At 40.7% G+C, this 72,089-nt stretch overlaps 1 protein-coding gene across 3 annotated transcripts; it reads right to left on the reverse strand.

The window, feature by feature from the left end:
• Window positions 1–620: 620 nt before the first annotated feature.
• On the reverse strand, window positions 621–44,158 carry LOC132378972 (protein TBATA-like). Of its 3 annotated transcripts, XM_059946370.1 has the most exons (13): window positions 44,036–44,158; window positions 43,453–43,548; window positions 39,062–39,207; window positions 37,272–37,361; window positions 37,105–37,161; window positions 30,557–30,798; window positions 26,614–26,793; window positions 21,551–21,639; window positions 15,091–15,237; window positions 13,850–13,931; window positions 9,479–9,644; window positions 7,144–7,187; window positions 621–1,437 (listed from the first exon to the last, which is right to left on the reverse strand). In XM_059946370.1, the coding sequence occupies exons 5-13, from the start codon at window positions 37,149–37,151 to the stop codon at window positions 1,325–1,327; spliced, it is 1,110 nt and encodes a 369-aa protein (XP_059802353.1). In that variant the 5' UTR covers window positions 37,152–37,161; window positions 37,272–37,361; window positions 39,062–39,207; window positions 43,453–43,548; window positions 44,036–44,158; the 3' UTR covers window positions 621–1,324. The 3 variants fall into 3 exon arrangements, with proteins under 3 accessions (XP_059802353.1, XP_059802352.1, XP_059802354.1); XM_059946369.1 differs by lacking the exon at window positions 37,272–37,361; XM_059946371.1 differs by lacking the exons at window positions 37,272–37,361; window positions 39,062–39,207.
• Between the last annotated feature and the right edge of the window lie 27,931 nt (window positions 44,159–72,089).

Genomic DNA, 72,089 nt, shown 5'->3' on the forward strand with positions numbered 1-72,089 from the left:
TCAGGGGGATTGGGAGCATAGAAACCATGTACAAGTGGTGGAACAAACACAACACCTCACAACTTACCCACCTGTCTGCACCATCAACTGTCTGTTGCCCAATCTGCGGAAGACTTTGGAGTTCCAACCACTTCTGAATTTATTAAATTGTAGTAGATCAAATAATCCTTTATTCCAAAATGAATGCAGAAGAAAGAGGTATTTTCTTTGTCCTAGCAAGGCACTTTTTCTCAACCTAAGAAGAATAATTCTTATTCCATCAAAGTGGTTTCATAATTATTGTCCACAATGGATATTTGAGGAAAACTGCCAGTAATGCTAACCTTTGAGTTAATCTGCTTTTCCCCTCAGTGAGCACATTGAGAAATCTATTTTTACCCAATGTGCCCATTTCATTTATTAGTGCCAAGTTCAACTTTTGCAGTGGTAGACTGTGTGAAATCATTTTTCATCATTTTTGAAGTTATGAATTCAAAGCATCTTGTTTGAAGTGCACACAATGCAATCATACAATGTTTTACAAGTATTCATTAACATCCAGAAATGTATCAATATATTGATTGCAGAATTACAAGTATAAGCATGATCAAAATGAATTAATTTACAACTAATAATTAATAGAAAGTAGAAAAATTACATTTTAATACAGTAGACAAAGGGTAATTTTCATGAAAGAAAAAAACATGCATTTATATTTGCTTTCTTTCCTCAAATCGGTCTAGCCTAAAGTCCTTCACTTGAACATTGCATTTTCAGTACAGGGAAAAGTGATATCCAATTTGTGAACAATAATATACATTTTTTTCATGTCTGACAAATAGAAATTCTAGTCAAATTGTCATTGAACAACAATCAATCTTTATGTTACTTGTAAAGAATTAATTTGAATGAAGAATAAATTGTGGGACTTTGTTCAATGAATGTCAATATTTCAACTTACCCATTTAAACATTGGTTGCCCTAAATTAACAGACACTGATGGAGATCAATTTCCTGAACACTTGTAAAAATAAAATACAAACTACAACCATTAACCTTGAATAGAATATCTGGCAATCAAATGTATACTTTGCATAATTGCAGTTTAACTCACAATGTTGATCAGTGAAACATTGGAAATAATTGTTTATTTGTGCTTTACGTTTAATAGCCTGAAAGTCTTTTATGCAATGAAATCTGCTAAATTTAACTGAAAACTTGGATCTGCCTCTTTAAAACATATCAGTAATATAATTGAAATATTGTCTTTTCATGTTACATTTTCAACGTGTTTCTACACAGACTTCAGTCATTAAGACAAATGCTTTACTTATCCTGGATACTTTCATTTAGATTCAGGATCCTTGCATTCTTCTGAGATTTCCTCTCTTCCGCTAGTTTTTGACACAGGAGACTTGCTTCTATGAATCAGAAGAACTTCTGCACTTCCTATGTGATCTAAGTAATGGATAAACATTCCTTATAATTATATAACTGAGAGATATAATTATATAATTTATGCATGTCAAACATTTTCATAGTTTGCAACATTTTACTCCACACATGTCAAGCAAGATCACCACTGATATAATTGGGTGGCACTTCTGCTTTTTTGTCTAATGTTCATTTCCCAAGTTCAGCAGTAGAATCACTCAGTGGCACCATCATAAATAATTTGCAAAATGCACAAATTTTGTCAATAATTAGTAATTGATAAATTTATGTTTGTTATAATAAAAGCATGCTGTTGAATTAATTCAATGGGTTAAACAGCATCTGCAGGGAAAAATGAACAGTGGATGTTTCAGTTTAAGACTGTTCATCCGGTCTGAGAGAATAGAGGGGAGATAGCATAAAGGGGTGAGGGCCCCTTTATGATGACTATCTCCCCTCCAACAGCTTGTTTCTTGCTCCAGATTCCAATATCTGCAGTCTCTTTTGCCTCCTTATATTTGTTATACATTTCGTGACTATTTTATCAGATACAGGAAGTATTTAATAGAGAGTCCACTGAGTGTTTGTGGCTTTTGTAATATTGGATGTGTATGGAGAATTGTCCTTCCCGGCTAATCCCTCAGAAGGACAGCTTGTTTCCATTCCAGATTTGTGAGTTCTGAGATGGCTAAGTAGGCCAACATAGGAGCTCCAGATTCTTCCACAGATGGGGCAGGAGGTGGCCATTGGGCAGGTAGGCCGCTTGTGAAATTGTGCTCCTTCTGTTGCTTACTGATGTCTTCCGTGTTTTCCCGATTCAAGGCCCCAATATCATCCCAAATGCTTTTTCTCTACTCTGAGTAATCATTGTCAAGAGATTCCTGGGAATTGTTGGGTATGTTGCTCTTTTTTAAAGAAGGTTTAAGCATAACTTTGAATATTTTTCTCCAGCCGCTTGGTAACCTCTTCCGATGCTGGGAATAGTCTGACAATTTTGGGATTCTGGTGAGAGGATACTGAATACATGGGCTGTCAAATGACCCAGTTGATCACTGTTTGGGGTGTTGGTTTGGGAGAAGTCAAGACTCAAGATTCAATGTCATTTCCAGTACACAAGTGAAAAGAAGAAAAAAAAATTGTTATCCAAAAAAACACAATAAGATAAAGAATATATTAAAAACACAATAAATATAAATACATGATAGCTTAAATATATAGATTGATTATATGCCCATAAAGTGACATTAGGCATAAGGAGTATCGGTATATAAGGTGACTGACAGGAAATGATAGAGCAGTGGTGATGGGGGTGTGAAAAGGTGAATTAGTGCATAGAAGTGTTGATCAGCCCTACTGCTTTGGGAAAGTAACTATTTTTGAGTCTGGTGGCCCTTTTGTGGATACTACATAGCCTCCTCCCTGTTGGGAAAAGTCCATGGGTAGGTAGGTGGGCAGGATCCTTCATGAAGTTACTAGCCCTTTTCCAGCACCTGTCTGTATATATGTCCATGATGGTGGGTGGGCTGGTGCTGGTGATACATTGGGCAGGTTAGACCACCCACTGTCGATGAGATGATGAAAATACATTCTGTAAGAAATGCTACTTCATGAAAGATTACACTGCACGTCAGATACCAGGACTGATCCCTCCCGATGGAGAAAACATATGGATCTGGACAAGCAAAAAGCCAATAAATTCAGAAAATGACAGGAAAAAAATTAATAGGACAGACAACATTTGTGGAAAGGAAACATTTAATATTCAGGCCCAGGACTTTTCATCAGAAGTAAATTCTTTCTCCACAGATGTTGGCTGATCTGCTGTATGTTTCCAGTTTGTCTATTTTTATACATTGAGGAGCTCTGGTGACTAAACCAGACCAGACAGGAAAATCTGTGAATTGGATTATATTTAATTGGATTGTTGATTCGTCAGGGCACCCACTTATTTGGGACAACTTGTACAGAACAGAAACAAATAGAGAGAATAGCTGGCATTCCCTTTGTTTCTTTGGAATGCTATGTCTCTTAGTTGGTACCGAGACTATTGATGAACGGTTCCTAACTAGTGTCAATCATGTGCAGTAATTAGACACAACATTTTCCTTCAAGCAAACTTTTTTTTTAAATAGCCTGAATTTCATGAGCTTCTGTTCAAAAAGCAGTGGTTTTCTCACTGATAGTTGGCAAGAAAGAAACTGCAAGATAATTCAGAACCGTTTTGTTCACTGTGGTTTCAAGCATTTAGGCTTGGAGATGCCAGAAATGACTGGGAGTGAAAATGGAACAATTTCACTACTTAAACAAGTTAGGAATTATGAAGAATTTGAAAGTATCAGTAATCCTCTTGAATGTTACAATGCAAATGACGACTTGGAGGATGCAGTTGTCGAAAGCATAGTCTGAAGGCCGTCCATTTTCAGCACTAGGTGTCTGCACTGATTTTTGTTTATTTACAATCAATCAAAAGAATGTACAATGTACACTGGAAGATTTCCTCTGTCACTAAGTATTAGGAGCACTGCCTTATAGTACTGCAGTAGTATAGGTACTGTTCGAATTTGTTCTGTATTTCATTTAAATGCATAATCTGTTACTTAGTTAAATGGTAGTTTGTCTTTTTATACTCCTTTTAAAATATTTCCTTGTAAATATTCCTTTTTAAATACTTTGGCTAATTCGGACCACGACTTAATTGGACCAAAATGTATTGGTCCTAATGTGTTCAAGTTAACTGGAAACCTCTGTATTTGTATCTCCTGAGACACAAGAGAAGAGAACTGCACTATATAATAATGTTTTTAAAAGGAGATACTAGAGAACATATTAAGCATATTCCAACCTACCTGAAAAGAAATAATTGGATAGTACTGGTTCTTTACCTAACCAGGTGTAGAGAATATCCTCTTACTCTCTCTCAATAGAGCTATGGTTCTTAACTTGTGACTAGTTTTGCAGAGTTTAATTACTTATTCATCAGAGATCAGATTATTTGTAATTCAGGAGTGATTTGGATTCAGTCCAGTCTGAAGGAATGGCTCAAGGCAGAGTTAATTCTAAGGAAGTGCCTACGGACATGGAAATTACAGGGTTCACCAAATCCATCTTTAAATTGAAATGATTAGCAGAAGGAAGTAATTGTGGAGAACTGTGAGACAAAAGGAAAGACAGGAAAGCACCATCAAGCTATAAATTTTATCAAAGGCAGTGTGAGATACTGTTAAATATCCTGCAATGGCGGGGGAGGTGGGGCGGGGAAGAGCAAGATTTAAAAACTAAATGTTTGGAGGGAGAGTTCTGTGAGTGGAAATTCAGAAAACTGAAGAGATTGGACAATTATTAGCACAGTGTGACAAAATGAGTGGTAATAAATGGAATCTCAGACAGGGACATCATGGACAAACATAAGAGTACAATACTTTCCCAGGTTCCACCCCTGTGAATGGTTTGCAACACAAACACTCTATAAGTCAGAAATTCAGCTGCAAACTGAATTCCCATGCAACAGAAGATGCCAGCAGCCCCATAATAGCCAGTAAGTCCAACCTGCAGGAACCCCAATACTTGTTTGTATGTAGGGCTGTAGACAAGTCAGGCATTCTTAAGCCTGTAAGGACCTGTATACAGGACCTGTAGAAAAAAGCACTATCTAATGTGCAAAATATTTGCAACAAGATAGATGAATTAATGGCACAAATAGAATTCAATAATTATGAAGTAATAAACATTGTGGCTGTGGAAGGATGGGAATTAGATATTCCAGACTAGTGACTTTTTGAAAGTATAGGCAAAATGGAAAATGAAGTAATATTACAGAATGTTATAACACAAGTGAGAGGAAGAGCCTTAGCTTAGAAACTCAAGAAGAGGAATAAGTTGGATAGAACAAGGCACAAACCACATTGATGGATGTTGTACATACAATGAACTCCAAAGAGTGGTCATATTGCAGGCACAGAAAAAAAAACAGGAAATCTGAGGAGCATGTAATAAAGGTCATGCAATAATTGTAAACTTCATATAGTCTGAGTAAATGAAGATGAAGAGTATAGACAGTGAATTCATGGAGAGCACATGAGATGGTTTTCCAGATCAGGAAAATGAGAAAGAAATATATTATTTCAGATTTATTATTGTGTTATGAATAGGGGGTAGTGGAGACTCTGGTAGTTAAAGAGCATTAAAAGAACAGGGATTACAATATATGCATTGGAAATAATTTAGTTCTATTGGAAATTGGTCCGATTTAGTCTAATCTGAATACATTGAAATATAAAGACAGGGGATGTAAGTTAACTATGATGGTTTACAAAACTACACAGAAGGATATAATAATAAACAAGCATCAAGCAATACTTGACGAATTAGTACCTTGTTTCAAGATTAACTGATACTTTAAGGTAAAATATTCCAGACTGTGGTGGAATGAAGACTGTTTAATGGTCAGAAATAACATGGGAATGAATAGGCAATTTTTGGAATGGGAGAGTGCGTGTAAGGGGATGTGTTAATGTTCTGTGCTATTAAAGCTGGAAGTAGGCAGCTTGAATGCTTGTTTGGTGCGGGCTTTCAGAATCATTGCTTCCATTCTGTTCTTTCACAGTCACTCTGTTTGTTCACCAACCCTTTCCCTCGCCCTGCAGCAAATTTGATATTAACTTTCCTAGTTCTGATTAACACTTTGGCATCAGCTTCTTTTTGAGATAATAACCAAATAATCAAAGCGCAAAGGATGACTTAGAATTAGCAATGAAGTGTAAAATTTGATAATAATTTTGTCCAGCATTTGTTGCAGGAGAAATCAATCCTCTTGAATTCAGGTCACATTTATTTTCTTTCCATCATGGTTTAATCCCTGGGGAGTGGATCAAGAGAGTTTTAAGGAAATATGATGGAATTCTCAGATTACACTGACAACAGAGTGGGCTGACAGTATTATTTTGCCTGGACTAGACATCGCAGCAGTTTTTTAAATTTCAAAATTCCAGCATTTGCAGTGTTTTGTTTTTTGTTCATTTATTATTTATTGTAATGCTTGCACTTTACGCAGTCCTGTGTAGGTCAGTAATCTAGTGTAGCTTTCTCTGTGTTGTTTTTTTACGTAGTTCAGTCTAGTTCTTGTACTGTGTCATGTAACACCATGGTCCTGAAAAACTCTGTCTCATTTTTACTATGTACTGTACCACCAGCTATGGTCAAAATGACAATAGAAGTGACTTGACTTGACTTGATATCTTACAGCATGGCAAACGCCAAATAAACTGAAATAAAACTATCACTCTTTATTTTCCTCTTCTCACACTCTTATGTTACCTTGTCTTTTTTCTCCCTTATCCAGTTCAGCCTGGAAAATAAATCTGCCTATTTTACTATGGTTGATTACATCCTTTCTGTTGTTCAGAACCTCTCTGACGGTGATTTGAATATTGTACGTGGGTAAGTACAAAGGAGAGCTACATGCTCCTTCAGCTTGCCAATAAATGCTCTCAAAACTAAGTCTTTATAATGGAATCAAATAGTAATCAGTTTTACCATACACAAAAAGTATAAGTTCAAAAAAATGCCAAGTATTAAAACTTCCATTTAAATGCAGAGCACATGATAACCTGCAGTACAGTACCACACAATATAAGGACACCGACAGTACTGTGCACACAAAAGGAGATTCAGTTTCTTTAAATTTGCAAAATTGTCAAACCCTTGTGTTAAGTTAAAGAAGCTGATACTCACCAGGTTGGTCTTCAATATTTTCAGGCTTCTTTTTCAGATAATACCTGAATAAGCAAAACACGAAGGATGCTATAGAAGCCACAATAATGTGCGTATTTTGATGACATTTTTGCCAGCACTTGTTACAAAAGGATAAGTAATTTATAACAATCAATGTTTAATAGAAACCAGCAAACTAATACTTAAACTGCAAAATATTAAACCTTTTATTGTCCATCCCTAATTGTCTTTAAACCGAGTGGCTTGCTTCATTATGATCTAAGACCATTAGACCACAAGACATGGGAGCAGAATTCAGCCATTCAGTCCATAGAGTCTGCTCCGCCATTTTATCATGGCTGATCTTGGATCCCATTCAACTGCACACACCTGCCCTCTCACCATATCCCTTGATGCCCCGACCAATCAGAAATCTATCAACTTCCGCTTTGAATATACCCACAGACTTGGTCTCCACCGCAATATATGGCAGAGCATTCCACAGATCCACTACTCTTTTGCTAAAAATAATTCCTCCTTACTTCCATTCTAAAAGATTGCCCTTCAGTTTTGAGGCTGTGCTCCCTAACTCTAGATACCCCCAGCCAGAGGAAACATCCTCTCCACATCCACCTTATCTAGTCCTTTCAACATTCAGTAGGTTTCATTGAGATCCCCCCGCATTCTTCTAAATTCCAGTGAGTATGGGCCTAAAGGTGCAAAATGCTCCTCATATGTTAACCCTTTCATTCCTGCAATCATCCCCGTGAATCTCCTCCCAAGCATCTCCAATGACAATACATCCTTTCTGAGATAAGGGGCCCAAAACTGTTGACAATACTCCATGTGGCCTGACAAGTGTCTTAGAAAGCTTCAGCATTATCTCCTTGCTTTTATATTCTATTCCCCTTGAAATGAATACCAACATTGCTTTTGCCTTCTTTACCACAAACGCAACCTTTGAATTAATCATCTGCGAGACTTTCACAAGGAGTCCTAAGTCCCTTTGCACCACTGATATTTGAATTTTCTCCCCATTTAGATAAAAGTATGCACTATTGTTCCTTTTACCAAAATGCATTATCATATATTTCCCAACTCTATATTCCATCTGCCACTTTTTTACTCATTCTTCTAATTTGTCTAAGTCTTACTGCAATTGCATTGCTTCCTCAGCAAAACTTACCCCTCCACCTATCTTTGTATCAGCCGCAAACTTTGCCACAAAACCATCAATTCCATTATCTAAATCATTGACAAACAATGTGAAAAGTTGTGGTCCCTATACTGACCCTTGAGGAACACCACTAGTTACTGGCAACCAACCAGAAAAGATCTCCTTTATTTCCACTCACTGCCACCCGCCTGTCAGCCATTCCTCTATCCATGCCAGTATCTTTCCTGTAACGCCACAGGATTTTATTTTGTTAAGCAGCCTTGTGTGAAGCACTTTATCAAATGCCTTCTGAAGATCCAAGTAAATGACATACATTGCCTCTCCATTGTCCACCCAGCTTGCTACTTCCTCGAAGAATTCTAATAGATTTTTCAGGCAAGATTTTCCTTCACAGAAACCATGCTGATATTGACAAATTTTATTATTATTCTCCAAACCTTGTCCTTAATAATGGACTCCAGCACTTTCCCAACCATTGAGTTTAGGCTAACTGTCTAGCAATTCTATATGAGTTGATTTCAACTATCCTTCTCACTTAGAAATAAGTATCATTTTTATGGGACTGAGAAACTCATTAAGTAGGCAGTTTTATATTCCACACAATCAATACTAGCTGTTCTTTTCCTTCAGTTGCATTTGTCTCATTCATAATCAATGCTAATCACTTTGATAACTCTGAAATGGTTCCAGATTCTCTGAGTAAGGAATTTCACTTATAATTTCAATCCATTAGTAACTCACAGGTGTTTAACTGCTTAAAACATGAGGGTAAATGGAAAATATTTTCTAAAAATTATTTAAAAGCATCAGAGAAAATAAACAGAAATGACTAGAAATTCATTGCCAGTTGATAGCGCTAATCATGCTGTATGGTATCAAAATCCATTGTACGATGCCTCTGAAATTCATTCTCTTGACTATATAGTGATTTTATCACTACAGACAGTAATGAATTTCTAGGTAAAGTGGCTGATAATAGACAAGATTGTTTTCTGCAATGAAATGTCCTCATTACTAAAGAGAACAATTTTAACATGCTTCAGTTAGAGTAATTCAGGCCACCATTTTAAATCCAAAGTGTCACAAAAAATATAGTTCTCTAATATGTGTGATTGAACAGTTTTTAAATCAGTTTATACATAGAGTTCTTAGAGTAATGCAATCATCTATCATTCATACCTCTTATGTCTTTTTGTAGTAGAGGTTGACCTTCTGGAGAGCGAGGCTGAAGGACTGTGGTCTATTTCCGGTTTCAGTTGCAGTTCTGTACTTTCAGCACCTTGCTGGTATTCAGGGTAGCTACTTCCTAGAACTGACTGAACCATTCCCAGTACAAAATCTTTCTCTGTAAAAAAATACTGCTCAAAGAATCTTTGGCTTTATGCAGAAGCACACATCATGAAAATAATTGCTCTCTCATACACAGTATTACGGCTCCAAAATCATGCTGCGGTAAAGCTAACTCAGATCAGTGGGAAGAGAAATGAAGACAGGAACATAATGTGAGACACGCAGAATGCTGGGAGGAACTCAGCAGGCCAGGCAGCATCTGCGGAAAAGGTTACAGTTGATATTTCGGGCTGAGACCCTTCATCAGGACTGGATAAAAAGATGAGGAGTCAGAGCAAGAAAGTGGTGGGGGTGGGGTGGGTGGAAGAACTGCAAGGAGATATGTGAAACTGGGAGGGGGAAGGGGTGAAGAAAAGAGCTTTGAAGTTGATTGCTGAAAGAGATAAAGGGCTGGAGAAGGGAGGACAGAAGGCCATGGAGAAAGGAAAAGGGGGAGGAGCATCAGGGGGAGGTAGGGAGGTGAAGGGCAGGTAAGGAGATAAGGTGAGAAAGGGAAATGAGAATGGGGAATGGTGGGGGGGGGGAGCATTACCAGAGGTTTGAGAAATCAAAGTTCATGCTATCAGGTTCCAGTATCTGCAGATTTTCTCTTGTTTGTCAGAATGTGAGATCCAGTTCTACAGTTTATGTACTTCTGTCATTTTAGTGAACCCTTTAAAATTCCAATGTTTGGGGCATAGGTAGATATTCCATTTTCTCCTTTGTATGTTTGGCAAGCTCCTGAACTTCCCTATGAGCTTTTTGATAGACTCTTTCAAGCCTTACACCAGTGGAGAGTGGTCATAGGCTCCTGAAATTAATAGGCTTAATACGGCCCAGGTAATCAATCCTGAATTATTTAATTTCATGTTTACTATCTGTTGTGGCATAATTTTCATCCAACTCCAGTTTTGGCAAATAATTGAACAATAAAACTGAACTGAATATCAGTACAGTTTTAAAGAGATCCCATTCTGGTTGGCTGCCGGTTACCAGCGGTGTTCCACAGGGGTCCGTGTTGGAGCCGTTTCTTTTTACGCTGTATATCAACGATTTGGATTACGGAATAGATGGCTTTGTGGCTAAGTTTGCTGATGATACAAAGATAGGTGGAGGAGCCGATAGTGCTGAGGAAACAGAGAGTCTGCAGAGAGACTTGGATAGATTGGGGGAATGGGCAAAAGAAGTGGCAAATGAATTACAATATTGGAAAGTGTATGGTCATGCACTTTGGTAGAATAAATAAACGGGCAGACCATTAGTTAAATGGGGAGAGAATTCAAAGTTCTGAGATGCAACGGGACTTGGGAGTCCTCATGCAGGATACCCTTAAGGTTAACCTCCAGGATGAGTCAGTGGTGAAGAAGGTGAATGCAATGTTGGCATTCATTTCTAGAGGAATAGAGTATAGGATCAGGGATGTGATGTTGAGGCTCTATAAGGCACTGGTAAGAACTCACTTGGAATACTGTGTGCAGTTTTGGGCTCCTTATTTAAGAAAGAATGTGCTGACATTGGAGAGGGTTCAGAGAAGATTCACTAGAATGATTCCGGGAATGAGAGGGTTAACATAAGAGGAACGTTTGACTGCTCTTGGACTGTACTCCTTGGAGTTTAGAAGAATGAGGGGGGACCTCATAGAAACATTTCGAATGTTGAAAGGCATGGACAGAGTGGATGTGGAAAAGTTGTTTCCCATGGTGGAGGAGTCTAGTACGAGAGCAAATGACTCGAGGATTGCAGGGCGCCCATTCAGAACGGAGATGCGAAAATTTTTTTTTAGCCAGAGGGTGGTGAATCTGTGGAATATGTTGCCACGGGTGGCAGAGGAGGCCAGGTCTTTGGGTGTATTTAAGGCAGGGCATCTGAGTAGTCAGGGCATCAAAGGTTATGGTGAAAAGGTGGGGGGAATGGGACTAAAGGGGAGATTGGATCAGCTCATGATGAAATGGCAGAGCCGACTCGATGGGCCGAATGGCTGACTTCTGCTCCTTTGTCTTATGGTCTTGTGGAATAGTTGGGACAGAAAATGACCAAAATGTTTCCAGTAGTTTATTAATGTACTTAATGGAAAGGAATCTAATGCCTCGACCTGATACGGCAGAGTTGTTACTCTAGTGTTATGTCCTACCAGAGAAACTGGCCCTTCAGCCCATATGGCCCATGTTGAATATGTTGCTCAGCAAGCTGGTCTCATCTGCCCGAAATTGGTCCATAACATTCTAAACAGCTCCTCTCCGTGTACTTATCTAGATGGCTTTTAAATGTTGATAATATTCCCACCTCAATCACTATTTCTAGCAGCTTATTTCAAATACGTACCTCCCTTTGCGTAAAGAAGCTGCCCTGATATCTCTTTTAAATCTCTTACCTCTGGTCTTAAACCTATGCCTTCTCGTTTTTAACACATCTCCCTGGGGAAAATTCTATTTGTTTTCTTCCTCTCTATGCCGATCAAGATCCAACATACTTCTATCAGGTCACTCCTTAATTTTTTATGTGCCAGAGAGTTATGTTCTAATCTACACCACCTCTCCTTGTAGTTCAAGCTTCCAAGACCAGGCAACATCCTCCTAAATCTTTTCTGCACTCTTTCTAGTTTAATAACATCTTTCCTATAAAAAGGTGATCAAAACTATGCACAATACTCGTACCTCACTAGCATTGCAACTGCAACATAACTTCCCAACTCCTGTAGTCATTGCCATGACTGATAAAGGCTAGTATACCAAATGCCTTCTTTATCACCTTATCTACTTGTGATACCACTGTGTAAGTCCTAGACTGAATTGATCATCCAAAGTGCAACACTGCACACTTATCTGGATTGAAATCCATTTACTGATCCTCAGCCCACCTACCTAGATGATCAAGATCTGCCTGCAATTTTTATAATGTGCTACACTATCTGCAAATAGCACCTATTTTGTGTCATCCGTTAACTTACTAACCATGCCTTGTGCACTCACATCCCAATTATTTTAATAAATTACAAACAAAAGAAGTCTCAGCACCAACTCCTGTGGTACACCACTGGACATCGGCCTCCAATCTGAGGAGAAAACAACCTGACCATCACCCTGCTGGTGGAACACAGCAGGCCAGGCAGCATCTATAGGGAGAAGTACTGACGAGTCCTGACGAAGGGTCTTGGCCCGAAACGTCCTCAGTGCTTCTCCTTATAGATGCTGCCTGGCCTGCTGCGTTCCACCAGCATTTTATGTGTGCTGTTTGAATTTCCAGCATCTGCAGATTTCCTCGTGTTTGCTCTGACTATCCCCACTGAGCCAATTATGATTCCATCCCACTATCTCTTAGGACCATAAGACGTAGGAACAGAATTAGGCCATTCAGCCCACTGAGTCCTCTCCATCATTTCATCATGGCTGATACTGGATCCCATTCAAACCCATATACCTGTCCACCTGCCCTCTCACAATTTTACTTGATGCCCTGGCCAATCAGGAATCTATCAGCTTCCACTCTGAGTACACCCACAGACTTGGTCACCACAGTCTGTGGCAAAGCATTCCACAGATTCACCACTCTTTGGCTAAAAAGGTTCTTCATTACTTCTGTTCTAAAACCTTGTCAATGACTTCGCTAAATCCCGTATGGACAACAGCCACTGTGCTACCCTTATCTATCCTCTTGGTTACTTCTTTAAAGAACTCCGAGGTTTGACAAACATGACCTCCTAAGCACAAAACAGTACAGACTGTGCTGAATCAGACCTCGTCTCTCCAAATGCTGAAAGGTCTGCTCACTCAAAATCCCCTCAAAAGTCTTATCCTCCGCAGATGTTAGAATCATTGGCCTGTAGTTTCCTGGCTTGCTTTGTTACATTTTTTAAAACAATGGTGCCACATAGCACTCATCAGTCCCCTGGAACCTCACTGAACTCAAATGAACTTTAAAGCCTCTTTACATGAGATTGGCAGGCTACAGTATTACTCCCTTAAAATGAGATTGACATAATATTATTCCCTTGTTAGTACTGCCCCCATTATAAAAGCAAGTTATATAAAAAAATGTCCTAAACAGTCAATAAGTAGCATCAATGATACAACAGGAGTAAAACTGTACTAACTTTTAAAGATGTTAAGGAAGTGAGCAACGTAATGAAAACAGAATAAGTTAATTAAAACTATGTTACAGTAGCGCACATACTTGAGTGTGGTGTTGGAGTAAATGATTCACAAAGGCCAAAGTTTTCCTCACCTCTTTGCCCCGCACAAAGCAACCATTGCTGGATGGCGGAGAATGAGTCCGTTTGTAGAAGCTGGCAAAGTAATTCCAGCACCTGAGCAGGGAAACAAATATCAGGGTCAGGGTGACATGATATTATCATGATAGATAAGAATGATAGTGGGAATCGATCCTTGGCAACATCCACAAACACAAGTGAACTCACAGCCTCATATATTGTGTCTTATAATTGGCCAAAAATGCTTAAGAAGTAGGGGAAAGGTTGGAAAATCTTTTTAAAAATATTTTTTAACCTTTTTTTTCTACAAACAACAAAAAAAAACAGCACATCCACAAAAACCATGACCTTAACAAAATCAAATTAAATATTAAGCAGCAAAAGGGAGAATAATATAAAGGCAAAAGTTTCACTCAGGCAAGGAAAAGATGTTTTAAATTAAAATCTTACCCACTACTTCAGTAGCGAATTAAACCAGTTGGATTCCAATTAAACTGATTTTTAGGTTCAAACTGGCTTCCAACTATAAAAAGCTGGGGTTTGGGAGAAACAGTTCTACTAAATGGGACTCCGCTATACTTTTAGGATAAATGTTGCTTCCTATGTACATTCTCCTTTGGCTGGGTAAGACTGATACTGGAATTGACCCCCAGGTTGGAAAATCTTAATGCTCTCTTTTTTTTTAATCAACACGTGCCATGTACACAGGAATGGGTAAATAGACATGCAGATTGAAGAGATGAGCCTGTATACACATGCGATGCAGATGTAGTGCCATGCAGCACTGGAGCAGGAAAGTTAATGTATGCATGCGCAAATATACTTGGATGCAAAGACATGCACGGTGGTAACAATAGACAACATTCTAGCCTGTCTCCTATCACATACCAACCAAAAGGTAATCTTTAAGTGAAGTGCAGCTGTTGCGAGGCAAAACTGGACTGAAGTGTATGAATACTTAGCCACACAATTGTGGGAGTAGAGAGAAAATAAAGCAGTGGGCTAAGTACACATACTTGCGGTGAGCCAGTGGTGATTGTCAACAAGAAGGAGGTGTTATTTCCTATCTGCACTGACTATGGTCTCCCATTAAGGAAGTCAAGGATCCTCTTGCAGAGGGATGTACAGAGGCACAGAGGGAGGTGCATGTGTAGTATGTTGTTTTATCTTCAGAACTACTTTGCTTGACGTTCTTCTATCTGAAATATGAATAAATTAATTGTTAGATTTTGTTCCCTAAAAAAGTTGAACTCACCAGTAACTCTTGGTCCTGGAAGGGTCCATTGTGTTTATTTCTCTCCAGGGTACCATTTCTAGATGACCGGTGACTCAGTGCAGGAGTACAGCTTGGAATTATCCGGCCAGTCTGTGCAGAATATTGAGTCATTCTCCGTTCTTCTGTCTGACAAAATAAATGGGAACATTATCATTATTTTTCCTTCAACTAAGAATACCTGGCTTTTTACCTTCCAAAAGCAGAGGCATTTTTGTAAAACTCAAATGTTGTTGCTATCTTTTATATCCATTCTGCTTTAAGGTAAATATGCATCCCTTTGAAATGGAACCAGCATACTCTGGCTATCAGAAAATATGCCCCAATCATGCAAGCTATGAAGGAGCCAATGAAGATTTCTCCTCCTACCCTGGTCAGCATTCCAGACAGACAAGTTGATCCTACTGGAAGACCTCAATACCAGCTGGGGAACAACATGATCTTACAGAAAGACATGATTGGCCAGGAGTGTGTAGACAATGCTGACACCCATGGTGGGGGTTGGTGTTCCATGATAAACTCTCTGTGACACTCCAATGTGTCGGTTTTGTCATGGTCTTACACATGTTCTCCCCACCTGGAACACCGAACAATCAAGTGCCGACCATTAACATAAGAAATAGGAGCAGGCATAGACCACCTGGCCTATCGAGCCTAATCATGATGCTGACCGCAGTTTACATGCCACCGTTTGCCAGGTGTAATCAGGCACCAAATGAGAAATAGTCCACCCCCCAGTACATGTCAAATCATAGTTGGAGACTTCAATCAGACTTGTTTGACAAAATCTCAACCCAGTTGCCATCAGTGTATAACCAGTAGCATCAGTGAGAAGTGTAGACAGAGTCTGTGGAGGCCAGGCTGTTTTCTATAAAGTGTTGAGCTGTATCTTCAACTCTCTGCGGTTTCTGGCAGCGCAGGCAGGGCGATTGCCTCATCAAGCTGCGATGCTTCCAGGTAGGATGTTTTCACGTACAATGATAAAAAATGTTGAGGGTTAAAGAGAATATTCCAAATCTCTTTAACCTCCTGAGGAAGTGGAGGTGCTGGCAAGCTTTCATGGCATCTACATGGCAAGGCCTGACAAGCAGTAAGGCTTTTGATAGTGTTCCGTATGGCAAGCTCATCTGGAAGGGGAGCGAGCAAACTGGGTACAAAATTGGTTAGATAGCAGGAAACAGAGCATGACGATGGAAAAATGTTTCTCAGAATAGAGATCTGAGACTTTGCTGTGGCCCAGTGATTGAAGCTGGGCCTGTCGTTGTCATCTACGTTAGATATCTGGATGAGAATATATAAGGCACAGTTGGTACATTTACAAAGTACACTTAAATAGGGGGTGTTGTGGACATTGAAGAAGAGTATTAAGAATTACAGCAGGATTTTGAGTAGCTGGGAGGATAAGAAAAGAAATGGCAAATGGAATTTAATTCAGATCAGTGCAAAGTGTTACATTTTGGAAGGACAAATCAGAATTTGTGCCTCTTGTCCTCAACTACCACCTCATGAGCCTTCACATTCAACACATCATTCTCCACACCTTCTGCCATCTTCAACAAGATCCTACCACCAAACACATCTTTCCCTCCTCGCCCCTCACTGTTTTCCACAGGATTCACCCTCTCTGTGTTTCTCGTCCATTCATCCATCCTAACTAAACTCTTTCCTGGCACATATCCCTGCAAATATCTAAAAGGATACATTACCCGTTTACCTCCTCCCTCACAGGCCCCAAACAGTCCCTCCAGGTGAGGCAGTACTTCACGTACTTCACTCCATCACGTTCCAAATGTCCATCCATGGCCTCCTCTTTTGCCATGAGGAGGCCACTCTGAGGGTGGAGAATCAACATTTCATATTCCATCTAGATAACCTCCAACTTGATGGCATGAGCATCAATTTCTCCTTCTAGTAACTTTTTCCCCTCCCCTTCCCTCTTCCTGTACTTCCCAATCTGACCTCTTACTTCTTCTCCTCACCTGCCTAGCACCCCTCACTGATGCCCCTCCTTCTTCCCTGTCTCCCACGGTCCTCTCTTTTCTCCTATCAGATTCCTTCTTCTCCAGCCCTTTACCTTTCCAACCGCCTGGCCTCACCTATCACCTTCTAGCTATCCTCTTTCCCCTCCCCCCCCTTTTAATTCTGACATCTTGCTTTCCCTTGCTTTCCAGTCCTGAAGAAAGGTCTTGGTCCAAAACATTGACTGTTTATTTGCTTCCACTGATGCTGTCTGACCTGCTGAGTTCCTCCAGCATTTTGTGTGTGTTGCTCAAGGTTTATTGTAACTGTTTTATATGAGGTGAAATTTGTTGTTTTGTGGCAGAAGTACAGTGCAATAACATAGGATTACTATAAATTACAGAAATAAAATTAATAGTACAAAAAAAGAGGAATAATGAGGTAGTGCTCATGGGTTCCGGAAATCTGATGGTGGAGGGGAAGAAATTGCTCTTAAATCATTGACTGTGTGTTTTCAGGCTCCTGTACTTCCACCTTGATGGTAGCAATGAGAAGGGGCATGTCCTGGATGGTGAGGGTCCTCAATGAGGGCACTTGATGTACTGCCCGTTGAAGTTGTCCTGGATGGTGAGGGTCCTCAATGAGGGCACTTGATGTACTGCCCGTTGAAGTTGTCCTGGATGGTGAGGGTCCTCAATGAGGGCACTTGATGTACTGCCCATTGAAGATGTCCTGGATGGTGAGGGTCCTCAATGAAGGCACTTGATGTACTGCCTGTTGAAGATGTCCTGGATGGTGAGGGTCCTCAATGAGGGCACTTGATGTACTCCCTGTTGAAGTTGTCCTGGATGGTGAGGGTCCTCAATGAGGGCGCTTGATGTACTGCCCGTTGAAGATGTCCTGGATGGTGAGGGTCCTCAATGAGGGCACTTGATGTACTGCCCGTTGAAGTTGTCCTGGATGGTGAGGGTCCTCAATGAGGACACTTGATGTACTGCCCGTTGAAGATGTCCTGGATGGTGAGGGTCCTCAATGAGGGCACTTGATGTACTGCCTGTTGAAGTTGTCCTGGATGGTGAGGGTCCTCAATGAGGGCACTTGATGTACTGCTCGTTGAAGTTGTCCTGGATGGTGAGGGTCCTCAATGAGGGCACTTGATGTACTGCCCATTGAAGATGTCCTGGATGGTGAGGGTCCTCAATGAGGGCACTTGATGTACTGCCCGTTGAAGTTGTCCTGGATGGTGAGGGTCCTCAATGAGGGCACTTGATGTACTGCCCGTTGAAGATGTCCTGGATGGTGAGGGTCCTCAATGAGGGCACTTGATGTACTCCCTGTTGAAGTTGTCCTGGATGGTGAGGGTCCTCAATGAGGGCGCTTGATGTACTGCCCGTTGAAGATGTCCTGGATGGTGAGGGTCCTCAATGAGGGCACTTGATGTACTGCCCGTTGAAGTTGTCCTGGATGGTGAGGGTCCTCAATGAGGACACTTGATGTACTGCCCGTTGAAGATGTCCTGGATGGTGAGGGTCCTCAATGAGGGCACTTGATGTACTGCCTGTTGAAGTTGTCCTGGATGGTGAGGGTCCTCAATGAGGGCACTTGATGTACTGCTCGTTGAAGTTGTCCTGGATGGTGAGGGTCCTCAATGAGGGCACTTGATGTACTGCCCATTGAAGATGTCCTGGATGGTGAGGGTCCTCAATGAGGGCACTTGATGTACTGCCTGTTGAAGTTGTCCTGGATGGTGAGGGTCCTCAATGAGGGCACTTGATGTACTGCCCGTTGAAGATGTCCTGGATGGTGAGGGTCCTCAATGAGGGCACTTGATGTACTCCCTGTTGAAGTTGTCCTGGATGGTGAGGGTCCTCAATGAGGGCGCTTGATGTACTGCCCGTTGAAGATGTCCTGGATGGTGAGAATTGTTAAAGACCCTGCCTTGGAGTTATGCTCAGGCTTTGTTTTTTTGCAGTGGTGGGACCTGCTCCTGGGAGCTCACGACTGGCCGCTGTTCAATATCCCAAGGACGTGGTCTAGGAGGCAAGTGCACCTGTGGGGTTCCAAGGTTTCACGGCCCTGGGGATGGGCTGATTCTAAGCAGGTGGCACCAACTGAAGCATCATGGGAGAGAACGGAATATCGGGAACAGCGGATCAGCTGTTGGAGGATCTGTACTCAGCAAATCTCTCTCTCTCTCACACACTCACTCACTCACTCTCTCTCTTGTGTTGGTAGGGATGAATTTGTTGCCAATTCCCATGGAGGAGAACTTTGGAAAAAAAAGTGGCGCAGTAGACTTAAAACTGTAAATCAGCTAGTTGCTTTGTTATGTCTCCCCTCTCGCTGTGTAAGCGGACTCTTCCTTTTTTCCCTTCCTTAGGGAGAGAGAGAGCCCGCTGTATGTTGAATTGTCGGGTGAGTGATTAGTTTTTGTTGTACACCAGATCATGGGCTTTACTGGGGGCCTTACTCTTGCATACCTGGTGGATGGAGGGTGCTGATACTGTTTTGTGGAAGTGGGTGGGGGAGGGTTGTGGCTTTACTACTGCTTATGTGTGGGAGGGGGAGTGGGGGGCTTTGGGGTTCTACCATTTTTACTGTCACTCATTCTTCGGAACACTCTTCTGTTTTCATGGATGTCTGTGAAAAAGAAGAATTTCAGCATCTGTTTCTCTGGTTTTAAACAGAACTATTGAACCATTGAATTGGAGCAGGATCGGCCTGGTTGAGGTGACAGCTCTCTGAAGCCTCTTGTGATCCTACTCGTTGCAGCTTCAATACTGTGACGCAGTCAGCCAGACTTCTTTCCACGCACACAAGCCAGGACTTCTTATTGAATACTGTTGCAGTGCAGATGGACCTTGGAGTACAGGTGCATAGTTCCTTTAAACTGCTTCACAGCTACACAGCTTTTTGCATGCTGACCTTAATCAGGCAGGGCAAGGAATTTAGAAACTTATCGGTTATGTTACGGTTGTACAAGATATTGGTGGGGCCATACTTGGAGCATTGTGTTCAGTCTTTGTCACTCTGTTATAGGAAGGATTTGATTAAACTGCGAAGAATGTAAAAAGGATTTATTAAATTATTGCCAGGATTCAAGGGACTGAATTATAGGGATAGGTTAGACAAGCTGGGGCTTTAGTTTGGAGTGTAGGAGATGGAGGGCTGATCTCACAGAGGTATATGGAATCCGGAAGGGAATAGATGGGGTGAGCAGTCTTTTATCCAATGTTAGCGAATTCAAAACCAGAAGGTGGTAGACATAAGGAGCCAGAAGAAGCGGTGGAGGGAGGTACATGTAAGAAGCATGTGGACAGGTAAATGGATGGCAAGCACTGGAAAATGGGATCCTGGTTGGCATGGATATATACATTCCAAAAGGCCTTTTTCTGTTCTGTAGATGGATCTCCTTAACTCAAACTATGAAAAATGAAGAGAGAGTGAACTCTAGTTTTGCTGCTCATGGAAACAAACATACATATCAGACTTTTAAATTTTAAAATATTATGGGAGCTCATTCATATGTAGGGGGACTTGGAACTGGGGGAGCCTGCATAGCTGGTGCCTGAAATCAATTAATGTTCAGGAGAAATTTGTGATAGTGGCACGCTGAGATCTTGTGAGAAAGTTTCTTCTAAGCTAGTTGCAAGTACCATCCTTCTCCATAATTGCGTCAAAATAATTAAAGAAATATATAGTTTAATCCTGATTTTAGGAGATTACTAGGCACTCAAATATTATCTATTAATTGAAAAGATAAATATTCATTGATGTCTGCACTTTACTGGGTAAATTAAATTATCTGATTTTCATATTGATAACTTGTAGCAAGTCTGACTGATCCTAGAACATTTTTCTTCCTTTACATTTGACCATCATCTCATATAATTATTTCCATAAAGTTGGTTTGTCAAACTGAATCTCTTCATTTCATTCAGAATGCAGTCCATTAAAATACACAGGGCAATATTTGAAAGCTTTAAACAGATGTGAGAGCAGCAACTTGAAATGTCTTTCAGAAGTTTTCATGCATCTGCATTGGGATACATAAACTGTTACATAGATTTCTTTTTATCAATAAAATCCTGGAAGAACGCAGCGGGTTAGGAAGCAACCTCTGGAGCAAAGTAAAGAGGATTGGGCCAATGGTTGCTGGGTCAAATTAACACCTTTGAGGAGGAGTAAAAATTGCAATTTAAATCCCCAAATCTCTTCCTCACTGACTGTGCATCTCAAAAGTAATTGATAAGGAATAAAGTAATGAGGAACAAGCTTTGTTATTTTGTATCGCCCATGTGTGCTTCTCATTATGAGGACAAGAAGGTACCACAGGAGCTTTGTTGAAATTACCAGCTTGGTCCAACATAGAACTTCTCTTCCTTTTTGAAAATTTGAACATTTGAAGCTAATGTAATCTCTGTAAGAACAATAAAATGTAACCATATTGCGAAGCTGTTTAGCTAATGAAAGTTGTGCTGACCTTTTTTTGTTCGGGAGGTTCAGGTAAAAGGAAGCAGGCCTTAGAGGTAAATTCTCTCAGTTCTTCCCGCCAAGCTTCAGACAGTGGTGCTGGAAGAAATGGTCATTCTTACACTGGCATGTGATAATATCTGAATAATATTCAAGTTATTCAAGATTATATGCCAAGTTTATCTGCATATTAACAGATTTCCTAAAATTGAGATTTATTCAAAAGTACCTATTCAAGATGATGAAATAGAGGAATACTTTAATCATTAAAGTATTTTTTAAAAGCACTTCTGAATATCTAATAACAGGAATTGAGGAATAATTGTAAATTATGGCAACAAATATTTTAACACTTATTTGAAAATAGTATAGCATCAAGACCAATAATACAAATACAAGATCGAAACAAGCTTCCCTGCAGAGATATAAGGCTACGATGACAGTCTGAATTCCTGTCATTGTTCACTTGTCAAAGTGTTTTGCAAGGATGTCATCAAAAAAAAATTGATGATGAGCTTGAAAAGATAATATTTTACCCAATTATCTGAGGTTTAGCTAAAGAAGTGAGATCAAGGACTTTTTTAAAGACTGGAGGGTAGGGATGCTTATCATAGAATGGTTACAGCACAGAAGACCAGTTTTTCTATCAAAGCATCTCTCTAGTTCCACCTTCTGGCCTTTCCTCCATGGTCTTTCAAAAATTTCTCCACTAGATAGCTATTCAATTCCCTTTCAAATCTTCCTGTACCACATCTGCAGGTAGTACCTTTCTGTTCCTACCACATGATATCTCACAATTCTCTCCTCTTGTTCTCTACCTCTCCAATAAAGGAAGTAATATCCTGCTATCCACTCTGTCCAAAGCCACGTCATTTTCTAATTGGATCAAATTTTCCACTGGCTTTCTCTTCAAAAATATGGCCACTGTTTCTCTACTCTAAGCTTTTAACTGGTTCAGGGAAACATTCCTGTAAATTTTCCTCTTAATGCATTCACATCCTTTGTCATGAAGTGTGACAACCAGAGATGAACAGAATAATTCATTTGTGAATTGACTAGAGTTTGATTAAGATTTGGCATAACTTCACTACTTTTATATACTATGCTTCTATTGACAAACCCCAGAACTGCGCAAACCTTATTAACCACATTGTATCCTGAAATATTTAGTATCCAATTATAGAAACAGAGCCACATAGAAAATGGGAGTAGAAATAGGACATATGGTCTTAGAGTGCTGCTGCATTATTCAACATAAACGGAGATGATCATTCCCTGTCATACAGTGGATTATCATCTCCCCTTTCCCCCTTCTTCCCCCTTCCTTTCCAGTCGATGATTTATTCTTGTCCATAGATGCTGCCTGACCTGCTGAGTTCCTTCAGCATTTTGTGTGTGTTACTTTGGATTTCCATCTCCTACAGCATTTCTTTCATTTATCACCCACTCCTGCCTTCTTCCCCTGTCTCTTAAAGCCTTTGGCATTTAGAAATGTATCTTTCTAGAACATCTGAAATGTACTCAATAGCTTGCTCTTCACTGTATTCCATGAGTGGAGAATTCTACTGATTCCTCAATCATGAGTGAAGAAATTTCTCCCATTTTCTTTTCTAAATGACGCATCCCGAATCATAAGGCTGATTCTGAATTCTCCCACCTTTGTGAATGTTCTACCTGTAATTCCTCTATCTGGCGCTGTTAGAATGTTATAATTTCCTATGCCATCCTGGCTCATTCTTCTATGCTCCAGTGAATACTGGCCTAACAAATCCAGTCTCTCCTCATGGTGTTTGTCCAGCTATCTCAAGAATTAGTCTTTAAAACTTTGCTGTACTTGCTCATTGGCAGAACATCTTTCCTCAGATAAGAAGAGAAAAAAGAAAGAGATCTCACTGGGCCCTGTTTAATCACAGCAAGACATCTTTACTCTTAGACTTGAAAATCTATTCCATGAAGGCCAGCATACCTGTTGCCCTTCTAACTATCTGAACATTTGGTTTCAATGACTGCAGTATGAGGAAAATCAGGTATCATTGCTCCTTATCATATCTCAATCAATCATTATTTCAAACATTAATCTTTTTCTTCTGAGGACCAAAGTTGAATAGCGCATGTTATTTGCCCACTCTCTAAACTTGCTTAGTTCACTTTGCACACTCCTCACAGCTTGTATTCGCATCCAGTCCTGCCAGTCTTTGAATCAAGTTTCTAGCTGTAAAGCGCAGAACTGTAAGTAATTCCCAGCAGTGCTAATGGAGTGAAAATTAGCCAATATTACAATTGGCTGACCTACAGCAGGAATGGAAACAGAGGAAATAAGTTAGCTGCAGTTGTAGAATGTAATATGGTGTTTGCAAAGCTTAAATATTTTCAACAGAAGATGATATACACCTCTCTACATTTGGCTTTTTTGCTCGTCGGGAAGGCTGGTTCTGTTCTGGGGGTGGAACTGGATTCCCTGGAGGTTGTGTCTGACAGGCGGATGGTGCAGAAGCTATAGAGCATTATGGACAATCCCTCCCACCCACTCCGTGACATACTGGACAAACAGAGGAACACCTTTCATAACACAAACACGAGGAATCTGCAGGTGCTGGAAATTCAAGCAACAGACACAAAATGCTGGTGGAACGCAGCAGGCCAGGCAGCATCTATAGGAAGAAGCACTGTCAACGTTTCGGGCTGAGACCCTTCGTCAGGACTAACTGAAAGAAAAGATAGTAAGAGATTTGAAAGTAGGAGGAGGAGGGGGAAATCCGAAATGATAGGAGAAGACAGGAGGGGGTGGGGTGAAGCTAAGAGCTGGAAAGGTGATTGGCATAAGGGATACAGAGCTGGAGAAGGGAAAGGATCATGGGACGGGAGGCCTAGGGAGAAAGAAAGAGGGAGGGGAGCACCAGAGGGAGATGGAGAACAGGCAGAGAGAGTGAAAAAAGGAGGGAGGGAAATAAATAAATCAGGGATGTGGTAAGAAGGGGAGGAGGGGCATTAACGGAAGTTAGAGAAATTAATGTTCATGCCATCAGGTTGGAGGCTACACAGACGGAATAGAAGGTGTTGTTCCTCCAACCTGATTGTGGCTGCATCTTGACAGTAGAGGAGGCCATGGATAGACATATCAGTAATAGACTGATTCCACAGAGGTATACCACTGAACGCCACAGGAGATCCTTTCTCCCGGCTCTACAACTCCTCCTCCCTAATCATATATGGTTTCATTGCACATCTGTACTTTGCACTATTACTTTTTAATGCACATTTTGTATTTTGTCATACCTCAATGCTTACATTTTGTATTTTAAAGTAAACATTTCTGACTGAGCAACCTTGCAACAATAATTTCCTTTGGGATAAATAAAGTTTTATCTTATCTTGTACAAAGGGAAGGAGTCCATGAACAGATGTGAGAATGGGACTGAGAATTAAAGTGGTAAGTAACAAGAAACTCGGGATTACCCTCGCAGACTGAATCTGGATGCTTTGCAAAGTAGTTCATCAATCTGTCTTGACATATATACCCAATGTTAACCCATCCTCTGATAAATGCATTTATCTTTAGGAATTGTACAATATTACCTTTTATCACGGCTTTGAATGAGGAGTCCTCCATCTCATTTCCAGAATATTATGGGTGCTTTGTTATAGGATTTAGCTGTCCTTTTCCTTTAATTAGCTCATTATCCCAGCATTAAATGAACACTCCTGAACTTTCATTAAAGATTTTTGAAACATCTTAACTACGTCCTTCACAGCTCTTGCACTTGTCTATCTATTTATGGGCTCATTATCTGAACCTGTTAGATAGTTACAAATCTTGAATGCCTTAATGGATCATACCATAATGCCTTTATGAAAGTTAAGCGTAAGCCTTTTAAAAATGTTCAGGTCCATTAGTTTCCTTCTTGTTACTTTTGGGATTCAATGATCCCCCCATACTGCAGCAAAAGAAATCTTTTACTGTACTCCAGCAGAGAACCACAGTTTTCAGCATGAAGTTTAGAATTTGATTTTCAATAATTTTAATTTTCAATGTTGTTCTTTATTACAAAGCATCCATGCTCTCATATCTTCTATAAGCCATTTAGATACATATGTGATAAGCCCATAGTCCAAGTTGGAATGTAAGTCCATGATTCCCAGAAATTGGCAACACAAGAGGGTAGGGTGCACGATGATTGCCTTCATTGGACAAGGCACCGAGTATAAAAGGGAACAACTCATGGTGTGGCTCTGTAAAGCTTTAGTTAGGCTGCATTTGGAGCATTGTATGCAGGTTTGGTTCTCACACTGCTGAAGAATGTGAAGACCTTGGAGAGGGTGCAGAAGAGGTTCAGCAGGTTACTATACTAGTTATATGAAGAGGTTGGACAAAGTTGGAATACTTTCTTTGGAGTACAAAGACTGAGGGACAATCTGGTAAAAATATATAAAATTATGTTAGTTATAGATGGGGTAGATAATCAGAGTCTTATTGGAGATCTGTGAGGCAGGTTTATTTTGCAAAGAGAGTGGTAGGTACCTGAAAGATACTGCCAGAGGAGGTAGTAAAAGAAACGATGATACTATCACTTAAGAGATGTTTAGACAGACACATAAATAGGCAGGGAATAAAGGGATATATACTAGTGCAAGCAAATGAGGTTAGTTTAACAGGCAATCTGCTAGAGGGACTCAGCAATTTGTGCAGCATCTGTGGATGGAAAGGAGTTATGTTTTGGAGCAAAACTGAGCAGCAGGACCTGGTGCAGGGATTTGACCCAAAACATCAACAATTTCTTTTCTCCTATTGATGCAGCTTGATCCATTGGATTCCTCCTGCAGTTTCAATTTGTTGCTCCAGGTTCTCTTGTGTTTCCTGGGAATCATGGTCAGTGAAGAGATGGAGGACCAAAGGCCAGATTCCACAGGAACTTTACTATGTTCTGAGTTCCATTTCTGGTAAGTTCCACTCCACAAAAAGCATACAAATGCTTTCTATTTTTTTATTTCAACTTTGCAGAACTGTCTAGCTTTCATTGCAAGATCTTCATTGTCCCTCTCAGAATGTATTAATCTGCCAGTAACAATACAAACCTATGGTTGGCTTTGGGATACTACCATCTCCGAAGGCGTTACAATGGAAAATACTGATAGGCAATCCAAGTCTTCCCAGGATTGTGGTTGGAAATTGGCTCTTTATCAATGGATGTGGGGAAAGTGGAGTGCTGACATGCCAGTCATCATTTACTGTGCAAACAGGCATTCCGTTGAGTCCTGTGGAAAAAAATATGAAAAGCACACATCCTGATTTTTTTCCCGTAGTTTGTTTCAGAGATAAGGTGTGTCATTCCTAAGACAATAATGAGCAATATGTTTTGCATATGAACTTTGACATCAACAATTTTAACTTCTAGATCAAAGTTTTTCTCTACCTCTTTACACTGTGAATTAAAATAAAAAGGGTAATTTGGATCAAGCAACCTACAGGGAAATTAAACACATTAGTCATCCATAGGTGACGTTGACTTCGCTTGATTTTTTTTCTCTTTCTTTACCCTGCCAGCCATATCTCATTGCAACTCCTAGTTTCTTTTATCCACATTCTTTCTTACTGATCCCATTTACAAAAACCTTGTTTACAATTCATCCCCATGGTCACCTTGGGCATCCTCACCTCCCTCCCCCACACCCTCCATGCGGTTTTATAAATTTCTTTTCCCACCTTCCCAGTTCTGATGAATAGTCTTTGAACTGAAACTTAAATCTGTTTAATAAAGCCTGACAGTTGAGGGTATTTCTAGCATTTTCTATTTTTATTTTAGATTTCCAGAATCTGCAGATTTGTTCACTTTCAATTATTTTCTATTAATCTACAAACTTACTATTCATTGTTACATTCTTCTAGAACCATTGTATTGGCCTTCTTCTCATAATTGCCATTGTTCTAGATAAAGTAGAAAAACAGGCCCTTCAGCTCCAAATCTATGTTGATCATCAATTGATTTATGCCAATCTTACATTAATCCATGTTTTATTCTATCTTCATCCTCATGAACTTCCCCAAAATTCTAGCACTTATCTATAGGAGTAAATTATCATAGCCAATGAACCTACCAACCCACATGTCTTTGAGACATGGGGGGTCTATAACACTCCGATGAAATCTACACTGTCACAGGAAGAACATGACAACTCTTTACAAAAAACGTCTGAGATGTGGAACAGACACAGGAGTCTAGCACTGTGAGGTGTTATGAGTGATGGACAGACCTGATGGACAATGGGGTGCAGAGTTAACCATTTCCCCCCCTCCTGAGAACTACGAACTATTGCTGTTGTTAAGCTGCTATTGAGAGAGGGAGATAAAGCCCAGGCAAGAACATCTACTACAGATAAGAGGGGGAGAGAGACTGTTGATTTACTGTATTTTGTCTCTTCCTGGATTATTTATCCTCCACTACAAGGACTTTACTTTGCTCGTTAACAGGAGATAGCAGGAGTGGACACGGATGATTTGATGGACACGGTCATTCAGAGTTGATGGATAGCTGAGTGGGGATAAAAGACAGGTCTGGAGAGACACCCTTCAGACACACCAGTGGACACTGACTGAGTGTTGGAACTCACAGAAAGGTGGGGGCTTCGGAGACCGAACCAGGAGATCGGTCAATAAAACTCACAGTGTTACAGCAGGGCCGGTGGGGACGTGTGTGTGTGTGTGTGTGTGTGTGTGTGTGTGTGTGTGTGTGTGTGTGTCCACTCATGCCAGAGTGACGAGTCCACCACAGAAGAACGGTCTAGCTGAAGAACAGAGGGGTCATAACTGAATGGCCACAACGACACGATGGATTAAGAAAGCTACAAAAGGTTTGCCTGCCGCAGCTGTTGCTGTTACATCTCGCTCGCTCTCTCTCTCTCTCCAATGATTTCAATATAACAATCATAACTACTTCAGCATTTATGAACTGAACTTGATACTTTCCTATGACAATTCATTTACCCCTAGACATCGATGGAGCTTGTTTATTATTGATTATTATTATTCCTACACTTTTAGGTTTATTACTGCTAACTTGTTTTATATGTATATTTGCATTTTTGATATTGTATTGTGTAGTTTACTAATAAACACCTTTAGTTTGGTACCACCAGACTCCAACGGATTCTTCTTTCTCTGCTGGTTAGACACCCAGTTACGGGGTACGTAACAGAGGAAATATCTCTAATCAAACACAATCCAAAAATTAACATATTTTTATTTTTGTCATATTCCCTATATCTAGTCATTTGGAGTCATGGCCCAGCTTCTACCGCTCAGTCTAAGCACTATATGGCAGATACCACTCCATGTATTGGCTCACCAACTCCTAGGCTGACACCACAGTGCTTAACTGAACAAATAAAGAAAAAGAATTTCAGGTTGTATATTATATATATTTCTCTGCCATTAAATGCACCTATTGAGTGGTTGATTGCCTGAACTACAACCTCTCAGTGATTAATTGCTTTCTTAGCTTGATGTAAGTAATTACAAAGGATGTTTTAAAGAAGACAAATGGTTTAATCCCATGTTCTGTGAACAATGGTTATTCTTCAAACATTATCAGATCAGAAAATCTGGTTATAGTTACATTGCTGATGATGGGAGTTTGTTGTTAACAAATTGGCTATTGAATGTAGAATGTTAATTGATCCACTGGTCACTTTATTATACAGAATAACTGCAACTAACTTCCATTCTCCTTAACTAGATCTCCCTCTCTCAAATCTTATTTTGAGAAAACATTGCCAATCAATTGTATGTCTCCATTTAGATTTTCAGTGTTTTTGCCATTTCTATATTATTTATCAACAGTAGTTAGCCCTGGCTTTATTTGTTTACCTTAATTGAATTTTGCTTATATTTTCCACAATATCTCCTAGTTTTCTATATTGTTTATTTTGATGCATATATTTTTGACTATTAGGTAAAGCTTTGGTTTTGTACATTCTACATTGAAGATTTTCCACTGTTGTTCAGTCCATTGACTTTCATCCCCTGTCATTTAGACCCAACCCTATTTTAATTCTTCTCAAATTTGCTTTCTCCAGCTTACCACACTGATTCTTTGCTCTACAATCCTCCTTTCATGTCTGGAACCTAATTTTGATATGATTTTGATTTCCCAGTTGTTGTACAGCAATCATAACTCCATTTAATTTTCCAAATCTAGTAACATAATAGTTTTTTCTTGTTAGACCAGAAAGATTCTGAACTTATTTATTTAGTGATACAGCACAGTAACAGGCTCTTCTGGCCCATGAGCCATGCAGGCCAATTACATCCATGTGACTGATTAATCTGTATGCCTTTGGAATGTGGGAGGAGACCAAAGCACCCAGAGGAAGCCCACGTGGTCATAGGGAGAACATATAAACTCCTTTCTGACAGTGGTGAATTGAACCTAGGTCGCTGGAGCTATGATAGGGCCATGCTAACTACTGCTCTACCATATGCTGGCCTAGTAGAGATTCTTGGAAAAAATGCTCTTCAATAGAAGATCACTGGGTTTTCCCGCTGGCTACAGATACGAGACAGATATGGCACACTTCATTTAATATAAATCATAAAAATATTGCAGAAATTGACAATTATACTAAATCAGAATAGAATCAGAGTACATCAGAGTGACAAAAATATGCTTTTGTCACTTGATGTTTTCCGATGTATGATAGGTATAAGTTGTATCACTAAGGAAGCTTTTGAAGCATTTGTATAAGCTGGGCAATGAAAAAAGTCTACACGCTACATGAAAATTAAAGTGGAGTAAGATAAGGAGCACACCAGCAATTTGAAAGTCAAAGCTAAGAAGATTTTCTTCAAATGAGTGCTGTAAAAACAAATAAAGTTCTATGTAGCTAGAGGAAAATTCTGGAACCACCTAGAATATTCATGATAATTACTTCTAGATAACTGAAATACAAGGGATGAAGTACATCCTTCAACCATATCTGCCTGTTGAATAAAGGGATATAAATGTTTACTCTAAGGTCTTACCATTGATATGTGTTACTCGATGAGGGTGAGGATTATGCCTTGAGAAAAAGGAATGATGGCTCAGCTTTCCAAAACGAGTACTACTATTTGATTGTGGCCTCTCAGCACCAAGACTGAAGCGTAGTAGTGAGTTACGAGGCATTGAGCCCAATTTCCTCATCATCGTCGGCTCTTGGTTGCTTTTGAATGGATCAAGCACTGGTGGACATAATTTCTCCATTGTTTCCTTCACTGATGTCTTCCTGAAGATTTCAGAAGGATGTGAAAACATTAAGATACTACCTTAGAAATGTTTGAAGAAGAATCAAACCACCAGCATATATTAACTGTTTATTGTTAATGAGATACAGCATCGGATAGGCCCTTCCAGTACTTTGAGTCAAGCCACCCAGCAACCCCTGACTTATCCTTAGCCTAATCATGGGAGAATTTACAATAACCTACCACCGGTATGCCTTTGGACTGTGGGAGGAAACCAGAGCACCCGAAGAAAACCCACGCATTTCACGGGGAGGACATACAGACTCCTTAAAGAATGCTTTGGAATTGAACTCTGAACTCCGATGCCCCGAGTTGTAATAGCATAGCACCAACTGCTACACTAGCATGGCACACACTAGTTTTCTATAAAACCAACTGGTTAATCCCATCCTCTGAATTTTCTTCCTGTCCCACAAACTCTGTGATCATTGCATTATCCCAGCTTTCATTGCCGTGTCATTAGTTGCTATTCTTTCAATTGCCTAGGATATAAATTTTAAACTTCCTTGTCTCTCTACTCCTTACCTTTCTATTACAATGTATTTTTAAATTTTCCCCATTGACCAAGCTTTTGGCTACATGTCTTAATATTTCCTTCCAATGCCTTTTAAAACAGTAAGAAGTCATACACACAAAATGCTGGAGGAACTCAACAAGTTGGGCAGCATCTATGGAGGGACATATACAGTTGACATATCAGGACAAGACCCTTCATCAGGACTGGAAACGAAAGCAGTGCCAGAGAAAGAAGATGGGGGGGAGTGGTGGTGGAGGTGGAGGTGGAGGAGTACAAGCTGGCAGGTGATAGGTAACTATATAACCATATAACAATTACAGCACAGAAACAGGCCATCTCGGCCCTTCTAGTCCATGCCGAACGCTTACTCTCACCTAGTCCCACTGGCCTGCACTCAGCCCATAACCCTCCATTCTTTTCCTGTCCATATACCTATCCAATTTTACTTTAAATGACAATACCAAACCTGCCTCTACCACTTCTACTGGAAGCTCATTCCACACAGCTACCACTCTCTGAGTAAAGAAATTCCCCCTCGTGTTACTGATGCACCATCAATAACTCTTTGAGTTGTGAGGTGAGATATAGGCTTTTATTCGCTGGAAGAGAGCAGTCAGCAGCAAGAGATCCCCACACGACATCCTGGAGACTGAGGGAGGAGCAGTGCCCCCAATTGCCTTTATACAGGGGTCTGTGGGAGGAGCCACAGGAGCAGTCAGCAGGGGGGGTGTGTCCAGACAGGTATATGTAGTTCACCACAGTTACCCTTAAACTTTTTCCCCCTAACTCTCAATGGATTCTTGTTTGAATCTCCCCTACTCTCAATGGAAAAAGCCTATCACACCAACTTGATCTAACCCCCTCATTATTTTAAATACCTCTATCAAGTCCCCCCTCAACCTTCTACACTCCAAAGAATAAAGACCTAACTTGTTCAACCTTTCCCTGTAACTTAGGTGCTGAAACCCAGGTAACATTCTAATAAAACCTCTCTGTACTCTCTCTATTTCATTGACATCTTTCCTATAATTCAGTGACTAGAACTGTACACAATACTCCAAATTTGGCCTCACCAATGCCTTCTACAATTTTAACATTACATCCCAACTCCTATACTCAATGCTCTGATTTATAAAGGCCAGCATACCAAAAGCTTTCTTCACCACCCTATCCACATGAGATTCCACCTTCAGGGAACTATGCACCATTATTCCTAGATCACTCTGTTCTACTGCATTCCTCAATGCCCTACCATTTACCATGTATGTCCTATTTGGATTATTCCTACCAAAATGTAGCACCTCACACTTATCAGCATTAAACTCCATCTGCCATCATTCCGCCCACTCTTCTAACTGGCCTAAATCTTTCTGCAACCTTTGAAAACCTACTTCATTATCCACAACGTCACCTACCTTAGTATCATCTGCATACATACTATTGGATAATTTAAATAGGATAATTTACCACCCCATCATCCAGATCATTAATGTATATGACAAACAAGGGTGAAGGGTAGCCAAGGGTAAGGGTGAAAATGGATGAGTTGGTGAGGGGGAATGGAAGCCTCTTTTTTTTTTGTACTTTCTTTTTAGTTTATAGTCATTTTTATGTCTTTGCATTGTACTTCTGCCACTAAAATACAGATTTCACATCAAATATGAGATGATAATAAATCCAATTCCGATCTTCAATTGGAGTGAATATTTAAGGTTGTGAATCCAGAAACATGCAAACAATTATATCCTGTCATCAAACTTCTAGAACATTGTTGAATACTCATCTTCTAATGTGTTGTTAAGGCCACAGTGTTTATGTAGCTAGTCCAGTTAACTCTCTAGTCAGTCAGGATCCCAGGATGTTGACAGTGGGTGTTCAGTGATGGCAGTTGCACTTAAGGTTGATGGTTAAACTTCCTTGCACTTGTGTCACTCAAATGTTACTTTACACCGACAAGCTGATGCCTGAATCTTGATGAATGTAGGCTTGGATTTATGGAGAATTCTGAATGAAATTGAGCAATGTGCAAGCACCATCAAATATCTGGCTTTATGATCAAGGACTGATCATTGATGAAGCAGTTGAATGTATATGTGACTAGGACTTTGACTGAGGAACTTCCGCCGAGATGTCTTGGGGCTTGGATGGTTGACATCCAGTAACTAAAAGCATTTCTTTTATGTAATAAATGATTGCAGCCAGTGGTGAGTTTTAAAGGAAAAACTTCAATGTGAATTGCCCATTAACTTCAGTTTTACCAAGTGCCTTCATTGTCACACAGCCAAATGTGGCACCAATGTTATTAGTAGTTACTGTCATCTCACCATGCCACCAGAGCAGTACAGTAGTCTGGCTAGTGGAACCATTGTTTCACAATGCCAGGGACCCTCGTTCAATCCTGACCTTGGATGCTGCCTGTGTGGGGTTTGCATTTTCTCCCTGTGATGAAATTTACAGATTGGAAGATTAATTGGCCACTGAAGCTAAGGGAATTGATAAGAATGGGGGGCAGAATTCCAAAGGTGGTTAACATAGGATTAGTGTAAGTGAATGTACGATGGTCACCGCAGACTCACTGGGCCCTGCACCTACTTCTGTGCTGTATGTCTCTATAACCTCTATGATTTATTGTTTATGTATGTGCTGAGGTTATAATGAGGTTTGGAGCTTGTGTTCCTGGTGAAACTCAAACTGAAGAATACTTGGAACGGTGAGATGACCCTTGACAGTACTAGCATTACTTTCCAGCAGTTTCCTTATACCTAATTTGATAATAATTAGCCACAATATTTTGGTTACTAGTATTGTAATTACACCGGAATAGCTTGGTTAGTCCTAAAACACATATCTTCATTACTACAGTCTCTCTCTACTGTCTGTTAAGCTGCTGGCATTTAGGGCAGCAATGAAGGTCCTCCATCTCTGGGAGTGTTCAGGGCTTCCTTCATTGTTTCAGTAGTTTGGTGTATACTACTGTCAATCATGCAAGTTCCAGGTGGAGACTCAGGAATACTGTCGCACTCAGATGTATAAGGATTCTTCATTGCTGCTTCTTTAACAGTTTTATTTTATGAGTCAGGGTTGTTGGCCCTGAGCTGAACCTTCCAACCTACTGGACTGGTGGACTACTCCAAGTCTGGCCTCTACCCTTTGATTTGTTTTGCAATTGTGACCCTACCAAGGTCCAAAGCATAAAGCCCTGACTCCAGCCAACATAGCACTCTGGGTCATTGAGGCATGCAAGGCTCTAAACCCTACGACAAGGTTGTCCTCCTCTTGGAGGACTACGGTCTGGATATTTTCTAATCCTACAAGTTTGATTGTACCCGGTGCTTTCAGTGATTTCTTGATATCACTTTACATAAATCAAATTGATGACTAACTTTGTGATGGTAGGGATCACAGGAGATAGACCATCCACTCATCATGCTTGACTGGAATTGAATAGGCCCCAGGATGTTGAATTCGAGGATGTTCTTGAAGTCTCCTTGTCACATTGTTTAACTGTCTACCAGCATTCATAACTGGAAGTTGTGGGGCTCAGAGCTTTGACCTGATGTAATGGTCTTTGAGTTGCTTTACTGCTATTGTGCTGTTTAGAATGCATGCAGACCCATGTTACAGCTATGCCAGTTTGACACCTTATCTTTACTGCTGTCCCCAGCATGTCATTCTGTACTCTTCAAAGACCCTGTGTTGATAGTGATGGTGGTGTGAGGGCCAAATGACTGCATGAGGTATGGAAGTACAATTCTTCTGCTGGTGATAGCCCAGAACGTTGTATGGACGCCCAGGCATAACTTCCATACTTCCACAGAGTACAATGGAATGTGATTTAGGTGTAAAGACCATTTTGTTTCCATAAGGAATTTGCAGTAATTGCTTCAACCAATATTATCATGAACAGATTTGTAATACAGGGTTGGTAGATTGATGAAGGTAATGTCAAATTATCTTTTTTAAAGATGATCTCCCGCTGTATTTCCAATCTGTCAGTTGTGGCTTTCCAGACTTGATAAGCTCAGTAGGTTGTTATATTGTCACAAAGAAGCACATTTGTCTTGTTTTTTAAAATATTAAACATGAAGGAGCACTGATTGATCATTTTTGGGAAGATAACAGGTGGTAATGAGGATGTTTTCCTTGTCCATCTTTCACATAATGCTATGAAAGATTCCAAATTGAATTATATCACAGTGCTGCTACCTTTGGTAAAGACAGGGTGGCCTGAAGGATTGTTATTGAGTTTGTGATGTTGGCCGAAGGCTTTGATTCCACGTATATGACTATGCCAGAATCTCAATTTACTAATCTGTATATCGCTCTTCCAGTTTAGATACTTGTTCCCAAATGTTCATTCGCACAGCTTTACAAGTTCATGAACTTAACTAAAAGCTTTTTTAAGTACGCAGATTTTAAGCAGTCTTGAAGGAGAGAAGATGGGTAGAAAAGGGGGAAGATTTGGGAAGAAATGGAGCTAAAGTATGAATAAATCCAGGAGAATTAAGTGACCATTATTTGAGGAATGTAAATGTCCTAGAAGGATACCTTTGCTGCAGATGACAGAAAAAAGGGCAGGCATAAACATAAAACAATTTACAGTCAAGAGCTATTTTTCAAACTTAACCATAGCTTAACCAAGGGCAGCCAGGCTAGAAGCAGTGTGAGTTAGGGGAAAAGCAACAACATTTTGATGATCTTAGTTTTATGAAGTTGATTGAGAGAGGCCAGACAGAAATAGTCAGTTAGTAATGGTGTACCTAAGGATGAGCATGGACAAGGAAAGAGTCAGCAGCATTACAGCCATGGAGCCAGACAAATTTCTGGCTGATTTGTTAAGTTAAGTCACAGTGAATGAATTAATTTCATTTTCAGATAGCTATCTACAGTTCAGTTTATTTGGGCTTTGTTGAATCTGATCTTTTTAATAAATTACACCTAGCCTGCAGGTCACCCTTGGCAAGGTGTAGCTTGTGCTTAACCCTATGATCAGGGTCACACGAAGCTATGGGAGCAGGAGGTGAATGGTCATATGACCAGCTGGTGAAAATCACAGGTCCTGGTTATGCGACCACTGACGCCAGGCAATTTCTGAAGTGTAATGATAATGGCTGGGGTCACCCATCTTGTAAAGACGCTGCCCAAAAAAAGGCAATGGCAAACCACTTCTGCAGAAATAATTGCCGAGAACAATCATAATCGTGAGACCATGATCACCTATGTCACATAATAATGATGATGATGATACTTAGCTAAAAAGGGGTAGGGCAGTGTGATCAAAAGCTTGATTAGAGGCTGTATTTCAACAAGGAACTTGGAATAGGAGGAATGGAATGATATATTGATGTGAATTTCAGAGCTGATGGCCCAGACCACCAGAGGGGCAAGCATCTGGGGTTTTACGTGATGACCAGTTAAAACTAAATCCAAGTATTTGAAAGATACTTGGCCCAAATAAACTGAACTATAGATAGCTATTTGAAAATGAAATTAATTCATTCACTGTGATATAATTTGCTTGGACTAGAAAAGCCATGAAAAGTACAACATCATACATGAGAAATTCATATTTACAGTCAGTCAAGTAACTGTCATTTTGATCAGCATCTTTGGAAATCAAATATTTTTCTTACAATCCAACTGACAATTCTGACTAAATTCATTAGGCTTTGATGAGTTGTTTGAACTATCAATTTACTAAATTACATGGCAATTAAAGCACATGAGAAGAAGGTGGTTGAGTTGTAAAATTATATTGCATCATACTTACTCCTGCTCAGATCTGAATACTGGAACTTCATTCATTGCTGTCATCATTATGTTAATTCTTCACACACAAAGACAAAGAAAGAACAATAGCATGTAAAAATTGTAAGCTCCACTCAGAACAACTTAAACAACAACCTTTCGACAATAGACTCTTTCACGTGTACTCACTTTTGCAAGATGAAATTAAGTTTGATGACTTCACAAAGCAATGACTTTGAATATAGAAACTACTTCAGTCTGTTTGTTTTGAATATGGTGCTTCATGAGAAGGAGGGAAAGGAAAAAGGGCAGTAATTTAGAACCAAGCAGGTTGAAGACAGCTAAGACAACAATTTTGTTTAGTAAATCTCTGGCTGCAATCTTACCATCATTACAGCCAGCACAATATCCACCCGTGTTTTGAAATGCAGATCAGACTTGTTCTATGTTATTATTTCAGGCACCTTTCAAGGCTGAAAGTGTTGTAATACCTTTGTTAATGCTAAAGTCTAGCCAGACATTCCAGACATGTTCTATCTAAACATTCAATAGGCTCACCTCCACCTACCTGCCTTTTCCCCATAACCCTTAATTCCCCTATTATGCAAAAATCTATGCAACTTTGTCTTAAATATATTTACTGTAATAGCCTCCACTGCTTCATTCAATAGAGAATTCCACAGATTCACCACTCTCTGGGAAAAGCAGTTCCCCCTCATCTCCATCCTAAATCTACTCCCCTGAACCTAGAGGCTATGTCCCCTAGTTCTAGTCTCATCTACCAGTGGAAACAACTTTCCTGCCTCTATCTTAATTTTATATGTTTCTATAAGATCTCCTCTCATTCTTCTGAATTCCAGTGAGTACAGTCCCAGGCAACTCAATCTCTCCTCATAGTCTAACCCCCTCATCTCTGGAATCAACCTGGTGAACCTCCTCTGCACCACCTCCAAAGCCGGTATATCCTTCCTCAAGTATGGAGACCAGAAATGCACAGAGTACTCCAGGTGCAGCCTCAACAGTACCCTGTACAGTTGCAGCATGACCTCCCTGCTCCTCAATTCAATCCCTCTAGCAATGAAGGCCAACATTCCATTTGCATTTTTGATAGCCTGCTGCACCTGCAAACCAATCCCTTGTGACTCATGCTCAAGCACTCCCAAGTCCCTCTGCACAGCAGCATGCTGTAATTTAGTTTACCATTTCAATGGTAATCTGCACTTTCATTTTTCCTTCCAAAATGGATGACCTCACATTTACCAACATTGTACTCCATCTGCTAGGCCCTTGCCCGCTCACTTAACCTATCTATATCTCTCAGCAATGTTGCCAATTTTTTAATATAAAAGTGAAGTTCCTTTAATGAGAAGAGCAGCTTCAGTAAGGGCATCGTTTATTACCTTTAATTAATGAAAGGAACCCCTGTGAAAGGTAAAATGAGTAGGAAATAAGACTTGAAGAGAAACTAAAAGTAGATCAGGCTTGTTCTTTTAAGTTCATGAAAAAGAAAAAAAGGACATGACATAAATTGCGTCAGTGAGCAACTGATGTATTAAGAATCTTTAATAAGGGTGAATGTTAGTAAGCCATTAAATGACTCTTTACTCTCGTTCGATATACATTTTCAAATAGACATTTTCATTGACATGGGTCCACATTCTGGGAGGTGTGGACAGTTTGGTGACAAAAATATGCTGTAAATCTTCCCATTTATTGCATAAAGTGAACTGCTAATGAACCATTCCTTTATCTTTGGTGAAGTATCACAGATGAAATGCTCCGCATTTAGAAAATATTTGCCTCAGTTGTTGATCTATAAAACCCTGATGACATGAGGTGGATGGCTATCAATCATGGTGAGGTTACAAAGAATTGTTAAGAAACCTGGAATACAATTTTATGTTCTTTTCCATCCTTCTTTTTGTTTGCCTTCTCTAAGTTTATGTTTTTTATATACTCACAGTGACTAATGTACCTACCTTTCTGATGCTCTTCTGTTTGTTTATGAATTCTTAACCGGCTTTTTGGTGAAAGAGATACACTTTTGGTTCTGCTGCTCACGTGTCTGCACTGTGCTGTTATCACTTCAGACTCCCAGCAAGTTAAACCATTAATTATATTCAAGCTGAAGGGTAGAAGGAAAGTTCAATAACAAAAAAATTTTGAAGTTTTTCTCTCCAGGAGGATTTAGTCTGGTAATCTTTAAACAATTTTCCTTTAGCAAAAAGGATTTAGTAAGCTAGAGAAAAAAATCCAAATTCACTTTTGCACAGTGTTTTACACATATTTACCTTCTCATCTGTTGATTTACTCGTTAATTGGTGACTTCCGTCTTTAAACACTTTGGAATTACACAGGCATTAATCCAAATCAGAAATGAAATGATTCCTTTCTGTTACAGTTCTTCAAATCAAATGCTTTAATTGATACATTACAAAGCCCATGACAAAAAAATGAAACTACTGTTAAGTATATCTGTAACAGCCTTTATTTGCATGAAACCTGGTATTACTCTGTAACTCTATTATATATGAGTATGTCTGCGCCTAACAATAGTGATTTTCAGGCAAAACATTATTCCAATCCCTTTCCAATGTTCCCAATGATATAGGAATTTGAAGAAAACTCAAATGTATTACATGTTTCCAGGATCAGATGCAATTAGTTAGAAACTCACTACACTTGATGAAAACATGAGGAAATCTGCAGATGCAGGAAATTCAAGTAACACACACAAAACACTGGTGGAACACAGCACAAGGATAACTGCTGGGAGGGAGATCGGTGGGAAGGGATGGGGGGGACGAATGGACAAGGGAGTTGCGTAGGGAGCGATCCCCAAGGATAAGTGCCGGGAGGGAGATCGGTGGGAAGGGATGGGGGGGACAAATGGACAAGGGAGTCGCGTAGGGAGCGATCCCCAATGATAAGCGCATTCCACCAACGTTTTTGTGTGTGACACTTAATGAATCTACATTTCCTGCATCAAAAAAAAATGTCGCTGCCCTTTAATTTTGTCAGTTTAATTTCTGCATTGAGGATCTTCTACCTGCTCTGCTTCTCTCTGGCATCATGCTTTTATCTTCTGTAGCTTGTCAGTTTCTTTGCAAAATATTTCTGAGCATGCAATTAGAAGCCATCAATATGCATAAATGTTCAAGGGTCTCAAGCGCCGTTTTAGATGGAGAGATCCTCATCCTCTCAGGTAAGTAAGCCAACTTTCTTTAAGCAAGGTACAACTTTTTAGGGACTGCAGACAAGTTGTAGCAAACAATGTAAGTAACTGGATCAGTAATCAAGCAGTTCAGGTAGACCAGCCAGGCAGTTTTTGAAGGATTATAAATTATCCTTTGCAATTTTTAAATAATCAATTGCAATTATAATTGCTCTTATAATGTACCTTGTCTTTGGTAGTGATTGGTGTGTGGGATGTTTGTTGTTTCCATATGGGCTTTGTGCAGAAGGTGTCTATCAGGGCCAATACCTGGTTCCTGGGTTCAGCTGAAGGACGACACTGGGTGCTGAGTAAGGATATCTCTGGAGGCCACTCCCTTCCTGCTTGTCCTCTTGCTGCTCTCCAGTCTCTGCCTCATGGCTCCCAGATTCTGGGTATCCTTGCTGCTTCTTCTCCAACAGCAGCTGTTGTATTCAATTAACAGGATTGTGCAGCAGGCAGCACGTGAGCCATAAGATGTAAATTAGGCTGTTCCGCCCATTTTGGCTTCTCTGCTATTCAATCATGGCTGATTTTTTTTCCAACTCTATTCTCCTGTCTTCTCCCTGCAATCCTTGACCCTCTTACCAATCAGAACCTATCAACCTCTGCCTTCAACGCACCCAATGACTTGGCCTCTACAGCCCTCTGCCAGTGAGTTCCACAGTTATAGAACTCCCTCCTCATATTATACATGATAATGAAGTCTCCACAACTGTTTGCGGAGTACAACAAGCAATTAAATCTTAGCCTCAGGAGGCCTTTGAGTTTTCCACTCTCATTCTGATATTTTGATGATAATCACTGTTCTTGTGTTCAACTGCTGCAGTAATTAACGAATACACTGGCTTGATCCGTCATGGACAAAGATGATCATTGCACCAAGAACTATCCCTCAGGGCTTTGGGAACTCTCTTAGAATGACCAAGTTATGTGGTTCCCAAAAACGTGGTTTTCACTAGGAGGCAATTTTTCATATGATGCCAATCTACCTACACACTTCAAGAAGCAGAAACCAATTTTTGAAGAAAAGATAGATGTGCTGCAAGAAAACCCTTAGAAGCATATGACTCAATGCCATATCCTCCTCACTGAAATCAAAATAGTGTAATCATTTCTTTGCAAGTGCAATACATCAATGATCTTTCTCCTGATGCAGTGAGCAGCAGATTGAGAAACATCCTGTGGCCATTTGGAATGATCCTGTGGAGAGGAAGAGCAAAGTCAGTATGACTTTGAGAGAGCAGCCCATGTACAAGAGTGTTGCCAAACACTGCCATATATAGCTGACGGCTGCAGAATACCATATATTTCTGTAATGACAGCCTCAGAAATATTAAGCATCCAAATATTATTTATCAGAGAGCTTCAGGAAAAACATGGTTCTTTTAAGACTCTGTAGAGTTACTCAGTTACTTTGGAATTACACTGAGTAGCCAGTCATGCCAAAACCATAACTCTGATAACAGAGGAGGATTGTCTCCTGTTAGTTCTGGCACACCATATGAACTTTGGAAATTATTTACCCAGTTTGGATTTCTGAAATCAGCATCCTAGCCCTTCGACTATTGAAAAGAGCAGTATACAGGGAGGGTTATGTGCTTTTAGTTTGATGTCTTGTCCCACAATGGTCATAGTATGGAACTTTTAATTTCAAGTTGTGTCTGTGCAGGCATGAACAGGCATGCTGCAAAGAGTAACACCTACTTGGTGCTTGTCTGAAGCTAGGGAAAAAATATATAAATGCACTACCACTGGTCTCAACAGAAAGTGTTTGGTCCAATCCAATTTCCAGGCAAACGTTCATGAAATGTAGCCGCTAACGAACATACAGTTCCACAATTAAGAATGTTTGTATCTAATACACTGCATAGCACTATGCATCAGTTAATTTTTGACTGGAAAATATTTAACTGTGTTGAAGGAGAATGAAGAAAGTAGACCTGATCATAGGCTGGGTCCTTTCATAAGACAACTAAGAATTTTGGCTGAATTCCTAACTGGGAGAATCTATATCAGATTTTTCTTTCTTGCCAGCACTTGAGTTAGTGCCTATTAGTGATTTATGGGCAGCAGAGCAGGCAAATGGCCATTTTATTAGCTAAAACTGTACACAGTTAACTGTATCTCGTTAATGCAAATATCTAATCAGCCAAACATGAAATAGCAATTCAATGTATAAAAGCAGCAGGCATGGTCAAGAGGTTCACTTGTAGTTCAGACCAAACATCAAAATGGGGAAGAAATGTCATCTAAGTGACTTTGATCATGGAATGATTGTTGGTGCCAGATGGGGTGGTTTGAGTATCTCAGAAACTGTTTTCCACGCAGGACAGTTTATAGAGACTGGTGCAAAGAACTAAAAACAAGTAGTGAATGGTAGTTGTGTAGGTGAAAATACCTTGTTAATGAGAGAGGTCAGAGGAAAATGGCCAAACAAATTCAAGCTGACAGGCAGGTGACAGTAACTCAAATAGACATGCATAACAGCGGTTGTGTGCAGAAGATCATCTCTGAATGTACATCACATCAAACCTTGAAAACTGCAAATATTTCCTCTGGAAACAAAAACCAGAATGAATAACTCTAAATTTTACAATAGGAGGTATAAGGCACTCCTTCCCTCTGCTAACCTGCAGGTCAGCCTTGGGCAAGGTATAGCACCTGCTTAGTGCACCCCCCCCAAAATCAGGGTCACGTGAAGCCATGGGAGCAGCTGGTGAATGGTCATATGAGCAGCTGGTACAAAACACAAGTCCTGGTTTTGTGACCACTGATGTCAGGCAGACAATCTCTGAAGAGTATTGATAACGGCTGGGGTCACCTGTTTTGTAAAGGCACTGCCCAGAAGAAGGCAATGGGAAATAACTTCTGCAGAAAAATTTGCCAAGAACAGCCATGGTCATGACCATGATCACCCACGCACATGACACGGCTCACAATGGTGATGAAGGTGAGTAAAGTATATGTTTGAAGCCAGAATAAAGGGACATAAATTTAAAAAAACTATTAATCAATCAAATAAAAAAATCAGAGCATATTATTCCAAGCAGTGGTATCAAGACTGTGAAACTGATAGAATAGGCAATATAGGTACAATGATACATGTAAGAGAACTATTGCATAATAGTAGATAAATAAATGGGAAAATCTTACCAGTATGAGAGATGGCGAGAATAGCAGGTGGGTCCTAATAGTAGAAATATGATAACAGACCAGCTGAGATTTTCTTAAGCTTATGCTATTAAGAGCCTATAATCCATAAGATATTTATAATTAATTTATATTCAAATCACATATGAAGTGCTTATGAAGGAATTAATTTGGGCTGTTTCCTACTGTCTCTTAATATGTTGTTCCTCTAAATCATTTTCTTCAGTATTCCTACAATGATTTCAAAAATAACAAATTTCCTCACAAATGCAGAAATCATCCTGTCAATTTGTTCTATGTCCATATGTTTGTTCTATTTAATACAATATAAATTTAGTAAATAAAGTTTACATTGTAGATGATATAGCAAAAATAGCAGAAGTATAGCGCTTCAAAACAAACTACGTCATTCATATTATTTGACACTATTTACTAATGCTAGTGATCATTTGCTACACATTTAAAGTATTTTGTTTGGTCCAAAGAATTTACTATATGAATCCTCAAGGAACTGTTCTATAATGAGCAAGATAAGAAATGGTAAGGTGTTGTACATAAGATATAGCACCAACCGGAAATAACTCACCAGTTACAACTACAATTTCAACATTTTTTCGGTATTCTGTTAACTTTGGGCTACTTCAGGCACATTGATGTTAGTTCAGTCCAGTTTGTTGGTTTGTTTGCCTTGTGACTGAATCTAGCTGTGGTTGCTAGGATACACTAATCTGAAAACATCATGTGTAGTCAAGTTATACAGCACAAGGATTATACACAGTCAGATGCCACAAGATGTGTAATTATGATTTCCTCTTCTTTTTGAAGCTTCTCATGGGAATGTGCAGTGTTCCCATGAAAGCTTGCCGTTCCAGTAAGGACAAATCTTCTGAGTGAAGAGCAATGCCTCTTTCTTATTTCCATGCAAACCAAACCCACAATGAATAACTGTAAATTTTGCACTAGAGAGGTGCACTGAAACTGAATATTGTAAAATATGTTCAAGCAAAATATGAAAAAGTTATTTTAAATTATTCTGTCAACATAATACCATAGCGATTCCTTGCGATTTTCTTAATTTACTCATAACTCAGAAAGTGTGATGCCAATCTGCACTTCCAGTCTGCCAGAAACAGCACCTAAGGTGAAAACACCTACCAAATCTGCATCATAGATTTTAAAGTATTGTTATTATTACTTTCATAAAACTGTATGAATGTAAGAATTAAATTCAATTTCATTGACAGTGCTGATGAAATAATATCACAGAAATAGAAACATAGAAGGTACAGCACAGAAGAAGGTCAGCCCACCTGCTGAGTCCAAGCTGGTTCACTTTAAGGAAATCAATAACTCCCATGGATTTACATCTTCACACTTAACTTCTCTCAAAGTCCTATCTAATTTCATTTTGAAAGCACCAGGTGACTTGTTTTTCATCATTCTAATAGCAGCAAGTTATAAGTTATTACTTTTTTCTGCCTGAAAAAGCTTTTTCCTCACAAACATTAGGTTTGCCCAAAAATGTAAGTAGTTAATGAATCATTCATCTATGCGACCAACTTCTCTTTTCTCTCCCTAAATCATCCTGTTCTTGTACAATTCTATGAAATCTCCTCTCCATCTTCTTTGCTCCAAGCAGAACAAATCCAGATTCAATAAATGTAGTGTAAGACCATCAAAAAAAGGTACTAATGCACCACTGACCTCGCATACCTACTCTGCCATTCCATAATATCATGGCTGACATTTTACCTCAGACAGTTCCTTGGGATCAAGGATGATTTGCTTCCCCTCTGCTTGTGTGGGTCCTGGAGTGATTAATGATGCTGAAGTGGGAACCATAGATTTTTTTACAGCTAGGCCAGAAGCTGCCTACTGGGGCATCCAGATGTGTAGCTTGTGAGGTGCTGCACTTCCCCCTCCTCCTTCTGCAGAGTCCTAGTGTAATGTCAAATGTTCCTCTCCCTCTCTGAGTGGACCAGGGAGTCCCAATGGATGGGTTGCATTCTTCAATGTTAACTTATGTGCACTTCTGGAGTCCAGCTCCAAGCTATCACCAATTCATTCATTGAAACATCTGAAAACCCAGGTCTCACATTCAATATCTACAAGACAAAAGTTATTTACCAACTTGCCACCACTGCTCCACACTGCACTCCAACATTAGAAATTCATAATGACATCTTGGAAAGTGTGGACCAAAGATCCACAGATCATGTAGAACAAAGATTCGTTTACTCATTCAATTATTTATTTAGCAATACAGTGCAGTCAACCCTTCTGTCCCTTCGAGCTATCCCACCCCAACAATCCCCAACTAACCCAATTAACCCTAACCTAATAGCAGGACAATTGACAATGACCGATTAACCTACCCGGTCTCCATTTGGACTGCGGTAGGAAACTGGAGAACCCAGGGGGAAAAAAGAACGTATTCCACAGGGAGGACATACAGAGACTCCAATGGAATGGTGCCAGAATTGAGCTCCAAACTCCGCAATGCCACAAGCTGTAATAGCGAATTTCAGTAGGTGTCGGCAATATGAAGACAATGCTTACATTTGTATGCGTTCTGAGGCTGAGCTCCAAGCCATCACTAACTTCTTCACTTAAGCATATGAAAGCACTTCAGTTCAACATTCCCAAGACAGAAGTCCTCCATCAATCTGCCGGGATGCACCTCAATGCCCTCCAACAAGAATCAGTAATGCTGAGATTATGGAAAATGTGGTCACTTTTCTATCCTGAGAGCCAGCTCTCGGTGAAGACAAATTGATGATGAAATTCACCATCTCATTCAATGTGTCTGTTCAGCTTTCAGCATTTGATGAAAAGGGCACTTGAAGATCTGAGACCCCAGCCCTGACATGGAATGACATGGATCAGTCGAAACCCCTGCTCTCCTCTGTTCTTCTGGAAGTTGGACTACTTACTGCAGGCATCTCAAGGCACTGAAAATATATCAAGATGTTTGTCTCTGTACAATCCTTCAAGTTTACTTGAAGTATGAGTAAATCAGCATCAGTATTCTCACAGGTCCGCACTGAGGCCTTTGTGACATTCAGCTTGCGAGTACATACCCAACATTAGATTCAGAACCAGCTACTCTGACTCTGAGCTCTATCATGGGAAAGGATTAGCTGATGGCAGAGGAAAAGGATGTGCTTAAATTCATCACTTGCGCATTACGTTCAACTACTGACGATGACTGAGCTTGGTTCTTGAGTTTAACTGACCCAAGTTAAATGGTTCCTCATTACTTCTAAGAATTGAATCTATTCCTGTGGGAATGGTGCAGCATTGTGACAAGAATAATTTGAAAAAGCATCAGAGCAATCATACATTCTTGTTTGACACTGGGCTTCACAGGCTCCTTCTCAGCAGGGAGATATCCTACTCATTGTGTGCAAATTCTGCATCAAGACTTTCCCAGCTTCTGAAATGCATAGTAGTTTCTGTTTCTGTGGATTTCTGTTGCAATCTAAATCAATTCTTACGACTGAAATATTTGCATAATCCAGTGCCTCGGAGTTACTAGCAAATAATAATGATGCTAAATAAATTAAAATGCAAATTGCCCACTAGTGGAAATGATAATTATTTCTGAAATTCTTGGATCCTTAGGGCCAGTCTACCCATGCCATCAGAATATATCAGCTCATCTCCAACATTTAATTGTATCAATACAAATTAAAACTTGGCACAATGAGGAATACTACAGACAAGAGGTTTATTAAAATAGGCACTGATCATTACTGAAGCCCACCGTCTACTTCCATGTGGTCTGGAAAACAGCTGCTGACCCCAACTCGGCTTTGTATCCTTCTATCGGAGGTAACTTTCTGCTCTGGGCACAAGTGGGCAAAATGGTACATTCTTTTTCTCTCTGGCAGGACTAGGGTGTGTTTCTCCTAAAAGTTATTTGCATAATCATGTGTAAATCTTCCATAAAAAGTTCAAACTATTCAGAACAATTGGAAAAAGTGTTTTCTTTTTCTTTAAAAATAATAATTGGTTTCTCATAGCTTCAAGAGACATTTGCACTAAAACTAGTATGCATCATGGTTATTATTTTAACTCCTTAAAATAATAAGTTAATTGTTACCTGCGTGATTATCTGGACGAAGGCACAACAACAGTGAAAAGTGTAAGCCATTAAAAGCAAACTTCCTTGAAAGGCAGACTGCATTAATATACATCGTAGCTACCACGAAGGGTTAAGAGAGCCGAAAGAGGAAAGAATAAACCATAAATTATGCTAGCAAATGAGCTGCATTCCAGGAGAGATAATCCACAGACAATGAAGCAATCCTGTAAAACCAACATGACATCAATAGATATGTACCGATGCAGGATTTCAACCAGAAACATCGACAGTTCCTCTCCTCCCACAAATGAGTCGACCTGTGCTGAATTCTTCCAACAAGGTTACTTGTTGAAGTAGATATGTTAAGCACCTTCCAGAGCATTCTCAGTACTCACCTTTAACCATGATAACTCTCCACCTGTAAATCTCCACACAACCATGTCCCCACATGTGCACCCGCGCACACAGCCTCCACCCTACGCAGAAGACTGATCAAAGTGATGATCCTCTTGAAGACAAGTTCACCATGCAGTCATTAATTAATCCTACTTTGTTTTGCAATACCAAATTTAAGATACCCGGAATTCTGAATGGCTCTACAACATGCTCTCCGAAGAAACAATTCCAAAAACTAACGGTGTCATTTCTCCCTATTGTGTTAAGCTCACCATTAGCATAAACTACTCTTCCATCTTTGAATAGCTCTCTGATGCACCTAAATCTTTTACCTCCTTCAATACTGAGGACTCATTTATGCCATGAGCTTCCCAGATCAACCTTCTATCTGTGGTGCCTTTTCATATGTTTTATTTTAAATGCTATGTGCATTCAGATACAATATCTTTGGATACTTCATTGCGTTTTCACTACTTTTGTAATGTATAGTCTTTCTACTAATTTAGTCTTAAATTTATATTATTTACGCTAATGTTTATTTATCTCAAGTTAATACATGTCTCTCTGGTCTTGTGTCTACACTTCCATTTACCACACCTTTCTAATTTTAGACTGAACCTCAAGTGATTTTTTCCCCAGGGCGGAAATAGTTAATATGATAGGCATAATACAAGATGATTGGAGGAAAGTATAGGCAGGTTGTCAGAGTACGGAGGGTTTTTTACGGAGGGTGCTGGGTGTGCAAGATCTACTGCCAAGGGTGGTGATATAGGCAGAAACATTTAAGAAACTCTTAGGCACATGTATGAAAGAAAAACCTAGAGGCCTATATGAGAGGGAGTGGTAAGATTGATCTTGGAGTAGGTTAAAAAGTCAGCACAACATCATGGGCTGAAGGGCCTGCACTGTGCTGTACTCTTCTTTGTTTACTAAAGTTCTCTCAGTTTTCCATTTATGTCTGTCACTACATAGTGGTTGTAGCATGATTCAGCCATACACCATGCCAACGGTACTTGCCTAGTAACAGTAACACCCTAGTTGGGCGGTCTTTCATTGATCCTGTTATAGTTACTATTCTATAGATTGCTGAGTATGCCCACAAGAAAATGATTCTCAGGGTTGTATATGGTGACATATATGTACTTCAATAATAAAATGTACTTAGAACTTAAGAATAGAATTTTCTTCTACCACATTTGTGTTTTGGCCACTCATTTTTCTAACTTTATTTACCCCTTACTAATTTGCACATGGTTGAGGTAATATTCCAATGATTATAACCTTTAAGGTTTTGTGTCCTAATTTGGTGCCTGTTCCTCAAACTGACTATGTAGAACCTCTTTCTGTGTCATAACTTCCTCTCAAACCTTGACATCTTTAACCTTGGATGGATATTGACTCTTCAAGCACTCTCAAGAATGGTGTTAGTAAAACCATTAGGCCCAGGCCAACAAAATTTATTCTATGAGGCTGAAAATTTCACTCCAGAGTTCTGAAGAAGTGTCTCAGCCTGAAACATCAACTATTTATTCATCTCCATAGATGCTGCCTGACCTGCTGAGTTCCTCCAGCATTTTGTGTGTGTCACTCCAGACAAACATTACATGTTGATATGGAACATTTGTTGCTTGCGGGCATATGCATTTATTCCTGCAACAAAATGGTGAGAGTAAGCATTTGGCGCAGACTAGAAGGGCCAAGATGGCAGGTTTCGGTGCTGTAATTGTTATATGGTTATGTGTTATATAATTAATTTTTGTATATGGTTGTATACAGTGACATGTACTTTGTATATGGTATACATTTGGTTGTATATGGTGAAGTATACGTTCTTTGATAATAAATTTACTTTGAACTTCGAACATGCTATTCATAGCTATCATAGACCACTATTGTACTTGTCATGAATTGTCTTTGATTTTCTTTGTACTAAGATCTTGCTTTTGTGCTGTCTTTTAGCATGGTATTCTTTGTGTTGTTTGTATCTACGTGTCTGCAGGCAAGATATTAATTCTTTTGTACATCACTGTACTTGTGCATATGACAATAAACTCAACTTGGCACCATTTGGAGGAAAACTGTGCAACTCCAGCAAAAAATAGGACTGAGGACATGAATTTCCTGATGGGCATTGTAACTCCTGATATCATCCACAGAATTACTCCACTGTGAGTTAACCAGATTTTCAAAAGCACAACGTTGTTTTTGCAGTTGTATGAACAAATACCTTTCCCTCCCCATGGTTTCATCTTGGGGTTTCATTGATGGGCTCATACTCTTCCTGCATTTCCAATCCACAAACTTAGCATGTCACCACCCAAGCTGCTGGTAAGGAAGCCATCATGCAGGAATTGGCTTTAAGTCAACCTCATTCCTAAAACGTGCAAAGCAAATGGAGGAACTCAGCAGGCCAGGGAGATGGACAGTTGGCATTTCGGGTTGAAACACTTCATCTGAGCTGGATGGGTCCACCACTGAGAGGGAGGGCTGAGCTTAAAGGAGGACTCAGATTTGCAGCCATTTCTCCACTGGATTGATGTAAGGCTAACTGAAAAATAGGCAAATGAGTGCTTACGGCTATTTATCCACCTCCTAAAAAGTCCTTATGTGCTGGAAGATGGTAAGATGCAATTAATATGGAGGAGTAAACAGATCTTGGTGCAATCCAAAGATCCTAAAAGGTAGAAACAGCTTTTCTAACCACACCACATACATCACCATCTGGTACGGAAGGGCCACAGCACCGGATCAGAAAAAGCAGCAGAAATTTATAAATGAAGCCAGCTCCATAGTAGGCACTATCCTCCTTAGCATCCAGAACACCTTCAAAAGGTGATGTCTCAAAAACGCTGTATCCATCTTTAAGGAAGCCTCCATCACCCAAGACATGCCCTCTTCTCATTGCTACCATCAAGAAGGAGGTACAGAAGCTTAACAACCCACACTCAACCTTTCAGGAACAGCTCTTCCCCTCTGCCATCAGATTTCTGAATGGACAATGAACCCATGAACTCCACCTCAGTATTTTCCACTACTTACTTACTTTAATTAATATATAAAAAGATATACTCTTCTTATTGCAATTTGTAGTTTTTATTATAATGTATTGCGATGTACTGCTGCCACAAAACAACATATTTCATGACATATGCCGGTGATAGTAAACCCAATTTTGATTCTGAGTCCTGGATTGGTGTTACTCTGGAGTCCTCCTAGTGGAGACAATCAGTCCATGCAGAGATATTTTGGCACTTGTATCTTCAGGGACCAACTCCTAGAGACAGTAGGCAAGGCAGCATCAATATCTTCCTTGCTGGTATATCTGCAATTTCATCCCTACGAGACAACAGGTCACTTCCGACCTGGACAACTCCTGCCAGATGAATGAGCAAGAAATCTTCTTGAACTTCACTTTTCAGTCCATTCCTGTTGTAACAGAATCAGTAACAGTAAAAAGCTACTATTAACTGTATGACCACCTTGGAGAACTTTATTTCTTCTCTCCCGATGGAAAACTGCTCATGTACCCAAGGAAAAATTGTCAATATAGTTCTCAGTTGACTGTAGCCCAGGATATAAAATATGGTGAAATTAAGATACACATACAATTGTAACATAAAACTTAATCATAGTTTATTTTCTAATGGACAAAAGCATAAGCAGTTAACTGGACAAACCATCTTTTACAACTGTAAAATCAAAACGAGAGTCTCCAGTGTCTGTAATGTAAGAATTTTGTACATTTCTGTTTTGCAAAATTAATAGACTTCCCAATCCATGTTACAGTGATCTATAAACAGGACCAGAGTAGAGTGACACTCTGCTCTGCTTAGCTCTGCCATGTAGGGTGCTGAGAAAGCTCTTGGTACAGGAGTATGAACATACACTGGTGTTTCAGATCAGACCGGGAACTTGGCAAGCTCAGTGTTTCACATGGCAATAAAATGGACTTGGTGTGTAGTGAGAAACAAAGGCAATGTGAAGAGGTCACCTATGAGAGCTAATGCTGGGTGCATGGCATTTTGCTGCTCAGCACTGAGATAAAGTGCTCAGTGCTGCACCGAGCTGGCAAGAAGAGTGCAGGCCGCTATGCCAAGTGTTGACAGATCCCATGGTCTCTCTCATTGCCTCCTGTTGGATGTGTTGGAAGCTACTTTCTCGCCCTCTTTGATCGGCTGCGTTGGCCTCCGCACCCCAGAGACTCAGCTATGGTAACAGGTGCAGCCAAGAGGCAGGAGACGTGCACAAGAGGAGGAGATGAGAGACACCGTAAGATCTGGCAAGCTTTAAATTCAAGGATCAGGTTTTGCCATTCCCCAGTATTCATGCTGCCAGTATGCAGCACTGAGTGACCACGCTGTCTGTCCCAGGCCACCTCACACCAGTCCCCATGAGCAGCCATTACAAATGACCTCAGTTGTTCACTGCACACAGAGCCATGCAGCCAGAAGGTCACTTTAGCTAAAGGAGCATAGCAGAGCCACAAACATGCTCCCGGCACAGCAGTGAGGAAGGGAGAGTTTGCACCAAGTATCTGGCACAGTGTCAGGGTCAGTAATGTTTTGCTCCATATATAATGCATAGTAATCCCTTTTACTTCTGATTCCATTCTTGCTGTCCAAAGGCAAAGCACCCTGAGCTCTAAAGGAGGTGCTGCTGTGTATGGGGATGAGAGGCAGTTTGATAGAGGTGTACAAGATGATCAGAGGCATAGATTAAGTGGACAGCCAGAAACCATTCCCCTGGGTGGAAGTAGCTAATACGAGGGGGCATAATTTTACAGCGATTAGAGGAAAGTATAGGGTGGATATTGGAGATAGTTTAGCTTTACCCAGGGAGTAGTGAGTGTGTGGAATGCCCTGCCAGGGGAGTTGGTGGAGGCAGATACATTAGGGGCATCTAAGAGATTATTAGATAAGCACATGGATGAAAGAAAAATGGAGGGATATGTGAGGGGGAAGTGACAGATTGATCTTAGGGTAAGTTTAAAGATCGGCTTAACATTGTGGCCCAGAGGGCCTGTACTATGCTGTAATGTCCTATGTTCTGTGATCAATGAGAACCTTGAGTCCATCCTTTGTGTGTATGAACAAGCCCACCAAACAAGCTTACCATTTCTCAAGTTACTGTCTACCTGTCAACAACTCATCAGAGCCTGCCTCATCAGAATCAGCTTCATCTGACACCTCAGGACCAGTAGAACTGGATTTAATCAGGTCACCTTTGATCCCAAAAGAAGGAAAAGGAATTTGTTATGACCACTGCATGGAATACTTCATTTTAAATTACAAATTGAAAAGAAAGTACAGCATAACAAGATGCGACACACCCAAAATGATGGAGGAACTCAGCAGGTCAGGCAGCATCTATGAAAAAGAGTACAGTCGAACTTTCAGGCCGACACCCTTCATCAGGACTGGAGAAAAATAGATGTGGAGTCAGAGTTAGATGGTGGGGGGAGGCGATTAAGAAACACAAGGTTTCTTGATACAGGGCTGGAGAAGGGGCAATCTGGTAGGACCAGATAGAAGGCCGTGGAAGAAAGAAAAAGAGGGGGAGCACCAGAGGGAGGTGATGGGCAGATGAGGAGATAAGCTGAGAGGGAAATGGGAATGGGGAATGGTGAAGTGGGGCATTACTGGAAGTTTGAGAAATTGATGTTCATGCCATCAGGTTGGAGGCTACCCAAATGGAATATAAGATGTCACTCCTCCAACCTGAGTGTAGCCTCATTGCAACAATAGAGGATGCCATGGATTGACATGTTGGAATGGGAACGGGAAGTGGAATTAAAATGTAGATGTTGTTGCAGAAATGGCCAACTGAAAATCCAGAATATTTGTGGTTTGTTCTCATCAATTTACTGTGATTTAGAGTTAAGGAAGAACAATAATTCTTTCAAAATCTATCAGGTTATAGAACTTTAGTACATATGCAATATGACTAAGATTCATATTGGGATATCAATTCCGACTGCTGGCTGGTCATCTATTTGAATAGGGAATAAGCCTACTAAATATTCCAGATGGAATCCCACTTGAGCAGGAACCAAGCCTAAGCTTAACAGGGGGTGCAGTTCCAGCACTGATATATTGCTTGATCAAGCAGTGGCAGGGTTCTGAATTGCCTAGGTAGTCACTAAATTAATTCTACACCACGTAGCAATGAGGCAAGATGGCCAAATTAATCAGCAGCAAGAAAGAGCAATTCACACCAAAGAACAATTCAGTTGTTTTGCCATTTTCTATTAGCAATTGCAAACAGAACTTGGGGTGTTAAGGAAATGAAAAATAGAATGATTTATATTTATGAAAAAGAAGGTCAGCTATAAGCCTGCACAACCTAGGGATGCTGGGTGGATGGGAAGGTGCAAATTAGGATGTGAACAGCAGAGTTTTAGGGAAAATAGAAAGCCTGGCAGGACTGTTGGAAAGACAAATTTGAAGGAAATAAAGGGGTTGCCCCTTCAAGAGGACCACAACCTTGTCACAGTTTGGAGGTTTGCGCGCCTCAATAATCCGGAGAGTTCTGTTGTCTGGAGCACACACACAAAACACTGGAGGAACTCAGCAGGCCAGGCAGCATCTATGGAAAAGAGTATAGTCAACATTTCAGGCTGAAACCCTTTGGCAGGCCTGAAACGTTGAATGGACTCTTTCCCTTAGATGCTGCCTGGCCTGCTGAGTTCCTCCAGCGTTTTGTGTGTGTGTGTTGCTCAGATTTCCAGCGTCTGCAGATTTTCTCTTGTTGATGTTGCTGGAGTCAGGGCTTTATGATTTGGCTCTTGGTAGGGTCACCCATGTCAAACAGGTCAAAGGGTAGAGGCCAGGCTAAGAGTGGTCAAACTTCAGGTTTGTGGGTTCAGCTCAGGGCTAACAAACCCTGACTGGTAAAACAAAATTGCTATGGAAATCTTTCTACATCTGAGCGTAAAGGTGTTCCTGAGGTTCCATCCAGGACTTGTATGACCGGTGAAAACCAGGGTGGGGGTTTATGCAGGCTGCTGACATGATGGAGGAAGCTCTGAATGCTGTAAAAGATGGAGGACCTTCATTGCTGCCCTAAACACCAGTAAGCAAGTAAAGGGGTAGGTAAAATATTTCATCAGAAGAAGAATTAGGCATGGTGCAGATATAATCAGAAGTTCACTTCAAGGCCAGATATGAATGCAAGTTTTGCGAATAGCCAAAACTCAAATCTAGATCATCGCTAGGAACAAGGATGGCTGTCAATTTGTAAGGAATGAGTTTGCAGCGGAGAACAAGGTAAGTGGCTTCTGCCTTATCAATAATTAGTCGGAGAACGTTTCAGCTCATGTATTACTAGATGTCTCATCGCCAGACCTCACCAACAGGCACCAAGACCTCGCCTGGTTGGCGGTGAGAGGGGCCCTTCCAGTCCGATCCCTCCTGTACACCCGGAACGTCGTCTCCACATCCCGCTGCCCACGGGAGGACTGCAGTGAGGAGGAGTTGCTGACCCATCTCTTTGCACACTGTGGGTTCGTGGAAAAGGTGTGGAGGAGGATGGAAGGGACAGTGTTGAGGTTCATCCCCAGCAGTTGTGTAACAGAGGACTCTCTGATCTACGGGCTGTTCCCGGGGACGAACACCGAGACCAACAGCTGCTGGTAGATCATCAACTCGGTGAAAGACGCTCTTTGGTCGGCCCAAAACTTGACGGTCTACCAGCACATGGAGATGTCCGTGGGGGAATGTTGCCGACTGGCACATTCTAGGCTGCAGGAATATGTGCTGAGGGACGCCCTCAAATTTGGTGCAGCCACTGCAAGGGCCCGGTGGGGAAGGACCATGGTCTAGGGTTCTTCTCCCACAGGAGTTGAGGGGTAGTGGGTGGGGTGTATACCCCTAAACAAGTGTATGTAAGTATAGAATAACAGAGTGCCACGTGGGTGGCAAAAAGTGTGAAAATGTAAAGACTGTAATGGAAACATTTGTAAAGGATTGAGAGTCATTGAATGGTTTATTGTATATAATTTTATTTTTTGAATAATGTATATTTTGTTTTAAAAAAACTCGATGTAAGACAAACAACCGAACAACTTAGAGACATCTGAGAGTGGTGATGGTGAGGTGGAACTGAGCGCACCTGGAACATGATGTGTTTTTGGACAACGTTGCCAAGCAGCACAAAGTAGGTGAAAAATACGAGGTCAATAAGTATGAGAGATTTTAGAGGTAAGGATTTAGTTGTGTGACTTGTTAGCCAAGACTGAATAAACAAGGACAAAGTGCAATATAGGCAACTAGACAATGGGGGGTGAAGTCAGTGTTTTCAAAGGCTCCAAACAAGGGTTAACTGCTCTAGCAGCAAGCCAAATTGAGGAACTCACATATGAAATTATTTGCAACAACACTAATTAATGCAAGAGCCTAGAAGGGAAGATAGCTGACTAATAATTTATTGGAAATGGGTCAAGGCATGATAGAGCCTAGAGAAAGGTTTGGGACAGATAATGAAGAAAATTTGCCTGTGGCGGAAATAGGCTGATAGGTATTTCTATCTGAAAATGGGAGTCCATGCTTTTTGTCACAATTAAAATTTAAATCTTGAAGTTTATTTAAAACATCTTAATCTTGCAAGCTGTTGGCTCATTTTTATTTTGAAGGAGCTATACACTTTGAGTGGTTTATAAACTGCTTACCACCTGCAGAGAGAGACTACAACAAATGCACTTGCAATCAAAACTGAGATGGTTGCTAGGAGATGAATTAATTGTTTCTTGTATCATTAGACAACAAAGATAGTGTAGTATGTCAAAGCACTGGCATATATTTGCAAAAACACAATTTGAATATGTGGAGTTGAAAAGATAAGTGTGATACTGTCGTATAAAAGGTTTCTTTCTAGTATTTCCAAAGCCATCAGTATTTTTTTTTTAAAATCACCGTTTCATTCACTGGCTAAGTGTGATATTTCTCAAATAATTAGCTCAAAAGTATTGTGCCTAATTCCACTTTCTAGAATCTATAAATTAGACAAGTGGTTGTTAGATACTGTAATAGGAACTTCATATGAAAGCCTCTCTGCTCTTTCCCTTTTGTCACTAACCAGCTCTCCAAAATGAATACCTGAAATTAGCAGATTGGACAGACCTTCTGCTTGGGATCTTCTGGTATGAGATCGATGTATTCAGGAGAATTTAGTCAACATTGTTACCAAGTAAAATTATACTCTAAGTACAAATGTCAAATTCAGGGGACAATGAAAGCTGTTAATGAGTTATTAATCTGAAAACATATTAATTTATTTACAGCTACCTAGCTGTTAGATAGTTGTGGGTTAGATTTATGTTACTTGCAATTATTTATTCCAAGATTTTAAAGCTGGATTATTTACATTGACTGAATTATATACTGTAGTTCTGAGAAACAAAGCACTTAACTTGTTCAGAATGAATTATACTTCTACTCATAATACAATGCCATAGATATTTGATGCCTGCTTGTTCCACAAAGGCAGAAACCAGTTTCAGAATTTGTATAGGGTGATTATTTTCTGTCTATTTACTATTCTGAATTAGGCTTATTATCACTGACCTCACATTTCAAAATATTAAATATTAAGTTAATTTGAGAACTATGCACGTGGTTTTATCTCTAGTATTGGCCTTTGAAGCACGTGCCCATATAATTTGCTAAGAAAGTATTACCTGCAAGTATATATCTTTTTTCTCTCTGGTATTTAGTTGTTAGTAGTACTACTTCTCTGGGTTTGTTACAGTCAGACAAGTTCACATCAGTTCTGCTTGAATAAAAAGATAGTATGTTATATTCTTGATACCTCAACTCCAAGAATTACCTTAATGTCAAAAATAAAGCTCAAAAGTTCAAAGTAAATTTATTATCAAAGTACATATATAGGTCACCATATACATCTCTGAGATTCATTTTCTTGTGGTGTTACGAACCCTGTAACTGGGTTACTTACCAGCAAAGATAGAGGCATCCGTTGAAGTCTGATGATACTATTTTAACAGTATTTATTAGTAAAAGTACACAAAAATAATATCAATGCAAATATACAGATAATATACGTCGTCAATACTAAACCTAAAAGTGCAGGTATAATAATAATCAATAAGAAACAAGCTCTATTGTTGTCTAGGGGATAATGAATTGTCCGATGGAAATATACCGTTCATTTCAGTTCACACAGGCTGCCGGCGTTTGTTTGTCGCTGTGTTGCAATTGTTGGAGAGAGAGGGAGAAATAGAAGAATAACTTGCCGACTTTCCTCGGTATGGTCTTGATCCGTATCCATCCTTTAGCTAAGCCGTTCTTCCGTGGTGAGCCCGCCACCCAGGCAAGGGAGGACACACACGAGCTCCCACCAGCTTTCGCAATAAAACGCTCTCACTGGATTTCTAGCGTTTCTCCTGGTGTGTCTAAGGGTGTTCCCCAGACCCGTCTTTTATCCTCACTCACGGGGTCTCAGATGTCAATTAGGTTGGGATGATGCAATCCCTCAACCAGACCACTCTCGCTGTCCCCTGAGGGGTTTCAATGAATAGTTCAGTACTCAATACACAATTCCTTCTCCAAGAGGCAATAGCAGTAATCAGTGGTTCCGTTCCGCTTATGTCAGGAGACATTCCAAACCTTGTGTATTCTGCGTCTCTCTCTCTCTCATGATGTGTATCTCTCTCATTTCCTGGGTCTCAGACCCGAAATAATAGCTATCTTGTGATTCTCAAAAAGGAGGGGACGACTTTGCACCCTTCGGCCTGTTACTCCTGCAACCCCCTCCTTTGTGAGAATCGCAAGATCACTATTGATTTGGGTCAGGAGACCCAGGAAATGAGAACGAGATGAGCGGAATGTCTCGTTCCCCGGTGATATAAAGCTACGGGACACAGCCATTGTCTCTTGAAGACGAACACGTGTATTGCAATCCTGTGCTACGTGGAAGCCCTCAGGCAAAGTGGGCTGGTTGAGGGAGGGATTGCATCACCCCCAACCTGATTGACATCTGCGACCCTGGGAGTCAGGATAAAAGAGGGTCTGTGGGAACAGCCCCTCAGACGCACCAGAAGAAACGCTAGCGATCCCGTTATAGCGGAAGCTGGTGGAGAACGTGCGTTCGGTTCCATTTTGCCCCGGAAACCAGTGCCCTTACCACGGAAAAATGGCTTTTAACTAACAACGGGGAAACCAACTCCTAAAAGACTCGAAGGATTGGCATCATCCAAGAACTGGGCAAGTTTAACCCGTCTCTCTCTCAAACCCAAAACGCTGCAGCTTGAACGAACTAACAGTGACTTTTATATTTCCATCGGACAATACATTATCCCCTAGACAATGATAGAGTTAATTCTTATTGATTATTATTATACCCACGCTTTTAGATTTAATATTGATGATGTATATTATCTGTATGTTTGCATAGATCTTATTTTGTGCCCCTTTATCAATAAATACTGTCAAAAATAGTACCATCAGACTTCAACGGACCTCTCTATCTTTGCTGGTAAGTGACCCAGTTACGGGGTTCGTAACAAAATTGGGGTTCTCGTCTTGAGATTTGACACCAACTTGGGAGGCCAGTGAATCGGGCTTGTAAGTCCAAAACTTGGATCTGGTTACGCGGGTAACCAGACGGGAAACCAGCAAAGATGGACGTGGGTGAATTTATAGAAAACCCGACTCTGGAGGCGCTGGAGGCGGCCACCAAATCAGACTTGATAAATTTGGCGAAGGGGTTAAACCTCGCAGGGGTGAGGTTGTCAATGAAAAAGCAGGAGGTGCGAAGGGCAATAACTCAGTATTATATTGGGACGAATGTGTTTGCAGGTGAGGTATTGGAAAATATTCCTGAAAAGGTACCAGCTAGTGGGACGGCTCAGTTAGAGTTGGAGAAATTAAGGTTGGAACATGCAAATAAGGTAAAGCAGCTGGAAGCAGCTGAGAAGGAGAATGAAAGAGCCGAGAGAGAGAGAGGGAGCATGAGCTCCAGCTAAAGGAGTTAGAGGTGAAACAGAAGCAGGAAAGAGCTGAGAAACAAAGAGAGCATGAAATTCAGTTAAAACAGCTGGAAGCAGCTGAGAAAGAGAAAGAAAGGGCCAAGAAGGAGAGAGAGGCAGAGAAACAGAGGAAACATGACTTGGAGATGGAGAAGTTACGGCAAGAGCCACAAGTTCGGGGGTCAGACCGAGAGGAGCGTTTCAATGTTAGTCGAGAGTTGAGGCTAGTACCTCTGTTCAAGGAGACGGATGTTGATAGTTATTTCTTGCTTTTTGAAAAGGTGGCAGTGAATCAGAAGTGGCCCAGAGATCAGTGGGTGGTGCTGTTACAAAGTGTGTTTAAAGGGAAGGCACAGCGGGCATATACGGCGTTGTCCATGGAAGAGGGAGAGGAGGAGAGTTATGACAAAGTAAAGGCGGCCATTCTCCGGGGTTATGAGCTAGTACCTGAGGCGTATAGACAAAAGTTCAGAACTTTAAAGAAAGGGTGGAATCAGACGTATACTGAGTTTGCCTATGAGAAGAGTGTGCTCCTGGACTGTTGGTGCACAGCAGAGATAGTGGGAGAGGATTATTGTCGTCTCAGGGAGTTAATTCTGATTGAGGAATTTAAAAGGTGTGTTTCGGAGGATATCCGGATGTATTTGAATGAGAAGCCGAATAAGTCCATCTCAGAATTTGCTAGGTTCGCAGATGAATATGCCCTAACCCATAAGACAAAGTTTTCCTCGAATAAAAGTACCCAGAGAGACCGTGGGAATGATCGAGAAAGTCCGTCGGCTGAGGCAGAGGTCCTGCCGGGAGATAGTGGTAAGGTCGAGGGGGAAAGGCCAGACGGCCAGAGATTTCCAGGCTTGACCTGTTTTAATTGTGGAAAAGTGGAACATATTGCATCGCGGTGCTTTGCTCCGAGGAAAGAAACAGGAAAGGGGAAAGCAGCAGTCCCTATCGAATGTGCCGTGGTAATCAGTAGATCGACAAGAGAGGCCCAGGTAGACAGAGTACGAGAAGGGTTGGAGACTTGTCTGTCACACGGAACCGTGTCTGTGAGGGAGGGAGACACACCAGTTCCCGTACGGATCTGGAGAGACACAGGGGCTGAGCTGTCGTTGATCAGCAGTAAGGTACTAGAGTTTGGTCGAAAGACGAGAATGGTAGCTGTGAAAGGAATAGACAAAGGGACGGAAATGGTGCCCTTACATAAAGTCATTATGGATTGTGAGCTGGTGTCTGGACCAGTTGAAATAGGGGTGCGATCAGAATTCCCGAGGAAGGACGCGGACGTCCTTCTCGATAACGATTTAGCAGGTGGTAAGGTTTGGGCAGCCATGACGATGGCCAGCCGACCGGTGAGTGTTACGGCCCCGCCCCTAGATTCCAAGATCTACCCCGCATGCGCGGTCACTCGCAGCCTGTCGAGAAAGGCAGCTGAGAATGAGAGCAGTTTAAATCTGGCCAGTTTCGATTTGGCCGAGACGTTTTTACCGACACTGTACCACGAGGGTTTAGAGGGTGGTAAAACGAAGAGTAGTAAAGTGAAAGAGGGTAAAGGAGAGGAGGTAGACCTTCCCTTAGCGAGGAGAAAAGTTTTAGAGGCAAAAGATAAAGAAGAGAAACAGCTAGAGCTGTTAAAAGGACCAGGGTTGGACCTGGATGATCTGTCTGGGTTGGCAGAACTGTTTGAAGAAGTTGAAAATGCTGGAGGTGTTCCTGATAATGAAATGAGGGCAGTCCTAGATGAAAAGGATGCCATTACCTTGAAGAAGTCTGCTGGGTTGGCAGATGAGGTTGTTTCAGCCCACGGGGTTGAGTTTACTCCGGAAGGGAGTTGCCCCAGAGAGTAGCTGGGAGAATCAGGGGAATTTAGAATTTGGACCGGGTACAGGTATTGGAAGTCTGAAAGAGGCCAATGTCCCGTTTGATTGTGTCCAAGATGTGGATGCACGTGGTAACTGAACCTAGTAACGGAGCTCAGAAAAAGTCTGAGGTATTTGATTCAGTTGAAAGGGACGGCCGTCCTTGTGGGTCAGATAGACTTGGTTCAGTGAAGAAAGGGTTAACCTTGGTAATAGTGGGAAGTGAGAGTTCCCAGGTGTTTGTGCTCAAAGGTGTGTTAAAAGTTAATACGGAGCTCAAAAATGGGGAATTAAATATTATTATAGAAGGAAATGGGAAATACGTAGTTCCCAAATCGAATGAAGAAAATTTAAAACCTACGGATCGCTTACAGATTAAGTCGGAAGCTGACGGGGCGGGGGGGGGGGGGTATTAATTACATGCTATTGTTATTCCAGAGTGTGGTGTGAAAAGGCAGAATTTGAACTGTTGCTTGAACAAAGAGTTTGAACTGAAAACACATAGCCTGAAGGATCCTGAAGAGAGGGCTAGCCACCTGTGTAAAATTAAAGAATTGGGTGGAAACTCAGAAGATGGTCTAAGTTTGGGACACGGTGTTGGCAAAATAACTCCTATGAAAGGAGCGGGCGAGAGCTTATTTTGCCAGGGTACCCAAGCTCCCCCCGTGGGAACTAACCGGAAAAGGGCGACGGTTAATGGGGACGCCATTTTTAAATAGCAAAAGCTGGTTGTACGGGATTTTAACAAAGCATGTGAATAATAAAGACAACCCCATGGAAGCCTGCCTGTTAAGTTTGAAAACAACAGAAAGATTAGTATTTGCATGAACTTTTGTAGATACACGTAAGCTAAGATCACAACTCCTTAGTTTTGTTTGCTGAAGGAAAGAAATAAAAATAGGTGGTTATTAAATTGAAGTCTGATGCTACAAGACTTTAGTAAGGTACAACATGTTAAGATATTAAAGGAAGTGACACTGTAATCGTTAACTGTTTAGATGCTGAATTGAATGTATAACTGTATTACTCTGTAGTGAAAAGGAAAAGCTTTTGTATTGTGTTAGATTCTACAATCCTGTAAGACTCTGTACTACTTTGTTTTAACCGCTGGTGAAAACACGTTGAAGAAAGGGGGTGTTACGTCTGCAATCCCTTCCTTTGTGAGAATCGCAAGATCACTATTGATTTGGGTCAGGAGACCCAGGAAATGAGAGAGAGGCGTGCGGAATGTCTCATTCCCCCGGCGATAAAGCTACGGGACACGGCCATTGTCTCTTGAAGGCGAACTTGTGTATTGCAATCCTGTGCTACGTGGAAGCCCTCAGGCAAAGTGGGCTGGTTGAGGGAGGGATTGCATCACCCCAACCTGATTGTGTTACGAAATCCCGTAACTGGATCACTTACCAGCAAAGATAGAGAGGTCCATTGAAGTCTGATGGTACTATTTTTAAAAGTATTTATTGATAAAGGGGCACAAAAATAAGATTAATGCAAACATACAGATAATATACGTCGTCAATACTAAATCTAAAGCGCAGGTATGATCATAACCAATAAAATGTAACTCTATCATTGTCTAGGGGATAATGTATTGTCCGATGGAAATATAAAAGTCATTAGCTCGTTCAGGCTGCAGCGTTTTGAGTTTAAGAGAGGGAGGCTTTTAAACTTGCCCAAGTCTTTTATGATGCCAATCCGTTGAGTCAGGGGAGCGGGTTTCCCCGTTGTAAGTTAAAAAGCCGTTTTCCGTGGTTTCAGCCACCAATTCCAGCCACGGAATTGAACGCACGTGGCTTGGTTTCCGATGACCATCTGCTGTTACGTGGTCACTTAATGTTTCTTCTGGTGCGTCTGAGGGGTTGTTCCTACAGCCCCTCTTTTATTCTGACTCGCAGGGTCATAGATGTCAATCAGGTTGGGGGTAATGCAATCTCTCCCTCAACCAGCCCACTTTGCCCGAGGGCATTCACGTAGCAGAGCATCTCAATCCACAAATCTGTCTCCAAGAGACAATGGCCATGTCCCGTAGCTTTACATCACTATGGGGGGGGGGGGGGGTTGAGAAACGTGACATCCTGCACGTCTCCTCCTCATGTCTTGGGCCCCCCTTTTGACTAAACCCAACAGTGATCTGGCGATTCTCACAAAGGAGGGGGCTACGGACGTAACAATTGACATCTGCGACCCTGGGAGTCAGGATAAAAGAGGGTCTGTGGGAATAGCTCCTCAGACGCACCAGAAGAAACGCTAGCGATCCCGTAATAGCGGAAGCTGGTGGAGAGGCCACGTGCGTTCGGTTCCATTTTGCCCCGGAAACTGGTGCCCTTACCACGGAAAAATGGCTTTTAGCTAACAACGGGGAAACCAACTCCCAAAAGACTCGATGAATTGGCATCATCCAAGAACTGGGCAAGTTTAACCCGTCTCTCTCTCAAACCCAAAATGCTGCAGCTTGAACGAACTAACAGTGACTTTTATATTTCCATCGGACAATACATTATCCCCTAGACAACGATAGAGCTAATTCTTATTGATTATTATTATACCCGCGCTTTTAGATTTAATATTGACAACGTATATTATCTGTTTGTTTGCATTGATCTTATTTTGTGCCCCTTTATCAATAAATATTGTTAAAAATAGTACCATCAGACTTCAACGGACCTCTCTTTCTTTGCTGGTAAGTGACCCAGTTACGGGGTTCGTAACAGGCCCCTCAGAGTTGCTCCACATTCGTAACAGTGGGCATACTCAATAAATCTAACGAGCAATAACCATAACAGAATCAATGAAAGACAGCCCAACTCAGTGTTCTACCAGAGTGCAGAAGACAACAAATTGTGCAAATACAAAAAGAAAGAAGTCACAATAATAAATAAATAAGCATTAAATATCAAGAACATGAGATGAAGAGTTCTTGAAATCGAGTCATTTGGTTGTGGGAACACATCATTGATGGGACAAGTGAAGCTTTGGTTCAAGAGCCTGATGGTTCCTAAACCTGGTGATGCAAGTCCTGGGTCTCCTGTACCTTTGTCCTGATGGCAACAGTGAGAAGAGAGCATGTTCTGAGTAGTGGGGGTCCCTGATAATAGATGCTGCTTTCCTGCGACAACATTCCACGTAGTTGTGCTCAGTGGTTGGGAGGGCTTAAGCCTTAATGGACTGGGCCATACCCATTACTTTTTGTAGGACTTCCCATTCAGAAGGTCACTGGTGTTTACATACCAGGCTGGGATGCAGCCATTCCACATAGAATTTTCTCAAAGTTTTATATGTCATGCTGAATCTCCACAAACTCCTAAGGAAGTAGAGGTGCTGTGCTATTTTCTTCATAATTGCACTTATGTGCTGGGCCAAGGACAGATCTTCAAAAATATTAATACAGAGGATCCTCCAATGAGGACTGGTTCATGGACCTCTGGGTTCCTTCCCCTAAAGTCGATAATCGGCTCCTTGGTCTTGCTGACATTGAATAAGAGGTTGGTGTTATGGCACCACTCAGCCAGATTTTCAATCTCCCTCCTAAATACTGATTCATCACCAGCTTTGATTCAGCGTATGTCAGTAGTGTCATCAGCAAACCTCAGTACGACATTGGAGCTGTGCTCAGCCACACAGCAAAGTGAGCAGAGCAGGGGGCTAAGCTCGCAGCCTTGTCGTGCACCTGTGCTGACGGCGGCCATGGAGGAGATGTTGTTTCCAATCCAAATGGACTGGCGTCTGCAAGTGAGGACATTGAGAATCCAATTGCACAAGGAGGTACTGAGGCCAAGGTAATGGATGTTAAGCTGTAATCAATAAAAAACATCATGATGAATGCACCTTTGCTGTCCGGATGTTCCAGGGTTGAGTGAAGAGCCAATGAAGTGGCATCTGCTGTGGACCTGTTGTGCCAGTAAGCAAATTTGGAGCATATCCTAGTTGCTACTCAAGCAGGAGTTGATATGTTTCATCACCAGCCTCTCAAAACACTTCAGCACTTGGATGTAAGTGCAATTAGATGACAGTCATTGAGGCAGGTCACCACACTCTTCTGGGGCACTGGTATAATTGAAGTAGATGGGTACCACAAACTGCCAAAGCAAGAGACAAAAGATTTCAGTGAACCCTGCAGCCAGTTGACCCCAGCACAGGTCTTTAATACTCGGCCAAGTACTCAGTCTGAGCTGAATGCTTTTCTTGGGGTCACCCTCCTGAAGGTTCTCACACATCAGTCTCAGAGACTGAAATCATAGGATCAACAAAGGATGTGGGAGTTTGTGATGGTTCCTCTGTGTTCTGACAGTCATAGAAGGCATTGAGCTCACCTGGAAGCAAAGCTCTGGTGTCACCTATGTCGCTTGATTTGACTGTATAAGAGCTCTGCCATTGATTCTAGTTTGCTCTGGAATTGCCACTTCGCCTGTGAGATGACTCTCCGGAGGTTAGACCTGGATCTCTTGTAATTTTCTTCGTCACTAGACTTGAATGCTTCTGATCTGTCTCTCAGCAGATTGTGGATCTCATGGCCCATCCAGCGCTTCTGACTGGGGGAAACTCTGAATGATTTTGCGGGGACACATTCAAATACAACTCTTTTAATAAAGCTTGTTACAACCATGGTGTATTCATTCAGATCTACTGATGACTCCTTGAACACGGCCCAATCCATTGACTCAAAGCAATCTCATAGCCACTCCCTTGCCTCCTGCAACCACCTCTTTGATGTTCTAATCTCTGAAGCTTTGCTCTTTAGCCTCTGCCTGTATGCAGGTAGGGGAAGGACAGCCAAGTGACCCAATTTACCAAAATCTGGTCTGGGCATCAAACCATCAGCACTTCCTATCTTAATATAACAATGGTCTATTGTAGTGGGACCCATGGTGCTCCAGGTTATATGTTGATAGTAATTAGGCAGGGTTTTTCTTCAAATTATTTATGCACTTTCTTTTGGATAAGACTTGGATATTCTGCATCAAATCAGCCATTATCATGGATATAAAGTAATCTTTCTATCAACTACTGTCTTCATAAAAGATTGTTCATTGGTTTTGCAAAAACACTTCTGTTTGATGTCTGCCACTAATTAAGTTGCCTCCATGAAGCTATCAGAAGACAATACTGTACAAAATGGAGAAGATAACAGCATCTGTTAATCATAAACTGGAACAATTTGATTCATACTGGGAAAAATGGTTTATCTATATAATGCCTCATTGGCCTGATTTTATTCTCACAAATCAATGAATATGTTGTAAAAAAAGATCACTCCCTACTTGTACATAGTTTTTTCCTTTTGCTTTGTTTTTCTTTCCGTTCTTTTCTATAAGTGTATACCTCAGATAAATACTTGGTGGAGGTTTGTGATATATATGATTATATGATATATATGTACAATGTCTGAAATATATCTTATAGAAATGTTTGTTGGACGATGAACTTCAATAAAAATAAATTACAAAACATTAGGTCTAGGCACACAAATGGTGTAAAAATTATGATTATGAAACAGCTAACAAAAGATGTTATACTCCAATTGTTCCAGTTTTTGTGCTGTTTTTAGATGCTCTCTGCAAACTACTAATTTGCAGAGGACTCAGTTTCAAGGATTAATAGAAAATTGAGTAATTTTTCCAAAGGCAGGGGTTAATGGAAAGATGTGAAATTGCAATCTATGCAGAGATTAAACCAGTTGAAGTAAAATTTTCTACTTTTATCCCAAAGGATGTAACAAGCTAGCCTTTAAATATAGAAATACGGCCATCTCTACAAAATAAAAAATGGTGGTAATTTCAAAGTATGCCTCAAGAATACAGATATATTCATCTTCAGAATCTGGCTCAAGAAGTTATTTGGCAATATAACAATTACATAAACATCATGTGTTATAGTTGATGTACGTCTGGAAAAGTGAAGAGTAAAAAAAAACTTATTCGCAGCCAAAAATTTAGTTGGATTTATTTTTAAAAAATTCTCTACAAAGATTTATGAGAAAATCAAATATAAAACTTTTGGACTTTAGTAGATTCTGCCACTGAATCTAGGTGGCAAATCTATGGCACATGTGCCAAACATGACATGTGCAAAAATCTTGTTGGCACATGGCATGCAGTGCTGCCCCTTGACTCTTTAAACCCCACCCATAATGAAATAATGATCTTTACTGCCAAATGAAGCAGCAAATTATTTTTTTTAACAACCTGAGAACGGTGAGTTGCTTTCATAGGAAATGTTTTATATCAGTTTGGCACCAGCTGGATGGTTGCAAGAACATGTGAGATTGGATGATACTGTTTGAAATCCTTGGAGACGTGGTGTGCACATCAGATTTGGAGAGTAAGCAACAACAACACTATTTAGAAATTATTTTATTTTTCAATTGTCCTTTTAAAAGATTAATACGAAAGGTTTATGAATAGTTTATGTTCTCACTCTAACTGCTCCCATTGACCAAGTAACGTGTTTACAGTTTACCCTTATACTCACCTTGGTTTCAATTGAGCGACTATCAAGACATCCGTCTCCCCAACACTCACTGCCTCTGCCTCCTTTACATGTCTGACTCCCTCAGAAGTTGGCACAATGAAAGCAGGAGCTTGCAGCAGATCAAGAGGTTATTTAGGTTTAATTTGCACATCTTTAAAAAATAGTATTTGTGGCAAAGTCTCAGACAGGTTCAATGATGTCATAGACAATTTCAGATCCGCACAAACCAGTTTATTAACACATTAACATAAGAACATAAGAAATAGGAGCAGGAGTAGGCCTTCTGGCCTGTCGAGCCTGGTCTGCCGTTCAATAAAATCATGGCTGATCTGACCATGGACTCATCTCCACCTACCTGCCTTTTCCCCATAGCTCTTAATTCCCCTATTATGCAAAAATCTATCCAACCTTGTCTTAAATATATTTACTGTAATAGCCTCCACTGCTTCATTCAGTAGGGAATTCCACAGATTCACCACTCTCTGGGAAAAGCAGTTCCTCCTCATCTCCATCCTAACTCTACTCACCCAAACCTTGAGGCTATGTCCCCTAGTTCTAGTCTCATCTACCAGTGGAAGCAACTTCCCTGCCTCTATCTTAACTATCCCTTTCATAATTGTATATATTTCTGTAAGATCTTCTTTCATTCTTCTGAATTCCAGCGAGTACAGTCCTTGGCAACTCAATCTTTCCTCATAGTCTAAACCACCCCTCATCTCTGGAGTCAACCCAGTGAACCTCCTTTGCACTGCCTTCAAAGCCAGTATATCTTTCTTCAAGGAGACCAGAACTGTATGCAGTACTCCAGGTGCGGCCTCACCAGTACCCTGTACAGTTGCAGCATAACCTCCCTGCTCTTCAATTTAATCCCTCTATCAATGTGGGCCAACATTCCATTTGCCTTTTTGATAGCCTGCTGCACCTGCAAACCAACCTTTTGTGATTCATGCACATGCACTCCCAAGTCCCTCTGCACAGCAGCATGCTGTAATTTTTTCTATTTAAATAATAATCTGCTCTTCCGTTTTTCCTTCCAAAGTGGATGACTTCACATTTACCAACATTGTACTCCATTGGCCAGACCCTTGCCTACTCATTTAGTCTATCTTTATCCATCTGCAGCCTCTCCATATCTTCAGCACAATTTGATTTCCACTCAAATTCGTATCATCAGCAAACTTAGATACTCTATACTCGGTCCCCTTGTCCAGATCGTTAATGTATGTCATGAACAGTTGTGGTCCCAGCACCGACCCCTGCAGCACACCACTCACCACTGATTGCCAACCTGTGTAACACCCATGTATCCCAACTCTCAGATTTCTATTAGTTTCCTATGCTAATACATCACCCCCAATTTGACAACCTTATGGAAATTCAAGTAACTAATGTCCATCTGTTCCCCTCTATCCACTGAACACATTATACCCTCAAAGAACTCCAGTAAGTTTGTCAAACAAGCTTGCTGAATCCATGCTGCATCTGCCTGATGGATCCATTCCTCATGCCTCACTATTTCTTCTTTAATGATAGCTTCAAGCATTTTCCCAACTACAGATGTTAAACTAACTGGCCAATAGTTACCTGCCTTTTGCCTACATTCTTTTTTGAACAGTGGTGTGACATACGCCATCTTCTAATCTGCTGGGAGCACCCAAAGACTAGAGAATTTTGCTAAATTATCAGCAATGCTTCTACTATAATTACTGCCATTTCTTCCAGTACACTGGGATGTATTCCATCAGGACCAGGGGACTCGTCTACCTTCAGGCCCACAAGTTTGCTCAGCACCTCCTCTTTAGTGATAACTATTGTATCGAGGTCCTCACCTTCCATTGCATCCATAACATCTCTCTTTGGCATATTAGACATGTCCTCCATTGTGAAGACCAACACAAGGTAGGCATTCAAAGCCTCAGCCATTTCCTCTTTACCCTTCTCATCCTCCAAGGGACCTACATTCACTTTAGCCACCTTTTTCTGCTTTATATAATTATAAAAACTTTTACTATCCATTTTTTATATTTTGTGCTAGTTTTATTTTCATTATCTAGCTTCCCTTTCTTTACAGCTCGCTTCATGGTTCTTTGTTGCCTTTTAAAGTTTTCACAATCCTCCAGTTTCCCACTACTCTTGGTGACTTTGTATGCACGAGCTTTTAGTTTGATGCCTTCTTTCAGTTCCTTAGTTATCCAAGGCTGGCTCTCCCCACCCTACTGTCCTTGCTTTTAACTGGAATATACTTTTGTTGAGCACAGTGAAAAATTTCTTTGAAAGTCTTCCACTGTTCCTCATCTGTCCCACCATATAGCCTGTGTTCCCAATCTACACTAGCCAAATCGTCTCTCATCCCATTGTAGTCTCCATTGTTTAGGCATAATACACTGGTTTTAGATCAAACTATTGCGCCCTCCATTTGTATGAGAAATTCGATCATATTGTGATCATTCTTTCCAAGAGGATCCCTGACTACAAGATCACCAATTTTACCTGTCTCATTGCACAGGACCAAATCTAAGATAACATGTTCCCTTGTAGGTTCAGTAATATGCTGTTCAAGAAATTTACTTACCAATGTGGAAAATAATTTTAAATTCTGGATACTGGAAATGGATAGAGAAATCACAATGAAGCTGATTCTCCATTCGTTCTTTGAAGGATGATCCTGAAGACAGACAGACATACTTTATTGATCCCGAGGAAAACTGGGTTTCATTAAAGCTGCACCAACCAAGAATAGTGAAGAATTATAGCAATATAAAACCATAAATAATTAAATAATAATAAGTTAATCATGCCAAGTGGAAATAAGTCCAGAACCAACCTATTGGCTCAGGATGTCTAACACTCCAAGGGAGGAGTTGTAAAGTTTGAAGAGTATAAAGACATAAAGACATAATTAAAAACTGACATTAAAATACATTTATTCCACTTCCAATTTTCCCGAATATGTAGAACTAAATAAGTGTTCCATGGATATTGACTTGTAGATTTTTGATATGGTTTTAGTAATTACAGGAGGAAAAAATGACTAAAATGACAGGAAATCCAGAATTTTTAGAATACATTTCTATCTCTTGCACTCACTGTAATAAAGATGCGTAACTCTTCGATCCTGCTTCTCCCGACAGACAGCAGAAGCTGAAACAAGAGGTGGCCATAGTTAAAACTATCCACTGTTGGCTCAACCAGTCGGCCTCCATGCTGCAGGATTGCTTCGATGGTGTTGACTGGAATGTCTTCCATGATGAGGATGTCTCCAAGTTCACTGATGGAGTCACGTGCTTCATCCGAAATGCATTGACGATGTTGTCCACCAGAAGTCGATCAGGGTCTTCCTGAACTAGAAACCCTGGATCAATAGTCCCGTGCGAGCAGTACGTACTGCGCGACACAGATCTTACATTGCCAGCAATCAGCAGGAGCTCCAGAAAAGCCGCTACAATCTACGCAAAGCTGTCAAGGCTGTAAAACAACAATATAGGGAAAAGATTGAGTCAAGATTCACAACAAATAACACACGTGACTTGTGGCGTGGGCTGCCTACCATTGCAGACTTCAAAGCCAAATGTTAAGGTGCTACAAACATCGTGGCTCCTCTCCCAGATGAGCTCAATCATTTTTACGCTCAGTTTGATGTCACTAACTCTGAGCCTCTGAGAAAAGCCACCGCTACAACCTGCAACCTGGTCATCTCTGAGGCTGAGGTATGCAGATGTTTCCAATGAGTGGACAGTCACAAGGCTGTGGGACCAGACGGCATCCCAGGGCGAGTACTCAGGATGTGCGCAGCGCAACTGGCAGGTGTGTTTACTGACATTTTAAATTTCTCCCTCTCCCAGTGTAGAGT

This window comes from Hypanus sabinus, chromosome 21, assembly GCF_030144855.1.
Source record: "Hypanus sabinus isolate sHypSab1 chromosome 21, sHypSab1.hap1, whole genome shotgun sequence".
Lineage (NCBI taxonomy): Eukaryota > Metazoa > Chordata > Chondrichthyes > Myliobatiformes > Dasyatidae > Hypanus > Hypanus sabinus.

What these genes read in the sequence shown, in the direction of transcription:
- LOC132378972 (XM_059946371.1), bottom strand. Translation starts at nt 37,151, where the DNA reads ATGATGACAGCAATGAATGAAGTTCCAGTATTCAGATCTGAGCAGGA. An exon ending in TCCAGGACCAAGAGTTACTG is followed by an intron (nt 13,932 to 15,090) that starts GTGAGTTCAACT and finishes TTCCCTGCTCAG; the next exon opens with GTGCTGGAATTACTTTGCCA. An exon ending in ACTACAAAAAGACATAAGAG is followed by an intron (nt 7,188 to 9,478) that starts GTATGAATGATA and finishes TTGCTTATTCAG; the next exon opens with GTATTATCTGAAAAAGAAGC.